Raw genomic sequence first — 69814 nt, forward strand, 5'->3', positions numbered from 1 at the left:
TAGAAAAATGATAATGTTTATAACTCACATTGTGCTTACTGTGTGCCACTCTTCTGAGCTCTTTGCATGTATTTGTATTAACTGATTTTTATCCTCAACAACCACCCTATGAGATATGTACTAATTTTATAACCATTTTAGATGAGAATACTGAGGCACAGAGAGGTTAAGTGAGTTACCCAAGGTCACGCAGCTGGTGCGTGGCAGAAGCAGGAATTTGAACCTAGTTGCTCTGGTTCCACAGTCTGTGTCATCAATTATTATGTCATACTTTCTGTCAAGACACAGAAGAAAGAAAGATAGATAGATAAATAGATTTCCTTAAAAAATAAGACCTTTTCTCTACCTGTCTGGATTCTTGAGTCTCCTTGCCCTTCTCTGCTCTGAAGTACTTGTCAATATCATTTCGACCTTTAGTTTATTGCACATTTAACCTGAGCTCAAAGTATTTTGGAATCCATATTTTATTTCTCTTCTACACTGGATGGCGCTCTTATCTTGTGAGCAGGACATTCCCTTTCCAAACCACACGTGATCGCCTTCTTGGAGCAGTGGAAGGAGCCCTGGGTGGTCATGAGGAAAGAGCAAAGACGGCGACAGACAGGTGAGCAAGCATGTCAGGTGGAGGAGCCACCACCACTGGGAGCACCATGCGGACAGGGAGAGGCACGTCCCTGAGATGTGTGGCAGTCTCCCTTCAGAGGCCCCGGGCCTGAGACGTGGTGGGAAGAGACCATCTCACCATTTTCCAGAGGAGCTTCCCCATGACCACTTTCCACGTTCTCTCACATCCCTCTCATTCTGTTAGTTTATTCTCTCTCCTGGTGCAGTATTTCAGCTGTATTTTGGATTTGCTTTGTTTTCGCTCCTCTTTTGCGTTTAGATTTATTTATGTCTTCTGAGGTGGTGGTAATTGAACAGAGACAAGAACAAGAAGTAAGGGCTTAGGCCCTATGATCATGTAGAACATTCCAGGCAGAGTGAATATAAAGTCCTTGAGGTGGGAGTGAGGTCTGCATGATTCAGGAGCAATAAGCAGAGTTAAAGAGGGAAGAGTAACAAAAAAAAAGGTAGAGTGTTAGAAGGGGCCAGGTCATACCTGTTTTTTTGTTAATTATCAGGAATTTGGATAATTTTCTGCAAGAGACTAAAAGCCATGATCTAATTTATGTTTTTCCAACTTTTAATTTTTAAACATTCCCATTATATGAGATAGAAATCAAAAAATCACATTAAAATATACAGCTTAATGAGTTGTTATGAGACAGATGTCTATAACCATCACCTTGAACAGAATAAAAACATTTTTTAAAAATAATTTCAGGCTTACAGAAAAGTTGCAAAATTATACAAAACATTTTTCTGTACTCTTCACCCAGGTTCTCTAAATGAGGAGATGGAACTTTTCCAGCCCTGCCTTAAGCCCATCATGTGCCTGACCACAGCCCTCCTTCTCCCTCCCTGACCATTTGCTTCCTGCCACTCCGAACCTTACAGGCACCCCATATACTGCCAGTTTCACCAGCTGTTCCCAAATTCGCCTGCTGACCTTTCCCGTGAATATCCGTTGGTTATTTTTGGGTTCTCAGGTCTGTTGGATGCCCCCCTGGCTCCCCTCTGCTTTTCCCTACACAGATGCATGGAGGGCAGCCTGGATGGGGCAAGAGTGAGAATAGGAAAATCTGTTGGGAGGCTAGTCGTGTAGGGCACACTGCAGGCAGTAGTGGTTTGGGTTAGAATGTTAGTGGTGGAAAGTGGTGAGAAGGTGTGGTCTTTGTAATGTAGTTTGAATGTAGAACTAACAGCATACTGGTGAACTATCAATAAGTGTGCAGGCAAAGAGGGGAGTCAAGAAGGATCGACAGGTTTGACTTGAGCAGGTGAACGTTGATACAGGCACCTGAGATGGGAAGGCAGGTTGGAGAGCAAATGTAAACATGTCTGCTTTGAGTCTGTTGAGTTGGAGATAACCAATAAGCATCCAACCGGAGATGCTGAGCAGGCGGTTGAATATGCAGGTCTGGAGCTCGGGGAGAATTCAGGCTCACACATAACAATTTGGGCCTTATTGGCATGTGGCTGGTACTTAAAGCCATGGGACTGGATGTGGTCACCCAGAGGGCCCAGTGCAGATGGAGGGTTCGCTGACATTCAGAGGTCTGTTGGGGAGGCTGCAGAAGCGACTGCTGAGTCGGGAGGGGGAATGGAAAAAGGGCGGTCAAAAGGTACCAACTTCCAGCTATAAGATAAATAAGTGCTAGGGGTGTAATGTGCGACATGATGACTATCGTTACCACTGCTGTGTGATACGTAGGAAAGGAGTTAAGAGTTGAAAGTTCTCATCACAAGGAGAAAATTTTTTTCTTCTTTCTTTTCTTTCTATTGTATCTATATGAGATGATGGATGTCAGATGAACCTGTTGCAATAGCCATTTCACAATATATGTAAATCAAACCATCATGCTCTACACCTTAAAAGTACACAGTGATGTATGTCAACTTTTTCCCGATAAAACTGGAAAAAAGAAAAAGAGAGACTGCTGAGAAGGAGCACATTTTAAGGTAGAAGATAACCAGAAAGTGGTACTACCAAAGACAAACGCAGAAAATGTTTCAAGATGGAGGAATGATCACTGAAAAGTAAATTAAAAGAAGAAATGAGAATGACCACAATATTTGGTGTTCCTGGAAGGGGAGATTCTCAGTAGTGTCCAGGAGTGGAAGCCTGACGGCTCTGCTTTGAACAGGGTAGGAGGTGAGGCAGGGATGCGAGTGAGTCCGCAGCTGTGGGGAAGCTCTTGGTCACAAAGAGACAGGTTGTACCTGGGTGACTGATAATGGGAACAGTTCACAGAGAGCTAACATTGGCGGCATTAGAAAGAGGAAATTATCATGAAGCAATGACCTAAGTTTGAGGTAGTAGAATTTTGTGCGTAAAAAAAACCTGAGAGTGGATTTGGGTATAGATAATTGATACGGTAAAAGAAAGAGTATGTTTTTTCTATCTTGTTCTGTTTTCTCTGAAATAGAAGGAGAAAAATCATTAACTGAAAATTAGTGAGGGGAGGCATGAAATCTTAACATTGTTCTTCAGTTTACACACCCCGTCCCGACCTGTTCCCTCTTTGACCGTTGTGTCTTATGCAGCCAGTGCTGGTGCTGGTGGTGCTGGTGGTGGTGTGGTGTGGTGTGGTGTGGTGTGGTAAGAGCAGTTACTTTGTTGACTCTGTGCTCTATGCCCAGCGCTGTTCTAATCTTTTGACGTGTGTTGCGTCCGTGATTCCCACATCAACATTATGACGTGTGTGAAATTGCTGTCCATATTTTATGTCTGAGCAAACTAAGGCTTGGCATGATTAAGAGCTTTTCCTAATTACAGAGCTAGTTGTTGGAACTGGAATTTAGACACAGTCTGGCTTATGATCTTTAATAGTCACTATGCTTTATATTCATTCTCTTAGCTTAAATTTATTGATTTAAACAATTATTTACAAGGTTCTTTACTTAATTCATGGATTTTATGTAACTCTTTTTTTTAAATAATCTCTAACCAGAAAAGTTGTAAGAATAGTACAGAACATACATAACCTTTACCCAGAGGTGGTTAATATTTTATATATTTGCTTTTTATCATTGTCATCCTGCCCCCCCACCATGAGATGCCCTTTACCTTTACCCTAAATGTTTCAGCGTATTTCTTAAGAAGAAGTTCATTCTCTTTATAGCCACAGCATATTATCAAAATCAGACTTTGGTATAATACTTTTATCTAATCTACAGACCTAAATCAAATTTTAACATGTGTCTCAATGACATCCTTTATAGAAGAAAGAATTTCCAACCCTGAATCCAAGACAAAAATCATGGACTTAATTTCGTTGTCATCTTACTTTAGTCTCCTTTAATTGGAAACAACTTCTTGGTCTTCCTTTGTTTTTTATGACTTTGGCATTTTTGATGAGTACCTGTCTTTTGTAGATTGTCCCTGAATTTGAGTTTGTCTGTTTCCTCATAATGAGACTCAGTTATGTATTTCTGGCAGAAATATCACTGAAATGACGTTGTCCTTAGTGCATCATTTATCAGGAGGCTCCTGATGTCAGTTTACCCCATTACTGGTAGTGTTAACTGTGTCACATGATTACAGTGGTGTCTGCCAGGTCTCTCCACTGCAAATTTTTTTCCCTATATAATTAATCAGTGTTTTGTTGGTAGATGCTTTGGAGCTGTAAATATCAGGTTCATTATCAAACTTTTACCACTAATTTTGGCACCCATTGCTGATTCTTAAGTAAAGCAACTAGATCCAGGGTCAGTCAGCTTCTTATGTAAAGGGGCTGATAGTAAATATTTTTAGGTTTTATGGGCCATGTGGTTTCTGTTGCAACTACTCAGTTCTGCCATTGCAGCGTGATAGCAGGCGTTGATAATACATGAACGACTTGGTGTGGTTATGTTTCATTAACTCTTTATTTCAAAAATGGATAGCAGGCCAGATTTGACCCATGGACCATGGTTTGCTGACACCTGAACTAGATGGTCGCCAAGTGGTAATTTTATAACTCTATCATTTCTTCAACATTTATTAGTTAGCATTTTAATAAAAGAAGAGCATTTCCTTTTATTTTTTCATTTATTTTATTTATATCAGTATGGACCCATGCATTCTTATTGTATTTAATGAGTTATAATCTTATACTATTTTGGTGTTCAAATTGTCTCATATTTGGCAAATGGGAGCCTCTCCATGGCAGCCTCTGTGACCTCTTTATGAGTTTACTCAAAAAAAAAAACCTTATGATGAAATTTACAGTCTTAATATGTGAGCTAGAATATGTGATTAAATAACATTCATAACTTAGTGAGGAGCAGTTCTAAGAAGATACTGAGATGAAAGTGGGTGCAAAAGATGTAGACACTGGGTCTCTCGAGAGGAGAGCCGGCTGATGAGTGATTGGGAAGGAAGAATGTCCTGGAAGAAAGTGCAGGGCGTAGCAGTGAAGATAGGGCAGTAGGAAAGAGAGAGTGTGCTTTTTGGTAAGTGGAAGGTCTTTTGGGATACATTTCAATAGAGTTCTGTGGTTGGAAGTCATATTGTTCGGAACATGCGCTAATTCCTTCTCATTTAAAGAAATAAACAGAAGAAATTTAGCTTCTTTTAAAAAAGGTGATGTAAGCTCTAACAGAAGATGTGCTGTGTGAAATTGCAGTTCAGTCTTGCGTGCACGGCACTTCCCTGAGGAGAAGTCTCCTAACATCTGTTCTTGGGTGTTAGTTTTTGCCGTAATAAATAACCACAAACATGTAAATTAGTTCTGCTGTAACCAATTACCACAAACTTGATGGCTTAAGACAACGGAAACTTAACTGCCTCCCGGTTCTGGAGGCCCGCAGTTTGAAATCAAGAGGTCGAGGGCGCCCTCTCTGAAGGTTCTTGGGGAGGAGCCGTCTTCGCCTCCTTCTAGCTTCCGGTGGTTGCTGGCGCTCTAGGCATTCCTTGGCTTGTAGCTACATCACTCCAGCGTCTGCGCCCATTGTCACGTGGTGTTCGCCTTCGTGTCTGTGTGTCCTCTCCTTCCTGTCTGTGTGTCCTCTCCTCTTGTAAGGGCACCAGTCATATTAGGGTTAGGGCCCACCCTAATCCAGCATGACCTCATCTTAACTAATTACATCTACAAAGTCCCTATTTCCAAATAAGGTCACATTCTGAGGTTCTGGGGGGACAAGAATTTTGGGGACACTATTCAACTCAATATGCTTTGCATCTTATCAGGCTACTTATATTACTTTGGGAATATTTGTTTTATAAATTGTATTGCTTTTAATGTCTCAATATATGGAAGTATTATACCATCCTTAAAAGTCTGTTTTGTTTTGTTTTTGCATTTTGCCAGCTGAATTAAAAACTACATAAAAGTTGAAAGAGTAATATGACAATAATCCTTAAAACTTTTACCTAGATTCACCAATTTTTAATATTTTACTTTGTTCTGTATGTATATAAAAAATTTTGGCTGTACCATCTAAGTAAGTTACACAAATTGTAACACTTCATCCCTAAATATTTAAGAATATACTAAGAATAAGGACATTAGTCTCCATAACCACAAAAAGGAAAACCATTATCTTGCCTGTAGTACCCACCAGAGGGGCATCTTAGGCTCAGGTGAACATTCAGACTAAGACTGCCTTTGATGCTCTTGGCCCCATCTGCTCAGAATATCCCTCAGCAGGAACCCCAGATTGCCAGCAGGGCAGCATCAACTGCCTGTCAGCATGAGTCCTCACGGTGGTTCATACAGGAGATGCTCGCATAGCCATCCAGAGGGTAAGGTGCAGAGAGGCGGGATACACAGCAGGTGCATTTGGGAATTGCACTGGCTTAAAGAAGACACGTTTCGCAGAATTCCATACCTGTGGCAGTTCCATCGAATAGCTTCCAGGGTCCCCAAAAGACATGCCATTTAAAAGATACTACCTTAGGGAAGCTCAGAGTATGGAGTTACCATCAGGTATTTATACTTCCTCTCAGTCCACACGCAGCTTATCTGTCTGTGGTCTTTTTTTTACCATGGACAGTATTGATTAGTAAGACAGTGCACCACATACCATTTTGTCATCTAGAACAGCACTGTCCAATAGAAATGTCATGCAAGCTGCATATGTAATTTTAAATTTCCTAGTGGTCAATTTAAAAAATGGTAAAATTAATTTTAATAATGTATTTTGTGTATTTCCATATATATCCCAAATATTATCATTTTTATATACAATCACTATAAAATTATTGAGATAATTTACATTTCTCTTTGTACTAAGTCTTTGAAATCTGGTATGTGTGTTACGTTTACAGCACATCTCAATTCAGGTTAGTCACGTTGCTAGTCTTTCTTTTTGCATATTTGGATATAATTGATGGGTAATGATGGAATAATTCTTAGGATGATGAAACAGAAAAAAGTTCCAAGGGAACATTATTCTTATTCTCAAAGGAAAAATAAGATGATGGCTGTCCCGTGGGAGGTCTCAGTTTCATCAAAGGATCCATAGGACCGAGTCTAATTGTAAGAATGAGATTTATTCTATTTTGAAAATAAGTACGTTTTCCTCTTTGTTCTTTGGAAGGTCATTAAGAAAGAAGAAAAGTCATAAAATGTTAATTCTTATAAATAGTTAGAAGTGCTTTACAAAAATGCAAAAACTAAAACTTTTCGTGTCTTTTAATAACTTTTAAAAATTGTCTTTTAATAACTCTCCATATACGACCAGCGTTCATTGTCTTTTAATAGTATCCTAATGTGTTTCTTTTGTCTAGGGATTTGCGTCCTGTAGTCAGTTCCTCCCGTGTGCGAGAGGGTTCCAGTTCGGTGCTGAATGAAATGGGTTGGGCCTGCTCTTGGGCGGCGTGATAGTTGTCTGTTGCTGTGTGACAGATTGCCACAAACTTAGGAGCTAAAAATGACACTCAATTGTTATCACCTGGTTCTGTGGGTCAGAAGTTCAGCACAGGATGGCTGAATCAGGGTACCAGCTGTGACTGCAGTTCCTTAGGGCCTGCGGTCCTCTTCCAAGCCCTCTGGTTGTTGACAGAATTCATTTCCTTCTCACGCTTTCCTTGCGGCCCCCTCCATCTTCAGGCCGGCAACCAGCAAGTCCTCTCCTTCTCACTCTTTGAAGGTCTCTGATTTTCCTTCTGCCCCGAACCAGGAGAAAGCTCTGCTTTTAAGGGCCTATCCAGATAATCCAGGATAATCTCCTTCTCTTACAACTAATTAGTCACCTTGATTATATACTTTTGCCATGTGGTGCAACATGTTCACAGACATGACAAGGGCAAAGGTCCTGAAGACCGAAATATGGTCTACCACAGGTAGGTTTGGGAGAAATAAATTAGAAATCATAACAAAGAGAAAGAATTATGTAATTTAAAACAGATAGGAATTACAGGAATCAAGTGTTAGAACAGAAAATAAAGGCATGGACATCCTTAGACGAAGTCAGCAGTTTATGGTATTCCTGATAAAGTGACGTTTTACCTTAAACATATATAGGATGAGAAAGATCCAGTCTGCAAACAACACATGCCAAAGGAGTTTTGGGAGATGACGCCACCTGCAGATGGAACCAAAAGATGAGAAAATGTGTGACACATTCCAGGTGCTGGAAGGGGAAGTGAGGTAAACAGGGAGCAGAGGGAACTGAGACTTGCCGTGAGGCTGCCAGGCCATCAGGGGCCAGAGTGCTCACGGCAGGGTCCGTGGATCTGTTCTCAGTGTAACGAGGAACGACGGGGACATGAGAGCCCGTCTGCATCAGAAACGTTTGTTAGAAATGCTAAAATATCCATTCCCAGGAACCCCTGTGCGCCCTGATGCAGGGGTTCTGGGATGGCGCTCAAACAGGAGTTTTTAACAAGCTGTTCAGAGATTCTGATCCACATCTAAACATCAGAAATTAAAATATCTTACTAATCACCAACTTTACTATTTTACATAAACTCATTAATTTCTTCCTTCTTCCTTGACCTTTTTTTGAATTTCATAAGAATACTTTAGTATTATCTAAGATGTTTCTGATGGATATTATTTTCAATTTATCTCTTTTCTTCCACAGAAACCTAATTTTTCTCATACAGGAAAATAAAACAACTTTATTTTTTGTTTTCTTTCAGATTTTCAGTTGAAGGATGAGATAATCAGCTGTAAAGAAATGCCCACTTATGAGAAATGTACATCTTTTGCTCTACATCAGGGAATTAATAGAGAGAAACCATGTGAATGTCAGGAATGTGGGAAGACTTTTTGTCAAGGCTCAAAGCCTGTTCAACATGAGAAAATACTAGATGGTGAAAAACCCTATAAATGTAAAGAATGTGGGCAGAACTTTAGTAATGGACATCAACTTACTGTACATCAGAGATTGCACATTGCTGAGAAACCCTATAAATGTAAGGAATGTGGAAAGGGTTTTGTTAGAGCCTCGGCCTTTGTTAAACATGGGAGAATTCATACTGGTGAGAAACCGTGTGAGTGTAAGGAAGGTGGGCAGACTTTTAGTAGTAGCCATCAATTTACTGTACATCAGAGAATTCATCCTAGTAAGAAACCATCTGAATGTGGGGAATGTGGAAAAGCGTTTTATGGTAGCTCATACCTTATTCAACATCAAAGAATCCATAAGGGTGAGAAACCCTATGAATGTAAGGAATGTGGGAAAGCATTTATAGTGTATGGAAAACTTATTCGGCATCAGAACATTCACACTGGTGAAAAACCTTTTGTATGTAAAGAATGTGGGAAGGCCTTTAGTACCTTCTCATACCTTGGTCAGCATCAGCGCATTCACACTGGTGAGAAACCTTATGAGTGTAAGGAATGTGGGAAGGCCTTTAGTACTAGCTCCCCCCTGGTTAAACATCAGAGAATTCACACTGGGGAGAAACCCTATGGATGTAAGGAATGTGGGAAGGCCTTTACTGTTTATGGACAACTTACTCGCCATCAGAGTATTCACACTGGTGAGAAACCCTTTGAATGTAAGGAATGTGGGAAGGCCTTTAGACTTAGCACATTTCTTAATGCACATCAGAGAATTCATGCAGGGGTCAAGCCCTACGGATGCAAGGAATGCGGGAAAGCCTTTAGTCGCGCCTCATATCTTGTTCACCATGAAAGACTTCATACAGGTGAGAAGCCCCATGAGTGTAAGGAGTGTGGCAAGGCCTTCAGTACTGGCTCGTACCTTGTTCAGCATCAGAGAATTCACACTGGTGAGAAACCCTATGAATGTCAGGAATGTGAGAAGGCTTTTATTAGTCGCCATCAACTTACTGTCCATCAGAGGGTTCACACTGGTGAGAAACCCTATGAGTGTAAGGACTGTGGGAGGGCCTTTAGAGTACATGTACACCTCACACAGCATCAGAAAATTCATATCAGTGTGAAGCCCTATGAGTGTAAGGAGTGTGGGAAAACTTTCAGTCGTGCCTCATACCTAGTACAACATGGGAGAATTCATACTGGTGAGAAACCCTACGAGTGTAAGGACTGTGGGAAGGCCTTTAGTTCTGGCTCTTACCTTGTGCAACATCAAAGAATTCATACTGGTGAGAAACCTTATCAATGTAACCAATGTGGGAAAGCCTTTACTGTGTATGGACAGCTTATTGGGCATCAGAGTGTTCATACGGGTGAGAAACCCTTTGACTGTAAGGCATGTGGGAAGGCCTTTAGACTTAATTCATTCCTTACTGAACATCAGAGGATACACACTGGTGAGAAACCCTTTACGTGTGAAAAATGTGGGAAGGCCTTCAGATATAGTTCAGCCCTTAAAACACATCAGAGAAACCATGTGGGTGTAAAACCGTAAGAATTTAAGGAATGTGGGAAGTCCTTTAATTATGGCTCAAACGTTCAGCATCACAGAATTCATGCTGGTGAGAAACTTTTGAATGTAAACCATGTTGGTAGGCCTTTTGAAAATACTCTCATCTTTCTTAATATTAGAGAAGTCATAATTCAGAACACATAAGAAAGCCTTCATTTGTCATTCTTGTGTTTATAATATCAGAATATTCATAGTGGTCGCCAGTTCAGGAAAGGTGGGAAATGTTAATGCTGACAGCATCCCTGGCATGAAATTTTAAATGACGTGTATCAATATGACTGAAAGAATGACTGAAGGAATAAGTGAATGAAAAACCTTCCAGTTACTCTTAAAGCATTGCTGAAATTCAGATAATTCATCCTGACCTTTGAAACCAGTAAATGTAATAGATAGTGGAAAGCCTATGGCTGTTGGCATGCGCGTTAACCATCATCGTCATCCCACACCTTGCACCCTGTCTGACATTAGGCTCCTTACTTTCCACCTCAGGGCATTGTTTTAAATGGTGATGATAGAACCTACCAACTTATTAAAAAACCTATGCTCAAGATTTCCTAGAGTTAATATTACCATTTTTTTGTAACTGCTAGTAAAATTTTGAGAGTAAGACCCTACAGATGTAGTTAATTTAGAAATGCTCCTATATCCATGCATCCATTTTAGAATATCAGATAGATCTTTCTGGATAAAACTTTGTAGAGAGAAGGGAACGTGGGAGGATAATTATTTAGAACTCATCTCTTAAGTTGAATCAAACAATTCATGAAAGATACTCAGCCTTTTAATATGTGTGAAGTTGTTGAGAATAGCCTAAAAGCCACATTTTGTCCAAAATTCAGGATACGGGAAATTAGTAACACAATAGAAAAAATAAACTCTCCACTTAGAAATTTCCTTTGCAACTTATTTTTATGGGAATTTCAACATAGAGAAAAGTAGAAAGAATAGTGAAATTGCCACCAGCTTTGGTAACACTTGTCTTTGTTTCTTTTATCTCTATCTCCTTCTCTCTATCTGCACGTAGTTATTTCTGCATGTGAGAGGAGGTTGTACACTTCACCCCTAAATATTAATCTTTTACTCTTGAGCCCACCTTTTTACACAATTTTGATGTTTTGAGGAGGTTGTGTGTAGAGCGCCACACGTTCTGCATTTAGTTGTTTCCTCATAGTCATCTAACTCGTTCCTCTCTCCCAGGTTTTTTCCATATTGGAAGTGATAAAGGTTTCTTTGTATTCTGAAGAGACTTGCAAGATAATGCTGCATATATTTGCAAACACATAATATCAGATTTTCCCATAATTAGTAATACTAATAATGAGATTCCTGTGTATCAGAACTGTAATTGGAACATTAATTTTAAAATATCAAAATTAATTAGAAAATTAATGCCTACAGGAAACCAGGGTTAAAAGCCAGAATTTCACTTTGTTCATCTCTTTGTCCTTACCACCTAGGCAATAATTCTCAGTGTATGCAATTGATAAAGCTGTTAAAATAAGGAATAATTATATTTATTTGTTCTAGGACCATTTCTTGAAAAGAGTTACCTTTCTCCATTGAGTTGCTTTGTTGGAAATCAGTATGCTACATAGATATACTTACATTTCTGAATATTCTTCTGTACCCTTGCACCATGTGTCTGTCACTCTTCCAGTACCAAAGGGTACTGATTACCGAACATTGCAAAATTGCTTTACCTGTTCAAGGTCCTTTTGACTTACTTATTTTTATATCAGCTTGTCAGTTTCTATGGGGGGAAAATGGCTTTTGGGATTATAATGTGAATTGTAATGAATCTATAAATCAATATGGAGATAACTGACATCTTAACGCTATTGAGTCCACCAATCCGTGAACGTATCTCTCCTTTTATTTAGGTCTTTGGTTTTTCTCAGCGATGTTTGGGAGTACTTATTGTTCAGTTCTGCCACATATTCTGTTACACTTATCCTTAAGTGTGTCATAATTCTTGATGTTATGATACGTGCTATTGTTGAATAACTGGAAAATTATATATATATGAATAATTTTTTGCATAATGACTTTCCTGTGATCTCATAAATTTGTTTATGAGTTCTAGTAGCTTTTTGTCTATTTCTTAGAATTTTCTACATACAAAAACCGTGTCATTTGTGAATAAAGACACTTTTACTACTTCCTGTCCAGTCTGAATTTTCTTCTCTGGTACAATGTCGAACAGAAGCGGTGAGAGTGGACATCTTGGCTTTTGTCTAAGCTTGAGGGGGAACATTCAGTTCTTTCCCGTAAATACAATGTTAGCTCTTGATTTTTCACAGATGTCCTTTATCAGGGTGAACGATTCCCATCATCATTAAAGTGAGTTGCGTATTATCAAATGCTTTCTTCTTCGTCAATTGAGATTATCATAGTTTTTCTTGCTTATTTTCTTCATACAGTGATTTACGTTGATTTTCAAATGTTAGCTCAACATTTCATTCCTAAGATCATAGTATACTTCTCATACATTCCTGCTTTCACTTTGTTGATGTTTATTAGAGAATTTTCACATCTGTGTTGCTGAGGGAATTTTTTTGTTTTTATTTTGGGATTATTGTATCATTTACACATAGTAAAATTCACCCTTTTAGATGTACAATTCTGTGGTTTTTGACAAATATATACAGTGGTATGACTAACCACAATTAAGATACAGAATATTTCTGTCACACCAAAGTTTCCTTATGCTCCTGGATAGTCAAGTCCTTTCCCCATGGCAACAACTCATCTATAGTTTTGATGTTTCCAGAATGTCATGCAAATACAATTGGTCGCCTTGTGTTCCTGGCTTTTTTCATTCAGCATAATGCGCTTCTGATTCATCCCTTTTATTGTGTGTATCAGTTCATTCATTTTTATTGTTGCTAGCAGTCCATCATACGGGTGAACCACAATCTGTTTATCCACCCACTAGATGATAGAAATTTGGGTTGTTTCTGAATAAAGGCACCATTAGCATTTTTGTGTGGACATTTTCATTAGGTAAACACCTATAAGTAGTAGTGTCATGTGGTAAGTATATGTTTAACTTTATAAGAAATTACCAAACACTGTTTTCTAAAGTGGCTGTACCATTTTCCATTCCCACCATCAACGCATGAGAGTTCCAGTTGTTAAACAGCCTCAGCTGCACTTGGTATTATTAGTTGTTTTCGTTTTCATTTTCAGCCATTCTAATAGGTGTCTCATGTCTAATAGGTGGTATCTCATTTGGGTTTTAATTTGCATTTCCCTAATGGTCAGTGGTGTCCCGCTTTTTTCAGGTGGTTATTTGACATCCATATATCGTTGGTGAAGCATCCATTCCATTTTTTTGCCATTTTTTTATTTGGCTGTTTTCATACTGTTGAGTTTTAAGAGTTCTTAATATGTTATGGATATAAATTCTTTGTCGGATGTATGATTTGTAAATATTTTTTTCCAAATCCACTTGTCTTTTCATTCCTTAACTGTCTTTCATAGAGCAAAAGTATTTCATTTTTATGTAATTCAACTTATCAGTATACTTTATGGATAGTTCTTTTGGTGTTATCGCTAAACTTTTTGTCTAACCCAAGGTCATGAAGATTTCTTCCTATGTTTCCATCTCAGAGTTTCATAGTTTTACGTTTTATGTTTAGATCTATGATCCATTTTGAAATAACTTTGTGTAAGATGTGAGGTTACAGGTTGAGGTTTATTTTTTTGCGTGTGGATATACAGTTGTTCCAACATCATTTGTGGAAGATGATCCTTTCTCTGCCTGAACTGCCTTTGCACCTTTGTCCATCTCCTGATAAATATCACTGGGCCTATTACTGGCCCAAGGAAGATTAGACGTATCAGAAAAAATTGTGAATAATGGTGGAGACTGTTCAACAGGTTCTGATTCATTGATAACCATGCTCTATGAATTCCTGTTTTCCTTCTTTGATACTATATGTTTTGGACTCTGTGGGCTCCACAGTGTTGATCCTGTACAGACAATAGCAGTAAATCCAACATATTCACAGCACCAGCCTTTTTCCCAGCCACTCCCCTAACATGATGGCCACTCACGCAACCATATGAGTTTTTATGTCTCCTTCTGTCTTGTTTCCATTTTGCCACTTTACAGGCCTCATTTTGATGGAGTTTGAATGTTTCCTCTCTCTGGAAACTATCCAACCCCAGAAAATATGCCTACAGATACTGACATTTGGCATTATCCAAATGAAATGATGACACAAATTCACAACTCTACCATAATTTGAAGCACAAAGAGCTCCAAGTCAGTTGTTTTGGTGTGTTACTTTTAAATATAAGTGGATAGCTATGGACCACTAAGCATTTGAAAGGTAGGAAAAAGTAAATGATAAAAGAAACATGGAGTAAAAACTACAAGGGAAGAAAAGAACTTCAAAATTTATAGTATTGTCAGAGAATATGGGAATACATTGCATCCATGAAATAAGAAGCTTCTGTTCAAAATAATAGAAGAATGAAAAGAATACTTGACCATTAAAACTATGATGTAAAAAAAGAAGGTGTTCAATAAAGAGATTGAAAGGTAGTTTTGGGGGAAATATCCCTAAAATTGAGGGAGGAAGAATATAGAGGAAGATGAAATAGAGTGCTTACAAAATTAGAGAAAATGTCCAGGAAATGAAAATATGAGTTATAGGTGTCACCAAAAAAAACCCCAAAGCAACAGAGAAAACGAGAGGGAGAATTTGACCAAATAATTAGAAAAACAAATTTGTAAGATCTGAATAATTATTTAAAGATGGAAAGGATTGGAAAAGATCAACAAAACTAAGAGCTGGCTTTTCAAAAAGATAAAATTGACAAACCTTTAGCTACACTAAGAAGACAAATAAAATCAGAAATGAAAGAGGAGACATTACCTCTGAGACACAGAAATACATAGGATCATAAGAGACTACTATGAACAGTTATATGCCAACAAAATGGATAACCTAGAAGAAATGGATAAATTCCTTGAAACATACAACCTACCAAGACTAAATCAGGAAGAAATAGAAAATCTAAACAGACCAATAATGAGTGAATATTGAATCAGTAATCAAAAACATCCAACACAGAAAAAAACAGGACCAGATGGCTTCACTGGTGACTTCTACCAAACATTTAAAGAAGAATTAATACCAATCCTTCTCAAACTCTTCCAGAAATTGGAGAGAAGACTTCCAACTCATTTTATGAGGCCAGCATCACCCTAACCAAAGCCAGAGAATACAAGAAAAGAAACTTATAGACCAATATCCTCAATGAATATAGATGTAAAAATTCTCAAAATAATTTAGCGAACCAAATTCAACAACACATTAAAAGGATCAAACACCATTCCCAAGGGCAATTTATCTCTGAGAGGCAAGAATGTTTCAACATACACAAGTCAATGAATGTGATACACCATGTTAATAGAATGAAAGATAAAAATCATATGGTCATCTCAATAGTTGCAAAAAAAGGATTTGATAAAATACAACATCCTTTCATCATAAAAGTCCTCAACAAATTGGGCATAGAAGGAACACAACTCAACATAATAAAGGCCACTCACAACAAACCCACTGCTAACATCATGCTCAGTGGTGAAAGATTGAAAGCTTGTCCTCTCAAATCAGGAACAAGACAACAGTGCCCACTCTTGCCATTTTTCTTCACCATAGTGTTGGATATTCTAGCTAGAGCAATTAGGCAAGACAAAGAAATAAAAGGCATCCAGATCAGAAAGGAAGAGGTAAAATGGTCATTATTTGCAGATGATATGATCTTATATGTAGAAAATCCTAAAGACTCAACCAAAAATAGGTTGGAACTAATAAACAAATTCAGTAAAGTTGCAGGATATAAAGTCTACATACAGAAATTAGTGGGATTATTCAGAATGGAGGCTGGCCATGCCAGAAAGACCAACCATGTGATTAGAGGGTTGAGGCCTTGAGTCACATGATATCAGCCCAACCTACAGGAGGGGAGGGAGCCTTGAGGTTGAGTTTAGTTAAATGTCCAATTGTTCAATCAATCATGTTTATGTAATGAAATCACGATAAAAGCTCTGGATGAATTTCAAGGGAACTTCCCTAGTTGGGAATACACACTGATGTACCAGGTTGATGAAGCATCCTGACTTCACAAGGAGCAGACACCAAAAGCTTTGCACTTGTGACCCTCCTAGACCTTGCACTGTGTCCCCTCTTTTGAGTGGTCCTTATTTGTTTCCTTTTTGCTATAATCTATAGTTTTGCTGTAAAACTATAGTCATGAGTATAGCACTTTCCTAAGTTCTAAGAGATATTCTAGCAAATTATGGAACCTGAGAAGGTTGTGGGAACCTCTGAATTTGTAGCTAATTGGTCAGAAGAGAGGTGACCTGGGAACTTCTGAGCTTGTGGCCAGTGTGTGAAGTAAGGGCAGTCGTGTGGAGGTTTGGCCTAATTCTGGGTAGTTAGTATTAGAACTGCATTGCATGCTGCCTACAAAAATATATGTATATATAAAGACACAATTAGTTAAAAGTCACAGAAAGGAAAAAGATATACTTTGCCAACAAGAAGCAAAAGAAAGCTAGAATATCCATATTAACGAAAAAGGTAAATTTAAGAATTTTATCAAATTCTTTATCACAGAATATTATCAAAGATTTTAAAAGGGTTGTTTCAAAATGATAAAGTGGTCAACTCATTAAGAAACATAATACAAACTGTTTATTCACTTAATAACATAGCTTCAAAATAAATGAAGCAAAAACATAGAATTGAGGATGACATCAAGGAAGATGGCAGATATCTTTCCATGTAGATAACAATTTACTAGCAGAAACCATCCAAAGTAACTATTTTGGAATTTTGGAGCCTATGGAAATGCTTGTGTATTCCAGGAGGAGCATTCACTGGTAAATTGTAGTTAATTTTGGTCCATTTCAGCCCTTAGCACAGTAGTAATGCCCATCCACCAGCTCCGAGTGCCATGGCAGACAGCCATGCCCACATTCTTAGAGCAAATTCTGGGAGCCAGAGTGGGCAATCAAGAGCCTGTCCTCCAAATATTGGGATTCCGTATTCTGACTGCAGATTGCTGCTTCTGATCACAGAGGTGCAGAAACAGAAGAGAGCCACCATTGGTCAACCCCCACTCGCTAAAGTGGCTTCCACGGGATTTAAAAGATAATGCATGTTTTTGCTTTTTTTCCCCTTTTCCACTTTTGGAGGCCAGCCATTTAAGGAGTGGGATGTTCAGTAGCAACCGTGTACATGAGGGAGTTTAGAAAGTTGCTGTGCACGCCCAGGGGAAGATGCAGGCTCAGAAGACACCCAAGAAGACCTTAAGCTTTCACCTCAGATTGATCCCTGGCACAGAGACATCACACAGCAGTGAAATGGAACAAAAACAGAAAACCCTGGAGAAAGTGGAGAATCCATTTTCAAAGAGTTACCATATTGTGAGTTCCACGTCCAGTTTTCAACAAAACAATAACAAGCCACACAAAGAAACAGGAAAATATAGTTTATTCAAAGGGACACAAGAAATCATGAATAACTGTTCCTAAGGAGACCCAGATGGCAAACTTGAGACAAATAGTTTAAAACAACTGACTTAAAGATGCTCAAAGAACTAAGAAAGACATGCATAAAGACACGAAAATAATGTGTGAACAAAAAGAGAATACCAATAAAGACGCAGAATACATAACAAGGAACCAAAAAGAAATTCTGGAGCTGAAAAGCATAATTACTGAAACAAAATTCACCACAGGCGTTCAAAAGCAGATTTGAGCAGGCAGAAGAAGGAGCTAGGGAAATTCAAGATAGGATAATGAAAATTATAGAATTTGAGGAACAGAAAGAAAAAAAGATTGAAGAAAAGTGAACAGAGCCTACAAGACGTGTAGGACACCACCAAGAAGACCAACACATGTGTTGTGGGAGTCCCAGAATAACAGACAGAGAAAGGGGAAGAAAGAATATTTGACGAAATAACAGGGGCCGGCCCGGTGGCCAAGTGGTTAAGTTCGCACGCTCTGCTTGGGCGGCCCAGGGTTTCGCCGGTTCAGATTATGGGCGCGGACATGGCACCACTCATCAGGCTACGTTGAGGTGGCGTCCCACATGCCACAACTAGAAGGACCCACAACTAAAATATACAACTATGTACTGGGGGCATTTGGGGAGAAAAAGCAAGAAAAAATAAAAGAAGATTGGCAACAGTTGTTAGCTCAGGTGCCAATCTTTAAAAAAAAAAAAAAGTAAGAAAGAAATAACAACTGCAAACTTCTAAAATTTTATGAAATGCATGAATATAAACATCTAAGAAGCTCCATGAACTTCAAGTACGACAAAACCAAAGAGCCGCACACTAAGACACATTATAATCAAACTGTTAAAAGCCAAGAACAAAGAGAGAATCTTGAAAGCAGGAGAGAAGTGACTCACCATGCACAAGGGGTCCTCAATAAGATCATCATCAGATTTTTCAACAGAAACCCCGGAGGCCAGCAGGCAGTAGGCTGATATGTTCAAAACCCTAAAAGAAAAAACTGTCAACTGAGAATTCTGTATCTGGCAAAACTGTCCTTCAAAAAGGAGGGAGAAATTAAAACATTCCCAGATAAACAAAAGCTGAGGGAGCAAATTACTGCTAGAACTGCTCTACAAGAAATGGTAAAAGGAGTCCTTCAGGTTGAAATGAAAGGATGCTGGGCAGTAACTCAAAGCCATATGAGGGTAAAAAATCTCTGATGAAAGTAAATACATCAACAAATATAAAAGCCAATATTATTGTAACTGGTCTACAATGCCACTCTAAGATTCTGGGTTTTAGCACTACAACATATCAATTTTGGGGAAACACAATTCAGTCCATAACAGTCTATGTCAAAGTCCCAAGGAATTTACAATACTACGATTAAACCTAATAAGTGAGTTCAGCAAAGTTGCAGGATATAAGATCAACACAAAAATTCATAGTATTTCCATGTACTAACTACACACATGTGGATACTGAAATTAAAAACACAGTCCCATTTGCAATCACTCCAAAGATTTGAAATACTTAGATAGAAATCTAATAAAACACATGCAGGATCTGTGTGCTAAAAATTACAAAATACTAATGAAACATATTAAAGAAGATCTAAATAAATGGACAGACGTGCTGCATTCATGGTTTGGAAGAATAAACACAGTAAAAACGTCAATTCTTCCCAAAGTGACCCGTAGCTTTAAAATAATTCCTATCAAAATCCCAGCATGATTTTTTTGTAGGCATAAACACAAATTCTAAAATGTACGTAGAAAGTAAAGGACCTTGGCTAGCTAAAACAATTTTGAAAAAGAATAAAGTGAAGTGTTCTAAGTGCAGGTTTTATTATTATTCAGGACTTCTGAGATTTCCCTTTAGGCACGGGGGGTGGGGGGGGCGGGGCAGAGAGCAAGGAGAATTCTAGGATCGTGGGCTAAGCAGACAGTGAGCTTGGGAAAGGTAAAAGGATCCCTAATATCAAGAGAAGAAAAGCAATAAGTCTCCTGTGTCCAATTTGTGCTTGCTGGGTGGGAGTTTTAGTATCTTGGGGTGAAGTTCTCTCTGGTACCGGGGTCAAAGTCTTCTTCAGCAGTGAGCTCCTGGGCCAGGGCGACATCATCTGGGAGGAGGGACTGTGGTATCCTTTTTAAGTGGGTACCCACTGAAGTTGATGTCGGTCTTGTTTTTATGGCTCTAGCGTGTTATTTTGAGGCTAAGGATTTGGAGCTCCAGCACAGCCTGTAGATGGGCCCTTTAATTTGGCCAATTATCATGGGCCCTTCACCTCAGTTGCTGCTTGGGTTGGTGACAAGCAAGTTTCTGCGATGTTTGGGTTAGAGGGCTTGGATTAGCCAAGGCTGATGGCTTGTAGACCTCCTCATTTAGCATGTCTGGTTGAAACAATGGCTTGTTTGAAGGGTTTGGGCCTTTGGATTCCAGACCAATGAGAGCACCCAGACCAGTAGCAATAACACTAACAGTCAACAGAACAGCGTGCCACTATACTTGATGGCTCCTTTTGCTTTCTTTTCTGGTTAAAGTTTAGGTTCAAATGGATCCCCTTTCAGAGGAGCAATTGCCCAGCCAATGGGACAATCCGTGGTTAATGTCCCATTGACCAATGGGACCCATTTGTTCCAGGAGAGCATGTACCTTGACCTGACCTCCAGCCCTTATGATAGGGATGGGGACAAGACTGACAATTTATAAAGATAGATTAAGGCCTGGGGCAAGATAGAGACCTATTTAGGGGTCCATTTGCTGGACTAGATTTAAAAAGGAATTGTTTGAGGAGGAAATTATCTCTCTCAATCAAACTGGCTATCTGGGACATATCAGGGATATAAAAGTTCCATTGGGGGCTCGCCTGGTGGCATAGTGGTTAAGTTCCACATGCTCTGCTTCAGTGGCCCAGGGTTCGCCAGTTCGGATCCCGGGCATGGACCTACACACCACTCATCAAGCCATGCTGTGGTGGTGTCTCACATATGAAATAGAGGAAGATTGGCACAGACGTTAGCTCAGGGACAATCTTCCTTACCAAAAAAAAAAGTTCGATCGAGTAGCTTTACCAAGAACCTAGCTTTGTGTATGACGGGAACTGAAATGTGTGCTTGCTGATTATCAGTAATGTTTATAACTCCGAAGGGAATAAGGTGTGTCTTGGTAAGGTCTTGTACTGTGGGCTTAGTATATGTAGAGACAGGTGATTTTGATTTATATATCTGTGAAGCAAGAGATTCCCAGTTTTTTACCCTGAAGAGGATGACTCTTAGGCAGTGGTCCAACAGTTCGTAATAAATGAAAAGATGGGGCCATTTGTTGGCCATGACATCCAATGCTAAAATGACTAGCTGAAGTTCATCCAATTGTGTTGACCAGTGGGTCCCATCCATTATCAGAGACATCCTGGCTAAGAGATGAAAAGTAGCAACATTCCATTGATTAAAGAAAAGAAAATTAAAACCATCCATTTTTTCTGATGGTTGGCAGTGCTACTCACATAGTCTATGAACTCCCATTGCTGTTCATTCAGTTAATCCCAAGGGTGCCCCCAGCTAGCCAAGGGATCTGGAGGAGGAGTGACCTCCTCCAGCACTATGGCATCTGGCAAGGGACTGAGGGAAGGTGATGTCCTCTCCTTCTGTAGGTGGAATATGCCAGAGAAGCCAGGTGTGGCTCCATTGTGTACTAAGGAGGTCTCAGTAGCCATGCCAAGCTTGTGGGGTGCTGTTTCCATGACCCAAAACATAATTGGTAGCTAGGTATGGAACGTCACAGGCCCAAGGTCTGTGAGAGCCTCTGTTTCCAGGACAGCCCAGTATGTAGTCAGTCATTTTGTTTCAGCAACGTATAGCATGGGGCCAAGAGGGGCATTTTCTTCATCAATAGCTCTTGTGCAACTTACGGCCGTCATAGGTGGTCCACAGACTACAGGACACATGAGAAGAGGTTGCCACAGCCTCAACAGTGAAACAGCCTCTGAGGGCACTAACAAATGTGCCTGCTGATTTTAATTTGACAAAGTTTACAGCCTTTATTGGAGGGGGCTCCATTTAAGGGGAATCACTCTACCCAATGTTGAGGGCTCCATGATGATAAGGGTCATATAGCCACAACAAACAAGACAGTGTAGTATTGGATAAACACATAAGTCAACAGAACAGAATGAGAACCCAGAAATAGACCCAAATGGACCAACTGATTTTTGACAAACCAACAAAATCAAGTGAATGAAGGCAGGGAACCTTTTCAACAAGTAACGCTGGAGCAATTGAACATACATAGTCAAAGGAAATGGAGATCAATCTATCCTCATACCTTGAACAAAAATGAACTCAAAAGGGATCACAGACTGAAATGTAAAAGGTAAAAGTAAAAAACATTTAGAAAGAAATATAGGAAAAAATTGTCAGGACAATATGCTACGTGAAGCCTAGGTAAATACATTAAACAAAAGAAAAGGTATCAAAAAAAGGATCCCAGTTTCCACATTTAAAAACTAGGAAAAGAAGAGAAAAGCAAATGAAGCAGAAAACAATAATATAATAAAAATCTAAATGGAAATCAATGAAGTACACAGAATAAACTGTAGAGAAAGTCAATGAAAACAAGAGCCTTAGGAATAATAACAGATAAACCTCCAGCAAGATTTATCAAAATAAAAAGAGGAAATACACAAATTACCAATATCAGGAATGAGACAGGAGACATCACTACAGATTATATAAATATTGAAAGAGAATAAGGGAAAATCATGAACGTATTTATACCAACAAATGGATAACTTAAATGAAATGGACAAATTCCTTTAAAGACATAAATGACTAAACTTCACATAAGAAAAAAATAGATAACCTGTATAATCCTATATCTATTAAAGAAATGAAATTGGAATTAGAAAGCTTCACACAAAGCAAACTTCAGGCTTGAATACCTCAGTGGTGAATTCCACCAAATATCCTGGGAAAGAACCGTATCAATTCTGCAGAAACTCTTCCAAAAAATTGAAAAGTAGGAAATGCTTCCCAGCTTACTCTGCGAAGCTAACATTATACTGATAGCAAAACCAGACAAGGGCAGCACAGGGAAATCACACACCAATATCCTTCATTAATACAGATGCACAACCTCACAAAATTTCAGCACACCAAACCCAACAATATATAAAAAGGATAACATACCAAGAAAAAGTAGAGTTTATCCCAGAAATGCAAGGTTTGATATTTGAAAATTAATGTAATTTACCATTAAAAGACTAAAAAAGGTAAAACATACAATTGTAGTAGGAGAGGCTCTCAGATGGCCCCTCAAATCCCTACTTGGCAGCATTCTCCTCCATGTGCACCCCTCCCACATTTTATCAGAGTCGATCTATGTGGACCATAGCCATCACATATGTCAAAAGTAAGGGCATGTCACGTCCAATTTTAGGTGATAAAAGACAGCATGTTTTCCTTCTTGGGTGCACTCTCTTGATCTTGGGTCACTTGCTATATTGAAAAGAATCCATGTGACGACCATCCCTCTGGAGAGACCCATGTGGCAAGGACCCGAAGCTTCCTGTCGACAGCCATGGGAGAGCTTAGAATGGAAACTTCCAGGCTCATGCAAGTCTTCAGAGACTGCAGCCCCAGCAGACAGCTTGACTGCTACTTCACGGGGGATCTGGAGCCATAACTGCCTGCCTAAACTGCTCCCAGATTAATGTAATTTTCTAAAAAATGTAAACAAACGTATAGTAACAGAAAGCAGATCAGTGGTTTCTGAAGATGGGTGGGTAGGGAGGGAGAGATTACAAAAGGCACAAGAAAATCTTTAATTTCCTAGGCATAAACATGTATCAAATTGCACATGTTAAATATGTGTGGGTTAGCCTTCAATAAGGCTGTTTTTTAAAAAATGTTAATAGGTACTCAAAACTCATCCTTCTCCAATGATTTCACTACATCTTACTGTTATCTGTGGTTATTTACATCTACTGTATCTATGTGGTGGAAACAGATACAATGGCGTGCTACTGCACCTCTTTTCCCAACTTCACAGAGACATCATGTTGCGGCTTCAAATTAGCTGCATGGTAAACATTGCAACTCAGAGTTTGGTTTACTGTTTCATTGGCTGTGAAGATTTAAGAAAGTAGAGAGTATGTTAATAATTCAGATTTAATTTAAAAATGTGGGGGCTGGCCTGGTGGTATAGTAGTTAAATGTGCACACTCTACTTTGGCAGCCGGGAGTTCACAGTTTCAGATCCTGAGCACAGACCTACACATCATTCATCAGGCCATGCTGTGGAGAAATCCCACAAACAAAAGAGAAGAAGATGGGCATGGATGTTAGCTCAGTGACAATCTTCCTCAAGCAAAAAGAGGAAAATTTGCAAGAGATGTTAGCGCAGGGCCAATCTTCCTCACCAAAAAAAAAAAAAAAGTGTCTATAGTTTTTCCATTGGGAACAGCACAAAAGTTTGAGGAAATATTCTTTCAGCATTCAAAAACTATTGCCCCACTAAGTGAATAAGTTACTGACATTATTGATGAATGACTGAAGTTCCAACAAACTTTTTTGCTGCTTCATTGTGTTTTTGTTAATGAAAATAGAAATATCAACCAACATGTACCTTAACAATAGGCAAAAGATATGAATGGACATGTCACCAACGAAGATATATGGGTGGCAAATGAACATATTTAAAAAATGCTCAAAATCATGAGTCATTAGAGAAATGCCAGGAAAAACCACAGAGCTTCTACTGCTGCATGCCTATTAGAACGGCACACGTTAAAAACACAGATCAAAGCAATTACTGGTGAGTATATGGAAGAACTGAAATCTTATTCACTGTTGGGGGAATGCAACACGGTGTAACCACTTTAGAACATGATTTATCAGTTTCCAAAAGTTTTAAATATTCACCTCCCTGTGACAAAGGCATTGCGTTCCTAGATATTAACACAAGAGGAAGGAAAGCACAGGCCCATACGAAGACCTGTACACTCATGGTCATGGTAGCTTAATTCGTAATAGTCAAAAACCCATACCCCATTTAACAGAAGAAAGGGGTTAAAAAAAAATCACGGTGCATGTGAGTAAGGAATCTGTGAATAGGGTGGAGTAGGAGGCACCAGGAATTCGTCTCCTCACCCAGACAACAATTGTACTGGCAGAATCTGTCTGATGAAACTATTTTGGAAACCTGGGGTCTATTCAAAGGCTTACAACTTCCAGAGGCAGGCTTAGATACTATTTAATTTTGGTCAATTTCAGCCCTTAGCACTGTAGCAGCTACCCCCCTACCCACCGCCCACCTCCTTGCCCTGTGGCAGGCAGCTGTGCGTGTCCCCAGAGCAGCTGGCACGCTCCGTGGGAGCCAGGGTGAGATCCTGCTCTTCCGAGATTGAGGATCTGTGCTCTGACCTGACTGTTGCTTCTCACCGCAGAGGTGAAGACACAGAAGTGAGCAGACATTTGTGAAGCCCTCATCCCATTTTTGCGAGACCCTCCCTTTCCAGCTGAAGCAACTTCCAGGGGATTTAAGGCACCAGCACATTTCTTCCCCTTCATTTTTCTCTTTTCCTCCTTTTGGGAACCAGATATTTAGGACTATGACATCTCCAAAGCGACCATTACGGGGAATTTAGGAAGTCACTGCACATGGAAAGGCACAGGCTCAGAGAAGACCTGAGATGACCTTAAGTTTGCACCTCAGGCTGATCCCCAGCAGAGAGAGCTTACGACAAAGAAGAACTAACACTAATCCTTCTCAAAATTTTCCAAAAACTTGAAGAAAAGAAAACACTTCCTAATTTATTTGCCCTGATACCAAAGTCAGAAAAAAATACTACAAGAAAAGTGCAGGAGTTGGCCCCATGGCCGAGGGGTTAATTTCGCGCACTCCACTTCAGCAGCCCAGGGTTCAGATCCTGGGCATGGTCATGGCACCACTCACCAAGCCACGCTGAGGTGGCGTCCCACACAGCACAACCAGAGGCACTCACAACTAGAATATACAACTATGTACTGGGGGGCTTTGGGGAGAAGAAGACAAAAAAAAAAAAAAAAAAGAAGATTGGCAACAGCTGTTAGCTGGGTGCCAATATTTAAAAACAAAAAGAAAAGTACAAACCAACATTCCTTATGAACACTGATGCAAATACCCTTGACAAAACACCAGCAAACAGGGGGCCGGCCCCATGGCTGAGTGGTTAAGTTCGTGTGCTCTGCTTTGGCAGCCCAGGGTTTCGCTGGCTCGGATCCTGAGTGTGGACATGGCACTGCTCATAAGGCCATGCTGAGGCAGCATCCCACATGCCACAACTAGAAGGACCCACAACTAAAAGTATACAAGTATGTACTGAGGGGCTTTGGGAGAAAAAGGAAAAATAAAATCTTCAAAAAAAAAAACAAAACACTAGCAAACAGAATTCAGCAGCATACTGAAAGGATTAAACACTGTGTTCAAGTGGGATTTATTCCTGGAAGACAAGGATGGTTCAACATATAAAAATCAATCAATGTAATATACCACATTAACAGAACAAAGGGAAAAAACCACATGATCATCTCAATCGATGCAGAAAAAGCATCTGACAAAATTCAACACCCTTTCATGATAAAAACACTCAACAAACTAGGAATAGAAAGAAACTACCTCAACATAATAAGAGTGATCTATGAAAAACCCACAGCTAACATCATATTCAATGGTGAAAGGCTGAGAGCTTTTCAATCAGAAATAAGGCAAGGATGCCCACTTTCACCACTTCTATTCAACACAGTACTGGAGTTCTAGCCAGAGGAATTAGGCAAGAAAAAGAAATAAAAGGCATCCAAATTGGAAAGGAAGAAGTAAAATTTTCTTTGTTCACAGATGATATGATCTTATATGTAAAAAACCCTCAAGATTCCACAAAATTACTGTTAGAACTAATGAATGCATTCAACAAAGTAGCATATGAAACCAACACAGAAAAGTTAGTTGCATTTCTCTACACTAACAATGAACAGTCTGAGTAGGAAATTATGATAACAATTCCTTTACAATAGCATCAATAAGAATAGAACACTTAGAAATTAACTTCACCAAGGAGGTGAAAACTTGTACTATAAAATATACAAAACATCAATGAAATAAATTAAAGAAAGAAAACAAATAAATGGAAACGTACCCCATGTTCATGGATTGGATGACTGAGTATTATTAAGATGCTGATACTACCCAAAGCAATGTACAGATTTCATGCAATCCCTATCAAAATCCCAATGACACTTTTCTGCAGAAACAGAAGACTCTATCTTAAAATTCATATGGAATCTCAAGGGACCATGAATAGCTAGAACAATCTTGGAAAAGATCAATGGGGGAGGACTCAAACTTCCCGATTTCAAAACTTACTACAAAGCCACATTAATGAGAACAGTCAGGTACTGACATAAAGAGAGATGTATAGATGAATAGAATAGAACAGAGAGCCCAGAAATAAATCCTCACATATATGGACAAATGATTTTTGACAAGGTGCTAATATTAGTCGATGGGAAAAGTGGATATCCACATGCAAAAGAATGAAGTTGGGCCCTCACCTAGCACTGTTTACAACTCAAAATGGACCAAAGACCTCAATGTAAGACCTAAAACTGTAAAACTCTTAGAAGGGAACATAGGGCAAAACCTTCATGACACTGAATTTGTCAATGATTTCTTGGATGTGACACCAAAAGTACAAGCAACAACAAAAATAGATAAGTTGGACCTCATAAAAGTTAAAAATTTTGTGCATCAAAGGACACTATCAACAGAGTAAAAAGGTAACCCACAGAACGGGAGAAAATATCTACAAATCACACATCTGATAAGGAGCTAATATCTAGAATATATAGAGAACTCCTAAAACTCAACAACAAAAACCAAACAACCCAATTCAAAAATGGAGAAAAGATTTGAATAGATATTTCTCTAAAGATGTACAAACGACCAACAAGCACATGACACAATGGTCATCATCAAGAATCATTAGGAAAATACAAATCAAAACCACAATAGGATACCACTTCACACACATCAGGATAGATACTATCCAAAAAAAAAAAAAAAACAGAAAAAAACAAGTGTTGGTGAGGACGTAGAAAAACTAGAACCCTTAGACACTGTTGGTAGGAATGCAAGGTGGTGCAGCCACTGTGGAAAACAGAATGGAAGTTCCTCAAAAAGTTAAAAATATGATTACCATACGATCCAGTAATTCCACTTCCAAGTATACACCCAAAAGAACAGAAAGCAGGGTCTCAATGAGATATTTGTACATCCACGTACATAGCACTATTTACAATAGCCAAAAAGTGGAAGTAAACCAAGTATCCACTGACAGATGAAGGAATAAGCAAGAAATGGAATATACATACAATTGCATATTATTCAGCCTTAAAGAGGAAGGAAATTCTGACACATGGGACAACATGGATTAGCCTTGAGGACATTAGGTTAAGCGAAATAAGCCAGTCATAAAAAGACAAATACTACATGATTCCACTTATCTGAAGGACCCAGAGTAGTGAAATTCAAGAGACAGAAAGTGGAATGGTGGTTTCCAGGGGCTTGGGGAGAGGAATGGGAGTTATTATTTAACGGGTAGAGTTTCAGTTTTACAAGATGAAGAGAGTTCTGGAAATGAATGGTGGTGATGGCCGTACAATACGAATGTACTTAATACCACTGAACTGTACACTTAGAGACAGTTAAGATGGTAAATTTTATGTTATGTGTATTTCACCAAAAATAAAGCATAAACAAATTGTAGTGGATTCATTCAATAGAGTACTACTCAGCAGTAAAAGGAATGAACTATTCATACACACAGCATGGTGGATTCTCAAGAAAATTATGCCATATGAAAGAAAGTAGACGAGAAATAGAGCATAAATACTTTATGATTCCAATTGTATTAAATTCTAGGAAAGGCAAACAAACCCATAGAGAAAAAAAGGTAAATCAATGGATTCCTTGGGATGTGGCTAAGGGTTTCCTCAAGAAGGCAAGGAGGGATGGTAAAGGGGCACGAGGTAGCTTTATGGGTGATGGAGATGCTCATTATCGTAATTGTGATGCTGGTTCCCTGAGTGTGTACATATTTTAAAACCTACCTTGTACACATCAAATACATACATTCAATTATTGCATGACAATTATATCTCAAGAAACCATTAAAAGAAATGGTTGTACATAAAAATCTGATCTCCACCCATTCTAGAAATTACATTTGGCTCTACTCTCTCTCTCTTCATGCCTCGGCAGCCAAGATCTCTGGCTATGGCACTAATGCCACATCCCTGGAGTACGAGATCTACCTTCTCTGTCCCATTCCTCTGCAGCAATGGCCCTGAGATGAACAGTGCAGTGAGCCTGCAGGAATCCACAAAACCTTTAGATTATTTGCTCTGCCAGTGACCTTAGTCATAGGACAGAGGTCTGGAGGTCCTGAGAACTTCTACCAAGCCTAAAACCTGCACAGTCACACTCAAGGGAACATTTGTGGATGCACTTTTAGAAGAGGCACATTCCCTCTAGTTTGCTGCAATCTCACCTACTCCCTGTTATCACTCCCAGTGATTCTGCACAAATTATGGTCCCAACTGGGCCCAGTAAGTCTTATAGTTAAAGATGCCTGTATAGTGGATGTCAGACTTCAAGCCATATCCTCCTTGGCAGGTGCCAGGTAAACTGCTCGACAGTGCTGGGAACATGAGGCCTCCCCTGGAAACAAGGGAACTAATTCATGCTGCTCCCAGATGCACTGGAGGCTGTCACCACTGACCCTTCCTCAGGGTAATCTCTGACCCACAAAAATCCATGCCATTCAGACCACATTAGGCCCACAAAGCCCTACAATCTTCCCTAGGAGGCCTTGAGTAGCAACACAAATGAGGCCAAATCTGGCCTGAGAGCTGTTCTCTGCCATCCTGCTGCTCCCTCTGAAGCAGAAAATTTGGAGACCCCTTTAGTGTGATAAACCTTAATTCTGTTCTCATCCCACTCCACACAGTGAGCACAACACAGAAGATTAAAGGTGACTTTATCTATAAGATCCTTATTATCACCCCAACCAGAGCAATGTAAAGTAGACAATTGTTGGGATGGGTAATGTGGAGGCTGGATGAATCCATGATGAGCACCATATCAGATCAATGATGTCACTAAAAAGGGAAACCTTCTCTTCCAGCAGACGCCAGCTCAAGGCTTCATGGCCAAAGATGGATCATGTCCACAGCTAAGCCAGTCATGGGGGAGGGAATGACACCTTCCTACAGCCTTAGGCTACTCGTGATTTCTTCTTGGAAAGAGAGAATGGATGTCTGTCTTCCCTGAGCTCAGGGAGTGGCTGGCACACACTGTGGAGACCTCCTGGTGGGCAGAGCTGAGACGGCTTCTGACACAAACACTAGTAGTAACAAAACTCTGGTGACGCCCACAGTCAGAAAAGGCAACTTCACTCCTGAAAGCTTCCAACATATCTAGCATTGATAGGGAACCTCCCCAGCGTGGATATTTGGATGAACAAGGCTCAACTTCTGGCTGAGGGCTCCCTCATAAGGACTGCTCTCAGAGCTCCTCTCCAATGTGTGTCGTCGTGTCAAAGGAGGGGGGACCACCTTCTCTGCACTCCTCTCTCTAGTGTGGATTTTCTGATGCCGAATGAGGGTGGGCCTTTGGCTGAAGGCTTTCCCACATTCGTTGCACGTATATGGCCTATCTGGCTTGTGGACTTTCTGGTGCTGCCTCAGATTCGACCTTTGTCTGAAGGTTTTCCCACATTCGAGGCACTCATAAGGCCGTTCACCGGTGTGAAGTCTCCGATGGTTATTGAGGCTGGAGCTTTGGTTAAAAAATTTCCCACATTCAGGGCAGCGATAAGGCCGTTCACCAGTGTGAAGTCTCCGATGGCTGTTGAGGCTGGAACTTTGGCTAAAGAGTTTCCCACACTCGGTGCACTCATAAGGTCGTTCACCGGTGTGGACCCTCCGATGTTTCATGAGGTCGGAGCTTCGGCTGAAGGCTTTCCCACATTCACTGCACCCGAAAGGCCGTTCACCAGTGTGAACTATCTGATGTTGAATGAGACTGGCAATGTGGCTGAAGAACTTCCCACATTCATTGCACTTATAAGGTCTTTCTCCAGTGTGCACTCGCCAGTGTTTGATCAGGCTGGAGTTGCAGTTGAAGGATTTCCCACATTCACTGCACTCGTGGGCGCTCTTCCCGGTATGAACCCTCTTATGATGAATGAGGTTGGAGCGCTGGCTGAAGAACTTGCCACACTCGCTGCACTCATAGGGCCTCTCACCAGTGTGAACCCTCTTATGTTGAATGAGGTTGGAGCTTCGGCTGAAGAACTTCCCACATTCACCACACACATGCGGGCTCTCACCCGTGTGAACTCTCTGGTGTTTGACGAGACTGGAGTGTTGGCTGAAGAATTTCCCACATTCGCAGCACTCATAAGGCTTTCCTCTATTGTGATCCCTCTGGTGTTGAGACAGGCCAGCAGCATGGCTAAAGAAGATCCCACATTTGCTGCACTCATACGGCCTTTCTCCAGCGGGAGTTCTCTGGGGCTGCACAAGTGTGGGTTTGTCGCTGAAAGTGTTCCCAAATTCACTGCACTTGCCATGGCTTTGCACGGTGTGAAAATCCCCCACACCTTCCGTGTTCTGTTGTGGCTCCTCCACACAGTGAGTGACCTGGTGCTGGAGAAAGCCAGATCTGGCCACAAAGTCCTCCCCACCCTCTCTGAATGTGAGAGGCTTCTTTGATGTGTCGTCTGTGCAGCTCTTCACGAGCGAGGCCCTGCCTTCCTCCCTTCTGATAGGCTTGTCTACATTCTCCCGCATCTGCTGCTGGGGAAGGTTTGTCTTGGACCTGCACTCTCTTCCATATGCCTCACAGACATATGGTTTCTGCCTGGGATGTGTTGCTTGGTGTTCAGCCAGGTGCGGAATGTCTTTCAAGTGTTGACCACACGTGTCACAGGGGTAGTCCTTCTGGGCAGACAGAGCTGCCTTGGGACTCCCGTTCTGTGACACTCTTTCTACAGAAACACTATGTTCAGAAGGTGATCCCTCGCATTCGGTTCCACAGCAAAAATCTGAAAGCAGAGAAATGCTTGTGAAGTTCATGTTAACTTTGACAGAAGGGAACAGCCCCATCACAAAGGCATGTCTGACCCAGGAGTGAGTCCCTGGGGTTGTTGGCATGATGAGAAGCCCAGGGTCAGGGTAAGGAATGGTCTGTTCTGCAGTACTGTGCCTGGTAAGATCACAAAACAGGAGGCCTTACGAGGACCAAGGTACAGTCCTGGGCAAAAAGGCAGGGTCTACAACTCACTTCTCTATGAAGCCTTTTCAGCAGGGCTCTGGCTGCTGGTAACACACAAGCCCTATGCAGAGGGCTGTGTCCAGGCCCAGGAAAACCTGCTTGCAACTGGGCAGCTGGTGTTCAAGGACCAACAAAGGAAACGGGCGCATCTCACGACATATTAAGTGTAGGCCCATGTTGGAGAGTGCTGCGGAGGGAGCTGTGCAAAAAGTGAGCCTTGGAGGCCAGAAAGGTGGGGCACAGCCAGGGGCCCCAAGGTGGAGTAGAAATGCCAAGTGGGCAAGGTGTCAAAAATGGAGAGGAAAGGTGGCAGAGACATAGCCATTGGCTTTGGCACCCAAACAATGATGAACGCTAGAAAAGTTGCAGGTATGACCTGAAGACAGTAGTGATGTCACATGGTACCCCATCTCCCACTTACCAGAACCAGGCCTGCCATACAACCCTCTTGCCATGGCTGAAGTCATGTCCACTCTGTCAGGCACCCAGGGCTCTGCCCCCAGCTCCAGCTGGGCAACCACGTGGGACCTGAAAGATGTAAGCCCTAAGGGAAAGACAGCACAGGTAAGTGGCCAGCACTTCAGGTGAACTAGCCCACGACAGACCAGGAAAGAAAATGAAATATTACGAAAAGAACACACAAGGGAGGCCTGGCAGGAACATCCCTGTGGTCACGGCAAGTAGGAACCACATCAGAGCCCAGAATTCCTGGCAGTCAGACTTCAGGAAACGTTAGCTAAAGGAAGGGAGCAGAACAGAACGGTCAGATCTGGACCATCACCCAGGCTGGGAGGGGCCCAGAAAATGGGACCCATTGGGCTGACTGCCAGACCCCTCGTTCCCAGACCCTTCCCTGTAAGGCCTCAGGGCAGCAGGGGCTGGGGCTGCTCAGGGAGAGGATGGGACCGTGCACACAGCCCAGCCCGGGAGCCCACAGCAGCTGTACAGGAAAGTGGGGAGGGCAGCAGTGCCCAAGTTCTGGCCCTGGGCCGGAAAGAGCCGCCTCTTGGGGAAAGGGGACAGGCAGAGACGAGCTCAGGACACCGGGTGGGTGTAAGGGCCTTACCCAGCGAGGCTATCAGTGCAAAGTTCTCCAGCATCACGTCGCAGTATAGGAGCCTCTGGGCCTCATCAAGGAGCCCCCACTCCTCCTGGGCGAAGTAAATGGTCACGTCTTCAAAGGTCACACAGCCCTGCCATGATGGGGATAGTCCATTCCATGAGCAGCTTCTCTCCTCAGGACTCCCTGTCTGTCCCCTGCTCACCCTCCTCCCGGGCTCCCAACTCAGAGGAGACCCCAGGTGCTGGTTCCAGGGGCGCCTGCTCTGTTCTCATGCCTCCCGTGACCGCTGTCAACCCACAACATCAACAGCTGGGCAGAGAGACACCAGCCGGGCTCCAAGCCTGAAGCGCAGGGCCCACCCCCTCTCCTGCAGGCCCTCTCCCCTGGTGTCACCAATGTCATGCCTCCCAGATACAAACAAACATGGGCTCAATCTCCCTTTAATCCCCAGGGCCAACAGCTCACCCTCGCTCCCATATGCATCTCACTTTTTGGATTGCACCTTCCTCAAACTCTGAACCTCCCCACTGCGTCCCCACTGTCACTGTCCACTCTCCCCATCCCAGCACGTCGCAGCTGTCTCCATGGACCCCACATGTCACTCTGCACATGGCACCCAGACAGTTCCTGGCAAATGCAACCACGATGCCATACTGCCCTAGGCCTTGGGTGGCTCTCAGTGCCAAGGGCAACATCCACGGTTGATTTGAAGGTCTCCCCACCTGGCCCTGTTCCTGGCTTCGATCTAAGCCACGCAGAGCCACACCAGCTACAGACATCCATGGCCCTCTCCCTGTTCCATGCTGCACATTCTGTCCCCTCGTCTGTCACGCTCATTCAAGTCAACCCCTCTGGTCCTACCTCCACCCACCCAGGGTCAAGTGGTGCTCTCAGCTGACCCCATTTGCCCCTGAACTAATTCCCCAGCCCAGCTGAGAATCCCCAGGCCCCACCAAGGGTCCCCACAAAGGCCTGGTGAGAACGCAGAGAGGCGACTAAGCACCAGCCCAGGCCTCAGTGTAACATTACCTCCATTTCCACCAAGCCTCAGCATCCCTCTCGTATCTACGCCCCCAGGAAAATGTGGCCCCTGCCAGACCCCCTTTTCCCTACACACAGCCCCTGCCCCACCACAACTACTCTTCCATCTGTCTTTATGATGCCAAACAAGCCAAGCATGGTGCGCGAGCAAGACAGCCCCTTCTCACCCCAGGCCCCACCTTCTTCCTTCCCCCCAACATCACTGCCACCATGACCTGGAGCTTGCCCCCCTGCCCCCCAGATCTGACACACTGCTACACCCTGTACACAAGCCAGATGCCACATAGTGGATCCTTCTAACTGTGGAAATAAACGAAGACCAACCAAATGAGAAAAGGAGGGGTTACTTATTCAGAGCTCGCTCTAGCAAGGGAGTCAGCCGCCGTCACTTATGTTCTGGCAGAGGAGCAAAGGCAGGGAGAGGAGTGGGAAAGCTATATAGCGGGACAAAGGGAGGCTGCCGGCCGGGGGGAGCTGCAGGCAGGAGACCTGGAAGCGGGGCGTCCTGTGTGACTGGCTGGGGGGCACGTTAGGCTTTCTCTGCTTGGTCCCAAGTTGGAAGCAAGAACAAAAATTAAAGCAGCTGTCGGTTATGAATCAAGCTCTGGTGGTTTGGGGTCAGCTGTGACAGCAGTCATTGTTTAACTTCCTGGACTGTCACGAGAGACAGCAATCCGGCTTCCTGCGAGTCTGCCTCCCAGAGGCCGGCTTCCTGGCTGTTTGCTGAAGATAAGCACGCTGGTTTCCTGGGCAGGCTGCTGTAGGTTGTGGGCCAGAGTGCTATTTTTATATATGGTCTGGCCGCTGCCCCTTTGCGTATCCAGTCTCTCCTAACCTTAACCGAAGCCGCCCAGCACCCGTAACTGCGTGTCTAGCTGCCTACTCTCCAGCCCCACTCAGGGCTCTTGCACCTCAGCGCTCAACATGGCCAAAACCTAACTTCGGCTTTTCCACCGAAAATGCCTCTACAACCAGCTTCCCTGCTCAGGTGATGCTCATCCACCCTTCCAGCCGCTAAGGCCAAAAACCGCGCAGGCATCCCTTCTCTTGCTGGCCCTCCACATCAGAAAGTCTGGTCAACTCGACTTAAAAGGGCGCCCCAGAATCCGACCACTTCCACCCCCAGCCACCTGCACTACTCACGGACTATTGCAGTAGCCCACTCTTTGGTCTCCCCGCCTCCCCCTCCCCCTCCACGCAGTTTTCCACGCTGCAGCCGTGGGGAGCCCGTTAAGACCTGAGTCAGATCATCTTCCTCCCCTGCTCTAAACCTTCTATGGCTCCTAAGGCGCTCAGAATAGAGGCCCAGCTCCCCGGCCCGCCGTTCCAGGGCTGACTTGCTCTCTAAACACTCCCAGCTCACTCCCACCGCCCGGCATTTGCACATGCTGGTTCCTGCGCCTAGGAAACCCTTTCTCCCCGCCTCCCGCTGGGTTTCAGAAATGGAACGGCTCTATATAATTCCTGGCCTGGATTCAGGACCCCAGGTGGGAGTGGCTCCCCTCCAGGGCGCCCACACTCAAAAGCAGAGAGACGGGAAAGGCAGAAAGTCGGACAGCACCGCCCATCTTTTATCCCTTGGCGCCAGGCACCGGAGGACGCGGGTGTGAGCGGCTGAGGGCCTGAAGCCCCTCCACTCACCTGCGCCGGCTCCGTCCGCGCCGCCGCCGCCATCCGAGCCAGTGCGCGCCGCGGGCAGCAGGCGGGGGACCCGGGGGGGCACCTTGCCTGGCCCTGGGCGCGCTGCGGCCCCTCCCAGCCTCAGTTTCCCGGTGTGAAAGGCGCACGGGGCCCGGGGCGCCGCCTGTGCGGCCGCGGAGCGCCCCGAGGGGTCACGGCTCGGGCAGGGCGCGGGAGGGTCCGCCCGGCCCCAGGGCTGGGGCGCAGATCGGCCCGGGAAACGACTTGCTGCAGCGAAAGGCAGGAAGTTCCGGCCCCCACCTCCCGGCCCTAAGGACCGCCGCTCTCCCGGGCCGCCATTGGCCCGGCGCCAGGCGGTGACGCTCAGGCACGGCCTCCGGGATCGGCTGTTTGCGGTCCTGCGTCCGGCCGGGCGGCGGGGGCGGCGAGCGGACCCCTCGGCTCTCCGGGACTCGGCCGAGCTGCACCGCGAGCTTTTCCTCTTACAGGGGCCGTCCCCAGACTCGTGTGACCGCCTGGGGCCCTCGGAGCTCTGTCAGAGGCCCGAGTCTGCCTGTGTGGGCGCAGGCGAGCCCCTTCCCCTCGCAGACTCTCAGGGACCCACATGCGCGTGAAAAATAAAGATACTACCTCATAGCGGGGTCTTTGTGTACTAACGTGAAAGTTGCTCTAATTCGGTGCTTCTGACAAATAGAAATGGCAAGCAATAGGATATATTGGAGTATATGAGGAAGCCATTTGGTGTAAACCTAATTCGGCCTGACCTTGTCTTTCCAAAAGGGTCTGACCGTGGCCGTTAAGCATGCATTACATATCTGCTTTAGATATTCCCTATGGCGAGAACAAAGGCCCTTGAGATAAAGGTGCAACTTCCCTCCCCCTCCTAACGTTGGCATTTCATTAAAGCTCAAGCATCTTTCCTTAGGCTAGGAACTGATTGCTGCGCTCACGTGTGACCACCCAGCCCGACACAACAGACTTGCTTCCTGCTGCGCTGCGCCACCCGCCCCCCCACCCCAGATAGCAGACCCACTACCTGCTGTGTCCCTCAAGCACTGTGCCAAGAGGGCAATCGTGTGACTATTGTGGGAGGGACATCAAATGTAATCAATCATATGTAAAGCATCCTCTTTGGGGGTATGTAATCACTTTGTGTACCTCACTTCTTTGGTGCCCTTTCTTCCTTCGGAAAGAAAGGCCGTGGGCCATGGTCCTCACATTTTAGCTCAGAATAAACTCTCCCAAATTTTCATTTATAGATTGGTTATGGATTATTTTCGTCGACATTTCTAACCAGTAACATCAGCATCCCCCAGGGATTTGTTAAAAATGCAAGTTCCTGGGCAACCACCCAAACCTAGGGACTCGGAAATTCTGAGGGTGGAGCCCAGTCTTCTGTGTGTCAGCAAGCCCACCAGGGGACCCCAATTTGAGAAAAGGGACTCATTAGAATCCAGTAAATAAAATGGGAAAAATAACGCTACAGATCTCATGGTAGGTAACAGGGCCTGGCAGAGAGTTGGGCTCAACAGTTAAGAGCATTGTTATGAGCATCACACCTTGACGCGGGGGGCAGGTCAGAGACGCCTCTGCAGGGGCATGCGGGAGACCATCAACATATAAACTACAACAACTCTCTAAGTGAAAAAGTAGCCTCATAGGAGATGATGGTTTTTACATGAAAGCACACCTTTCGCCATTTGGCTCCGTTATTTTGTTTTATTTATTTTTTAATTTAATTTAATTTTATTTTATTCTTAAAAACACATCATGCAGGAGAGTTACATACACTACAGGTAGGCCTATTGCCCAGAGGATGGATTCTTACAGGCCACGTGATTCAACATTGCGAAGCACCAGATTAAGTGGCAGGCATAAGTGGACAGTGGAGCTGACATGCATCCAAATTTGTGACATGATGACACGGCACTACTCATCTCTAATTCTCAGACAGTAAAGAAAAAATTATTCAAGATACCTGTTAAAGAAGTTTATTCAGGGGCGCTGAATAAAGTGATAGGTTTGGGGCCCACTGCAACAGGAGCTTGCAGTGAAAGAGGGATTGGGAGCAACTCCAAACCCAGCCAAGAACAGTAGGGGTTCATCGCCAAGGAGCAGGTGGGGGTCAGAGGAAACATCAAGGGTGAGGGGGGTTCTGGCTAAACGCACCTAATAGGATTCTTGCTGAAGGCAGGCCAGGGGGATCAGGAGTCGCCTGGGGGCTGGTGGAGGGTAAGGAACTGGATCAGTCATCAAGAGTTGTGAAAAGGGGGGTTGTTGCGAAACTGACTCAACAGGATTCTTGCTAAAATCAGACAATGCAGAGAGGAACATGGTAATCAGAAAGTCAGGGCCTAGTTGAGAAGAGAGTTCAGAAGAGCCTGGCTAGAGGTTTGTCAAGGAGAGACTCTGTCACGGGAATCAAAACCTCGCCCTCTCCCAACTCCCCGGTGGCATTCAGAGCAACCAGATCTGGGTACAAATACGTGATCACCAGACATCCCAGCTTGATGTCCGTTGGCTGGAAGTTACCAGGCCTTGTCTCCATCGAGACTTAATCAGCCCACCGCCTGAGCCTGCAGCCCATGGAGGACACTCCATCTGAGTGGGTGGGAAACTGGAGGTGTCAGGAGGCCATCCTAGGAAGAGGTGCAAAATGAGAAGGCATAAAGAAGACACAACTTCACAATCACGTCTGTCCATTTTTCATTGCCCCAAGCTCATTTACACAGTCCAGATTTAACGGAAGAGAAGCTGGGTGTACAGAAAAAGAAAAAGGGCTGATGAGCACATTGCTGGTTTCAAGAACCATCCATCAGTTTGGCAACCAAACACCCATTTTTCATTCTTCTTGCACATTCAGCCTCTCAGCCCCTCTTTTATCTGACTACCCCAAACCCATCCCGTCACTGCCTCAGTCTCGGTCTTAGTATTGTAGGGGAGGAAGACATTTCCTCTTCCCAAATGTGGGTTTGTCTGGCCAGAGAACGAATTAAATTCACATGAGACAGAATAGCAAGAGAAAATTAAACAAAGCTTTATGAAGAACCATGGCCCGGGGCCTTTTTTCCCAAAGGAAGAAAGGGCACCGAAGAAGTGGGGTGCACAGAGTGGTTATATACCCCCAAACAGGGTGTTTCACATATGATTGAAATGTCCCTTTTACAATAGTCACAAGATTGCCCTGTCAGCACACCTCTTGATGGAAACGGCAGATAGGTCTGCTGTCTCAGTGAACGCCGCGGGGTGGCAGGTGTGTTGCCTCGGGCTGGGGGGTCACATATGAGCGCTGCAATCGGTTCCCAGCCTAAAGAAAGATGCTTAATCCTTAAAGAAATGCCAACGTTGGGAGGGGGAGGGAAGTCAGTTGCAGGAGGTTACCAGACAAGCACAATAAAATGCAGATTTAAGTCCTTGCCTTTGGTATTGATTAAGAGTTTCTAGAGAGAAGGTCATCTTCTTTCTTCTTCCTGGTACAGAGAGAGAGGCACATTTTACAGATAGAGATTTACCTTACAAATGTAAATGTGTCCTAACGAAGGGCAAGTTCCATTCCTCAGAGCCTCCTTCCCTGTCCCAGTTTATCAAAAGCAATCAGCCTCAAATAATCCTGATGCCAAAGAGACATATCTTGGGGTGGCCAATTTCAGGTCCCTACAGTGTTTATGCTCCTAACTCAACCCAAGATCAGGAGACTCTAAACAAAATACGTAACTTGTCACCACTCACTCCCAACTTACAGTCATGACTCAGGAGCACAGTGACAGGACCTATTCAAACTGCTGAAGAAATTACTGGCAAGCTTGATTTCTATACACAGCAAAAGTGTCTTTCAAGAACAACAACAAAAAAGAGATAAAGTTATTTCAAGCCCAAAATGAAAAAACTTAATAGAAAATTAACCTGCATAAAATGCAATTCTAAAGATTATATTTAAGAACAATGAAAGTGATTCCAGGTGGAAACTCTACGATGATAGTGTAGGGACCTGAAATTGGCCACCCCAAGATATGTCTCTTTGGCATCAGGATTATTTGAGGCTGATTGCTTTTGATAAACTGGGACAGGGAAGGAGGCTCTGAGGAATGGAACTTGCCCTTTGTTAGGACACATTTACATTTGCAAGGTAAATCTCTATCTTTAAAAGGTTCCTCTCTCTCTGTACCAGGAAGAAGAAAGGAGATGACCTTCTCTCTAGAAACTCTTAATCAATACCAAAGGCAAAGACTTAAAATCTGCATTTTATTGTGCTTGTCTGGTAACCTCCTGTAACTGACTTCCCTCCCCCTCCCAACGTTGGCATTTCTTTAAGGATTAAGCATCTTTCTTTAGGCTGGGAACCGATTGCAGCGCTCATATGTGACCCCCCAGCCCGAGGCAACACACCTGCCACCCCGCGGCGTTCACTGAGACAGCAGACCTATCTGCCGTTTCCATCAAGAGGTGTGCTGACAGGGCAATCTTGTGACTATTGTAAAAGGGACATTTCAATCATATGTGAAACACCCTGTTTGGGGGTATATAACCACTCTGTGCACCCCACTTCTTCGGTGCCCTTTCTTCCTTTGGGAAAAAAGGCCCCGGGCCATGGTTCTTCATAAAGCTTTGTTTAATTTTCTCTTGCTATTCTGTCTCATGTGAATTTAATTCGTTCTCTGGCCAGACAAACCAACATTTGGGAAGAGGAAATGTCTTCCTCCCCTACAATAGGAATGACGACCTGAGAGAGGAGTGTATCTTTGGATGAACACAACTGCTCATTATCTGAATAAAACATGAATAATATTTCCTGTGGAGTTGGAATGCTGCAATTGCCATGCATACCATCAAAATCATAGAAATTGAGATGGGACAAAGTGGTTAATATTCCCAGACACTTATATTGTCCAGGAGGAAGGCAAAGGCATTTATAACTCTGGGCGCTAATGTGTTAAAATAAATATTTGTGATTTTTTTTTAGCTTAAATAATAATAAATCAGAGCACATACTTTCCAAACTAGAAAAACAATTTGGATTGTAAATGAAGAGAAAGCATTTTAAAGTACTGGGTAAAGAGTAAATGAGGCAAAGAAAGGCACAAAACCCTAATGCATCAACTATTATATTAAATTAGTGTGGACTAAGCTTTCAACTTAGAAGGAAAATTTTTTTTTTTTTAACTTTTTAAGTCCATAGTAGTCAAGGACTTATTTTTAATGCTGAAAAGTTAATTGTGGTGTCAGGGGAACAATTTCACTGTTCTCTTCCAACAAGAACAAAAAATTTTCAAGTGGTTTCTGAATTTTTAAATTAAAACCCAAACCCAATATGATGATTTCACTTTGGTGATCACCGTCTTTCTCATCTCAAACACGCTCGGCTGTCTCTCTGGCTCCCAGTAGGGATGGAAAATACCCCCAGGCTTTTGGCCATGACTCCCCACCCAGTACCCCCTAGAAGGAAATTTTTAATGGCTCAAATTGCCTTTCAAGAAGGCTTTAAATTTTTTCATCAAGAGATATTATTTTTTAGAGCTATTTTAGGTTCACAGCAAAAGTGAGCAGAAAGTACAGAGTTCCCATGTACCTCTTCACCCAGACGCACACTCAGCGCCCCTGCTTGAGCATCTGCATCAGTGTGGTGCGCGTGTTACAACCCAAGAACTAACGCTGACTCATCGTTATTAAACAGGGCGCATAGGTTATATTAGAGTTCACTCTTCGTGTTGTACTTCCTATGGGTTTTAACAAAACTATAATGTCGTGTATCCACCATTACAGTTTCATACAAAATAGTGTCACTGCCATAAAAATCCTCCATGTTCCACCTCTTCATTCATCCCTCCCCGCTAACTCCTGGCAACCACTGAACTTTTTACTATTTTCATAATTTTACCTTTTCCAGAATGTCACACAGTTGGAATCATACAACATGTAGCCTTTTCAGATCGGCTTCTTTCATGTAATAATATACATTTAAGTTCCCTCTAAGTCTTTTCATGGCTTGATAGCTCATTTCTTTTTAGCCTGCATACTATTCCGTTGTCTGGATGGACCACAGTTTATTTATCCATTTGATACCGACCCTGATATCAGTTTCCCCACATTAAACCCAGCATATATGGGGTTAAAACCAAAACACTCATTCCCTGCTTACTCTCTGGCTTCCTGGCTCCAGAATCCACTATCCTCCATGGAGACAGACACCGTCAAGGACAAGCACCTGGACTATCTCCTCCCACAAAGAGATACGGGCTGGTGGGAAAGCTGCTGACCAGCAAGGTCATGGGCTCCCTCCTCTCTGCAAGTGTCTCAAGGCCAAAGACAGGCTGGTGGGAAAGTTCTGACCAGCAAGGCCATGTGCTCCCCCTCCCCTACCTAAAACCCCAAATAAAAACCCTTCCTTTTAGCTTTTAGGGGAATTTGGGATTTCAGTGTTAGCTGCCCTCTCTCCTTGCTCAGCGCTGTGCAATAATAACATTCCTACTTTCTTCCACCACCCCCGGTGTCAGAGATTGGCTTGCTGCGCAACAGGTAAGCGAACTCACTTCAGGTTCGGTAACACATTCACCTATTGCATTTCCCTAATCATGTCTGGTGTTGAGCATCTTTTCATATACATATTTGCTGTCTGTATATCATCCTTGGTGAGGTGTCTATTCAATCTTTTGTCCATTTTTTATGGAGTTATTTTCTTATTGTTGGGTTGAGAGTCCTCTATATGTTTTAGATTATAGTCCTGAAGCAGATATATCATTTGCAAAAATTTTCTCCCAAACTGAGGCATGTCTTCCTATTCTATTGACTATTTTTCATGGAGCAAAAGGTTTTAATTTTAATGAAGTCCATTTATCAATTTTTTTCATGGATCATGCCTTTGGTGGTGTATATAAAAAGTCATGGCCCAAAACAAGTTCATTTAGATTTTCTCCTGTGTTATCTTCTACAAGTTTTGTAGTTCTGTGTTGTAAATTTAGGTCTGTGGTCCATTTTGAGTTAATTTTTTTATGGAGGATGTAAGGTCTGTGTCTAGATTTATTTTTTTGCGTGTTGATGTCCAGTTGTTCCAGCACCGTTTGTTGAAAAGATTATCCTTTCTCCATTGAATTGCCTTTGCTCATTTGTCAAAAATCAGTTAACTAAATTTGTATGCGTCCATTCATTTCCGAGCTCTCTATTCTCAGATCAGTAGATCCGTTACATTGATCTATGTCTATTCTTTTGCCAGTACCACCCTGTCTTGATTTCTGCAGCTTTATCGTGAGTCTTGAAATCAGATAGTATCAGTCCTCCCATTGTTCCTCTCTTTCTATATTGGGTTGACTATTCTGGATCTTTTGCCTCTCTATATAAACCTTAAAATCATTTTGTTGATATCTACAAAATAACTTCCTGGGATTTTTGATTGGGATCTCATTGAATCTATATATCAAGTTGGGAAGAACTGACATCTTGACAAAATTCAGTCTTCCTATCCATGAACATGGAAGATCTCTGTATTTGTTTATTTCTTCCTTGATTTCTTTCATCAGAGTTTCACAGTTTTCCTCATATGTATCTTATACATATTTTATAGGTTTTTTTACCTAAGTATTTTGTTTTTTTGATGCTGATATAAATGGTATTGTATTTTAATTTCTAATTTAATTGTTATTTCTTGTATATAGGAAAGCAATTGATTTTTGTACATTAACCTCGTGCCCTGCAACTTTGTTATAACTGCTTATTAGTCCCAGGAGGATTTTTATTTCTTTGTTTTGAAAGGTTTTTGGTTCAATTCTTCAGAATTTCTACATAGACAGACATGTAATCTGCAAACAAAGACAATTTTCTATTTTCCTTCTTAATCTGTATACCTTTTATTTCCTTTTCTTGACTTATTGCATTAGCTGGGACATCCAGTAGGATGTTAAATAGAAGTGATGAGAGGGGACATCCTCGCCTTGTTCCTGTATTAGTGGAGAAGAATTCTAGTTTCTCACCATTAAGTATAGTGTTAGCTGTAGGTGTTTTTTGAAGATGTTTTTTATCAAGTGGAGGAAGTTCCCCTCTATTCTTGGTTTGCTGAGAGTTTTCATCATGAATGGGTGTTGGATTTCTATCAAATGCTTGTTCTGCATCTATTGATATGATCATGTGATTTTTCTTCTTTAGTTGGTTGATGTGATTGATTACATTGATTGAGTTTTGAATGGCGAACCAGCCTTGCACGGGTCACTTGGCTGTGGTGTATAATTCTTTTCATATATTGTTGGGTTCAACTTGATAATGTTTTGAGGATTTATGTATCTCTGCTCATGACAAATATTGGTCTATAGTTTTCTTTTCTTGTAATGTCTTTGTCTGGTTTTGATATTAAGGTAATGCTGGCCTCATAGAATGAGCTAGGAGGTAAGTCCCTCTACCTCTATCTTCTGAAAGGAATTTTAGAGAGTTGGTATAATTTCTTCCTTTAATGTTTGGTAGAATTCACCAGTGAAGCCACTGGATCTGTTGGGTTTTATTTCTGTTTTGAAAGGTTATTAATTATTGACTCAATTTTTTAAAAGATACAGATGTAATCAGTTTGTCTAATTTACATGGCTCATTGTGTAAGTTTTGGAAGGTTATGTCTTTCAAGGAACTGGTCCATTTCATCTAGGTTATCAAAATTGTGGGCACAAGGTTGTTCTTAATATTCCTTTATTATCTTTTTAATGTCCATAGGATCAGTAGTAAATGGTCTCTCTCTTATTTCTGATATTAGTAATTTGTGCCTTCCTTTTTTTTTTTTTTAGCTTGTTGGTGTTATGGACTGAAATGTGCTCCCTGCCCCTCCAAATGTGTATGTTGGATCCCTAACCCCCAATGTGACTGTATTTGGAGATGGGACCTTCAGGGAGATACTTACAGTTAAATGAGGTCATAAGGGTGAGGACCTAATCTGATAAGACCAGGGTCCTTATTAGCAGAGGAAGAGACATCAGAGACAACTCTTTCCACACACACACAGAGACCACATGAGGGCACAGCAAGAAGGCAGCTACCTACAGGCCACCAGAATCCAAGCCTGACAGCACCTGGATCTTAGACTTCTAGCCTCCAGAACTGTAAGAAAATAAATCCCGCTGTTTAGGGCACCCAGTCTGTGTTCCTTTGTTATGGCAACGCTGGCAGACTGATATAGTTTGCCTGGCTAGAGTTATCAATTTTATTAATTCTTTCAAAGAACCAGCTTTTGGTTTTGTTGATTCTGTCTATTAATTTTTTGTTTTCGTTTTCACTGATTTCTCTTCTAATTTTTATTATTTTTTTCTTCTGCTTACTTTGTTCTTTTTTTTTCCTAGTTTCCTAAGGTGGAAGCTATATTACTGATTTTTAAATATTTTTCTTTTCTAATCTATGTATTCAATGCCATAAATTTCCCTGTAAGCATTGCTTTCACTGCATCCCACAAATTTTGATGTTATATTTGTATTTTCATTTAGTTCAAAATATTTTTTTATTTCTCTTGAGACTCCTTTTGAATCTACATGTTATTTAAAAGTGTGCTCTGTAATCTCTAAGTATTTGAGGATTTTCCAGTGATCGCTCTGTCGTTGACTTTGAGTTTAATTCTATTGTTGTCTGAGGGCAGACAGTGTATGCTTTCTATTTTTTTTTAATTTTTAAGTTCTGTTTTATGGCCCAGGATGTGGTGTGTCTTGGTTCCATGTGAGCTTGAAAAGAATATGTATTCTGCTCGTGATGTTTTTTCTGGAATTAACATGATTTATTTCCGTATCAGTCTTAAAAGTTGCTGAGTTTGGGCAAAGCCAGCATGGTTGATAGTGTGTACCTCTAATTCCGATGTGTGTTTTCCAACACCACCAAACAATTCTCCAGTTCTCAGCAGACACTGATTGGGTGTCCTACAAATTTAACTCAATTCTGACGCCATCTGCCTGGAGACAGCATCAGGTCCCACAGGTTAAGGGCTCGGTCCCACAAGAGTGCCCACATTTCAGACACCAATGCTGAGTCTAGATTGTCACCTGTGCTTCTGATCAACTGACTATAAACCAGGGGTTTCCATAACCCTCCTTGGAGTTGTTCGTTTGTTAGAATGGCTCACAAAGCTCAGGGAAACATTGACCTTCATTCACCAGTTTATTAGAAAGGACGTTATAAAGGATAGAGATGAACAGCCAGATGAAGAGGTGCGCAAGGAGAGGTCTGGAAGGGTCCCAAGTGTAGGAGCTTCTGTCCCCGTGGAACTCAGGTGTGCGCCCTCCCAGCATGTGGATGCCTTCACCAACATGGCAGCTCATCAAATCTTCTTGTTCCAGAGTTTTTATAGAGTTTAATCTGTGGCCACAAGCCCCCCACCAATTTCCCTTCCTAGAGGCCAATGGGTGGAGTTGAAATTTCCAACCTTAAATCAGTTGATCTCTCTGGTGATCAGTCCCATCCTAAGGTTATCTAGGGGTCCTGCTGTAAGTCACCTCATTAGCATAAACTTAGGGGTGCTCCAAAAGGGCTCCATATTAATAACAAAGACACTCCTATCAGTCAGGAAATTCCAAGCGTTTTAGGAAATTTGTTCAGGAACCAGGGACAAGGACCAAATAGTTCTTATTATACCAAGTACCTTTGATATAATGCGGGGAAAATGACACTTTACCTCTATGATCTTCTTCCTCAACTCCCGTAACTCCAGTCTAATCATGAAAAATTGTGAGTCAAATTCCCATAGAGGCACAGCCTACAGTACACCTGACCAGTACTACTCAAAACTGTCAAGGTCATCAAAAACAAGAAAAGTCTGAGAAACTGTCATGGCTAAGAGGACACGACAACTAAACGTCGTGTGGCATCCTGGATGGGAGTCTGATACATAAAAAGGGCATTAGGTTAAAAACCCAGGAAATCTAAATAAACTATGAGCTTCATTCAATAATAATGTATCAACATTGGCTCAGTCATTGTAACAAAGGTACCATATAATGTGAGATGTTATGCGTATGGGAGAGGTATATTGTAACACTCTGTACTATCTGCTCGTTTATTTTGGTAAATCTAAAACTATTCTAAAAAACATAAAGTCTATTATTAATTTAAAAAATCAGGGCTCTCTCAGAGTTTACAAGCGTGATTGCGGACAGAGGATATTCCAAGAAAAGTGTGAGGATAGAGAATCACATCTATCGTGCTGTTGTTTGCAGGTAGGGGAATTGGGACTCTCAGATATGAACTCTTCTGATGAGGTTCAAGGTCAATCTTTTGAAAGTATCATTTCCAGGGAACCAAATCTCCGATTCCTATATGTGGACTAATTTAAATGGGAGGACAGGAGGAAAAACAGTGTTAATCTGTTAAGTATGGGTATAGTTAATGAGTCCATTGCAGTATGTGAGAATGTCTGAACTGACCACATTGGAATCTTCCACAGCCCCTGTCATGTATGGAATTCTCATGGATCTTCTAGTTGTCAATGCAAATAACCAATAAGCAATCTCTAGATGACACAGATAGGTGAGTTTTACTCGAGCCAAGCTGAGGACTAGCCCAGGAATGCAGGAAGGAAGAAAGTGTTCTGGGGAAGCATAGTCTTCAGGACAGCTTTATACCTTTTAGAACAAAGAACCAACGTGGAACATGCCCGGGATACATATTCAAAGACAGATTTATATGCAGATTAGCAGGTCAACGTGAGCCTGATGTCCAGAAAAGGAAACATCTTCAGGAGTACCGATACTGGCGTAGTAGGAGGGAAGTATACATCCTTATCTTCAAGGAGTGCACTCTTTGACTTTGAGATAATGTTTAACCATCTTTAATGGTTAAAGCAGATACACAAGGTATGTTTGACGGGCCGTGAGTCTGGTTTCTTTAGTTCAGGTTAAATCAGATTTAAACCAGAATAGCTGCTACCCCAGATACCTCAATATGTGAAAATTTCTTATCACAGTTATCGTCTCATAGAGGAAGAGCTGAGTGACCTTGTAGGTGAGGATCAGAGAGTTGTCAAAGCCAAAGGTAAACCCTTGAACCATGGAAGGCTAAGTTCCTCTGAAATTTTTGTAATATTAGATTCAATAGTCCATTTGCCCACTCAATCAGGCAGGGCAAGAGAAATTCCCCAGGTGCAGAAAAATCATTCTGATAGAAATTTAACAACAGTAGTAGTGGTGGCCCTTTTACATGGGAAAGCTTTGATGCGACAAGAGAAAATGTGAGTGATGATAAGACATAGGGAGATGAATAAAACCTAATTGCCAACGGAGAACCAGTCCTGCTGGAGGTGGCCCTTTTCCTTGCCCCACCTTTATAGCTTTACAGGATTGTCTTGGGCAGATGGGGCGAAAAGATACCATTTGCTCCAGGTAAGGAGTAAAAGTTTCCGCTGATGCCAATGGAGGAGCTGCCCTGGTTTTTCTTTCCCATTTCCTGGAAGCCATGGACTAAATTTCAGGCATGGGGTTGAAGAGAGGCCAAACGACCATCTGCATGTCTCCCAAGTTGGTCCAGGTGCATGAAACAACCAGCTTGTTTCCAGTTGGCCTTTTGATCTTAGGGGCTTTGAGCTGAGATGCTTTCATTTCCTCTATTCGAGGGGCAGGTGGGAGGCAGAGCAGCTGTAACCCTCGGTCTGGCTGTAGTGGAACTGGGGCTAGCCTAGTGTGCTTATCAGCTAGTGGGTTCCCTCTTTGCTTTGGGATCTTATCGCTCCCTTGAGCTTCTACTTTAAATATGTCCACTTCCTTTGGTGATAATAAATCCTCTAAGTGACCAGCCACCTGTTTCCCATCTTCAATTGGTGTTCCAGTGCACTCACAAGTCCTCTGACTTTCTCCAACATCCCCGTCGTGTACTTCCTCAGAAGCAGATCTGCACATATGGAGATCTTCTCTTATTCTTAAGTAAAGTGCAGCCCTTGGTGATAATGTGAGTTCTGCTCTTTGAGATGATTTGGTGTCAGCAGAGACTCATTCCATGGGATTTTGGAAACCTGTACTGGCATATCCTGCCTGGAATGTTCCTTCTGCGGTGAGGAGGTAAGATCCATCAACAAAGAGGGGGAGGTCTGGGTCTGTGAGGGGAACACCTGAAACGTCAGCATGAGGAAGGGTTAGTGTTGAGGTGGCCGCAATGCAGTCACGTGGTTGGCCTTCAGCCAGGAAAGGAAGAAGAGCAGCAAGGTCAAGATTTTAGGGGATAGTTACGTGAGAAGGAGAAAGCACAAGGATCTCAAGAGAGGTGAGGTGTTGAGGTAAGAAAACATTCGGTGTTTCAGTGAGAAGGATCTGGGCAGCGTGAGGTACATAGACTTCAGGGTCTGACCTGGCACAAGGTCAGCTGTAGCTTGAACCCATTTCACTGTTGCCCAAATGCTCAAAAACAAGAAGGGAAGGCTTCAGCTGCAGGGTCTGCAGTGAGGCTAAAATAGCCAATGGGCCTTGGTTTCCGTTACGCTTCTGAGACAGGGCACCCGAAGCATGTCCTTCTCTCTCATGAATGAACAGGAAAAGGGGCAGGGGTAGTCTGGGAACCCCAAGGTGGGGCAGAGAAAAGGGAGGGTTTAGGGATTCAAATGCCATCACGGAAATGGGGTCCCATTGTGGAAGTTCAAGCTTAGTCTCCTGAGTTATGCCACACGGAGGGGACGCCACAGCAGAAAAATTAGGAATCCACTTCCGACATTATCCAATTAATACTAGAAAGTCCCAGAGTTGTCTTTTTGTTTCAGGCAGAGGGTAATTCAGGATGGCCTTGATAGTTCTGAGGACAAGGTTTTTCCTCAGGGGAGGTGTCCTGTCCTGAATAATGTACCTGGGGACAGCAAAGTTGTATTTTGTCCCTTAAAACCTATGTTCTTTGCAAGCCAGAGCTTCTAAAAAGTATCAGCTGTCTGACTATGAGTTACCAAACCTCATAGAACAAAGAAGGTCATCCACATACTGAATGAGGGTTGAAATTATAAGGGAAGACCAAATTCTTTAAATTTACACTTAATGTCCAGGCAAAATCAGTGGGAACTTGTGACTTTCCGAGTATACTGTTCATTTCCCATGTAAGGCGAATAGGTGTTGGGAGCTGTGATACAGGGGTGTGCTGGAGAAAGCAGAGCATGAGTCAACAGGAATGAAATAAGCAGTGTCAGAGGGTGTGGGACCAAGGGTAGTGTTGGGGCTTGGGAACAAAAACAATGTGGTTTTGCAGTTTTATTTATGACTCACAATTCTTGGACCAATTGGCAGCCCTTTCATTTAGGGTTCTTTACAGGCAGAAGGATGTGTTACAGGGGCTGGTTGTGGAGGTCAGAAGCCCCTTGTCAAGGAGCCGGTGAGTTTAGTTGTGAGACCATAAATTGCCTCTGGTTTTAGAGTATTAGGTTAGTTTAGGGAGAGGCATAGTAAGGTGTCTATCTACCATTAAAGGCTCTGTTCACCAGATGTATCCTACATCTGTCTTTCCTTGAGACCAAAGTGAGTCAGGGACATGAATGAGCATGTCCTGAAGGTGGGGATTATCAGGGGCTTAGTGAGCTGAGAGGGGTCAGGAAACTTGGGCAATCTGTCAAAGCTGTGAGAGGGCAAAAGGAACAGAGAGGAGCCTGGAACTGCAAGGTTAGTCCCTTGGATGAACATGAAAATTAACATTACAATGAGAAATTAAATCTCTGCCCAATATATTAAAAGGTGTTGAGCTCAACAAAAAGGTTATGTTGAGCATCATGGGGCCCAAGAGATACAGAAAGGGTTTTATTTTATTTATTTATTGTTTTGTGACTGAAATTTTTTTAAATTATTTTATTGAGGTCTTAATGGTTTATAACATTGTGTAATTTCAGGTGTACATTATGTACATTATTATTTATCAGTTTCTGTATAGACTGCATCATGCTCACCACCAATAGTCTAATTTTTATCCATCACCATATAAATGTGCCCTTTATCCCTTTCACCCACCCCCAACCCCCTTCCCCTCTGATAACCACTAATCTGTTCTCTTTGTCCATGTGTTTGTTTATCTTCTAAATATGAGTGAAATCATATGGTGTTTATCTTTCTCTGTCTGGTTTATTTTGCTTAACATAACACCCTCAAGGTCCATCTGTATTGTTGTGAATGGGACGATTTTGTCCTTTTTTGTGGCTAAGTAGTATTCCATTGTGTGTGTGTGTGTGTGTGTGTGTGTGTGTGTGTGTGTGTGTCTGTGTATGCCACATCTTTATCCATTCATCAGTTGGTCACTTGGGTTGCTTCCACGTCTTGGCTATTGTGAATAATGCTACAGTGAAAACACGGGTGCATAAATCTTTGTATTGTTGATTTCAGGTTCTTTGGATAAATACCCAATAGTGGAATAGCTGAATCGTATGGTATTTCTATTTTTAATTTTTTGAGAAATCTCCAGACTGTTTTCCATAGTGGCTGCACCAGTTTTCATTCCCACCAGCAGTGTCAGACAGGGGATTTAGAAGGGGTAAATCGTGTGGTTAATTATCTAGAGATGTTCTGTGAACTTTGAGGAATTACGGTGGGGAATTGTGAGGTGTGGAGGGTGGAGTAGATGGCTCCAGTGTCTACCAGAGAGAAGGTGGACTGCCCATTGGCTGAAATTATAATTTCATCCCACGTATTCAAGGGCATCTGGGGGAAGCCAGGAAAAGATTCCTTGGAGGGAGTCACTAGAACTCCTGTAATTGTCCTTTTCTTTCTTTAAAACTGGACAATCTTTAGTACAGAGTCCCTTTTCCCTGTAGTATCTGCAAGTATGTCTCTATTAAAGACTTCGGTAAAGTGGAGGCTAGCCCTAAGGCCTTGGGACAATTTTCCTTGAGTTGTTTACGTTGAAGAGTCATGAGTTTACATTGTGTAGATTTAGTATTTAGTTTTATCAGCCATTGCCTCCTCATGGTGCTGCACGAACACGTGGATTTCAGAGAGAAGAGTCCCTTGCCAGTTAAGAGGGTGTTTCTGAATAGTCTCTCTCAGTTCCACATGGAACCTATTAGCAAAGTGAGTACTCAAAGCAGACGCCATATGGTTATGCAAGGTTAGACCCAAGTGATCCTTCCATACATTTCCTAAGCAACGCCTATAGTTAGAGACCAGTTCTTCTCCTTGTTTTCTGCACTCTTCAATCTTTAATCAGTCTATTTTGGATGAGAAGACTGCAGGGAAGGAATCCAAGAGCTTCTCTCCAATCCCCTTAGCTCTGCGTTAGGCCAGGGGTGAATCTTGATTTAATTGTAACCCTTCAGTGACTCTGACCGATTTGTCCTTTCACGCCATAAGGAGACATCTCCAGGACCCACCAGAAGTTGGACTAACTGGCGGAGTTCTGAAAACCATGGAGAACATGCCCCTAAAATTAATCTTAGTTGTGTAGCAAATTCTTCTCCGTTCTTCTCATGGGTCGGGGAAGTCTTTTATTATAGCGTGTCAGTCGGATCAAGACCAAGGCTTTAAAATGACTTGTTTGGCAGTAGAGTTCCTTCAAGTTTCCTGCTCTTCTCTGGGGTCTGAGAACTAGGGGAGCAAGACCAGCATCTCGAATAACAGTAGAAAACTGGGGACAGGTTCAGGGGAGGCGAGTCCATACAAGGAGGGTCAGAACATAATGATGTGGGAGACAGGAGCAAGGTTGGAGGAGAGGAGGGATAGGGAGAGGAAAAGGAGGAGACAATTGTAGTCCCAAATAGCCCTTAGTGAAACTCTACCTTCCTCTTTTTTTTGAAATGTTGGACTGAGTTCGTGCTGTAGTGACAGAGCGTATAATCAGCAGCAGAGAAGGAAGGAGGGCATGCAGTGGAGTGAGAAATTCCCCTGGGATTAAGTTAGCATTCACACAAGCAAAAGAGCTTTCACAGAAGAGCTGGGAAGATCGTCTCTCAACCAAAAGGAGCTTGGAAGATTCCTGCTCGACAGAAAGAGTCAGAGATGAGATACCCACCCAAGAGCCAAAGAAAGAAGTTTTCATTCAAAGGGAATCAAAATAACTCCTTACCGTGCTACAACAAGCAAATGTCCAGAGCACCAGATTAGGGCTTGTGACTCATTGTGTGGATCCAGATTTTCCCAATGAGGAAAGGACACAGAAGATATAAGAAGCTGGCATGAATACCTGGGGAAGACAGAGGGACCTGAGGGGCAGTCAGCACTCCATCCAAATGATGGCACCAGAAAACTGTCCAAAAAACAAACCCAAACTTAAGTCAGGAAAGACTACTCAACAAGTCTGTTGCAATCGACAGAATGCTCCAATCACAGATCTATAAGCACCTCAAAAGGCTGGGGAAAGTGGCAGTTGTCCTACAGGGAGGAGCAAACAAGGCTAGAAAGAACTGGTTGTAGGGGAGGGTAGGGAGATGAGCAAGTCATGTGGTCAAGCAACTGACCAGGAAGTGTTTTCCTTTGCAGTCAGCCAGTCCTCAGAAGGGGCTACGAGGAGCTTCTTCTGCATCCTAACGCTTGCTCAGGCTCAAGGGTGGGCTGACGTTCAAGGGCCTGTGGAGAGGAGAGATGCCTGATGAAAGTCTGGTCAAATCAAGTTAGCAGGTATTTTGTCCAGATTGGCCATTTGTATTTTCTAAAACTTGGACTAGATGGGATCGTACAGAATGTACTCTTCTGTGTGGCTTCTTTCCATCAGCATAATTATCTTGAGAGTTTTCCTGCCTTGGTGGCTCTCCAAAATGCCTTCCACTTTTAATATTTTGCCCTGCTTTCCAATTGTTTTCCAGTGGAAAGGTTGATCTGAAACGACCCAGCCAGCCATCGTTAGAAGTGGACACCTGCTTATCATTTTGATTGTGGACTGTACTCTTATTCTCTTTTTAAAACATCTATGGGAATTTGGGGGACCTGGAATGAGACGTCTTCCTCAAGAGGAGTTAGGTCTGGCTCTGGTGGTCCCTGAGGGCTCCACTCTCACGAGGGCCGGTTTGAACTAAGAGCACACCTTGCCCTGGGGTTTAACTGACTCAGTCTGCTCTGCGGCTCTTAGGATGGTGCTGCCGTCTCCCTACCTGGCAGAGGGCCCGGGCCCTGGCGTCGCTTCCCCCACCTCCATATTGCCAAAACCAAAGCTGGTTTGCCAAAGGGGCCTTGACACTGCTATTCTGCTCCCCTCTCTGATTTCCTTCTTTTCCTTACAATTTAGTTTCACATTTCCATACTGTCTTTGATCTTTTAAGACTTCTCCCCAGAATTTTTAGTATTTTCAGTGGGATGTCTGTTCTAAATTACTTAGGCTGCCATGACCAGAAATAGAGTTCTAATATTGATTTTTTTTTTTAAAGATTGGCACCTGAGCTAACATCTGTTGCCAATCTTCTTTTTCTTTCCTTCTTCTTCTTCTCCCCAAAGCCCCCCAGTACATAGTTGTATATTCTAGTTGCAGGTCCTTCTGGTTGTGCTATGTGGGACGCCTCCTCAGTGTGGCCTGATGAGCAGTGTGCAGGTCTGCACCCAGGATCCAAACCAGCGAAACCCTGGGCCACCAAAGCAGAGCATGCAAACTTAACCACTCGGCCACAGGACTAGCCCCCAATATCGATTTTTAAATAATTTTAAATCTGAAGTTTTTGGTCATCTGATAAATTTAATCATCCGTTTAACCACCCTCCAAACAAGACAAGACCCATGGAAAACTCTCTCCCTTCAACCCCTCATCCTGAGGTCATCTAAGATTTCAATGAAGGCCCATCATTTCTGGGTAATCGACACTTTGCAATTTACATGGGTTTTGCTGTTACCTCTTGTTCTTGAGTCTTTCTTGGGTTCATTTTTGTTATTGTTCTTTTCGTGCTGATTTATATTTTCCTATAATTATTTTAATATCATTTATGGGTGGGATATTTTCTGAGTCCTTGAATATTTGAAAAAAGTCTTTATAATACCACTAAGTGTTCGTTTCTCAGTTCAAAACAATTTCCCACCAAATTTTGAAGATATTGCTTGTCTTTTCTCTTCTCATTGTTGACGATGAAAAGACTGATGTCGGGGGCTGGCCCCGTGGCCGAGTGGTTCAGTTCGCACGCTCCGCTGCAGGCGGCCCAGTGTTTCGTTAGTTCGAATCCTGGGCGCGGACATGGCACTGCTCATCAAACCACGCTGAGGCAGCGTCCCACATGCCACAACTAGAAGGACCCACAATGAAGAATATACAACTATGTACTGGGGGCTTTGGAGAGAAAAAGGAAAAAAATAAAATCTTTAAAAAAAAAAAAGAAAAGAAAAGACTGATGTCAATCTTACAGGCATTCTTTTGTAGCTGACAATCTTCTTCTTCATTTTTTTTTTTTTTTTTTTTTACTGAAATCTCTTAAGCAGTCACTTTTGCCCTTGGTGGATCTGCAATTTTACCATCGTAAGTCAAAACTTGAGAGTTTCTTTGTTATTTAATTCAGCAGACCCTTTCAACCTGAGAGCTTAGATCATTGTTCAATCTAGAAAATGTCTTTTTAAAAAAGTTTCCCCTCCTCCATCTGTTCTTCTTTCTTCCCAGATCTGTAATTCGATGGACTCTCTGACATTCTTATGAAAGTCACCCCTCTCCCCGACCAGAAATGAAGAAACAGATATTCTCCCGGATTTTCTCCTAATATCTGAAAAGTCTTATTTACTTTTATTACTAGCATAGTCCTGAATTTTAAAATATTTTTAAAGAAGTCCAGTCTTTGAAAATAGAAAATCATCTTTTGCCACATTAAATTTCTACTGTATTATTTTTTCCCCTTTAATGTAAATGCCACTTTTTTCATAAAAGTCTACATTCAAATTGCTTTATTTCTTTGAATCACATATCCATATATAATTCAATTCTACTCTTTTAAAATTACTATAGTTTAATAATATTTTTATGCTAAGAAGAATCTTTTTATGCTAATGAAATCCTCTTCATTATTCCTTATTTTCAAAGGATTGCTATTTCCTTCCCAATCATTCTTTCCATTGAAATTTAGAAATCCCTTTTCAAGTGCCAAGAAAATAATTCTTTAAAATTTTTCAGGAACTTGATGGTTAAAGTGGTTGGGCTGATGCCTCTTGTCTGTGGTGTGGAATAGGAAACAGCACCTCTTTGGTTACTTCTTTTTTTTTTAAGATTTTATTTTTTTCCTTTTTCTCCCCAAAGTCCCCCCGTACATAGTTGTATATTCTTCGTTGTGGGTCCTTCTAGTTGTGGCATGTGGGACGCTGCCTCGGCATGGTTTGATGAGCAGTGCCATGTCCACGCCCAGGATGCAAACCAATGAAACACTGGGCCGCCAGCAGCGGAGCGCGCGAACTCAACCACTCGGCCACGGGGCCAGCCCCCTCTTTGGTTACTTTTAAAATTTCTTTGGGGGGTTTTATCTCTCTTTAGGTTTCTTCTCTCTTTTTCAGCCTGTCATTATAACTTCTAATGGCTGATTAACGTTTATGTCTATATTTTTAATGTCTTGGTGTATTTCTGTGCATCTTCTAATGGGCTTGTTTTAATGCTGTCTCAGGAGATGGAGAGCCGTCATCATTAATATCTGTGTCTCTGGAATCAGGCACGGCTTTGACTCCTGGCTCAGCTGCTTATTAGCTTACCTCGGCCTCCAAATTTTGACAAACAGCCTGCTGTGAATTTGAATGAGAAAATGTATATAAATCAATGAGTTACTAGTAATCAAGTTGTGTCTTTTATGCTAGAAGTTTTTCTGATGTCGTTCTTTTCAAAACATGGGTCTCTCTTTTACCAGGGTCTCCACCATAACTGCCTCAAATGATAGTGGCATCAGTTCTGGCTCCACACGTGTGACAGGTCACCCCAACCTGACCCCCAAATTATACCCCAGCATCACATGGCTTCATTGTCCTCTCCAAAGTCTCAAACAATGCACCCAGGCTCGCCAGGACCTCTCTTCTGGGTTCCAGCCTCAGGGGATGAAGTGGAGTCAGCGAGCTGTTCACCAGCATCTCCCATCTTCCTCTTCCCTCTCATACCTCAGCCACGGCACTCAAATGTTCCTGTGTCCACTAGGTGACTTTTTATAATCCCTGGGCTTTTTAATCTTGGAGATGCCTTTCCTTTAACATGAGACCATTTAAAGTTGGAAATTCGATGTGTGTTGTCACTCAATCACCCACAGGGTTAGACTTCAGGTTTAATTTTCGGAAATCTCAACTCAGCAGCCAAAGGAGATGGGATGTCTTTACGACATAGTCATAGAATGTTTCCATCCCTCACCTTGACCTTGAGCTGAGAACTTAAAGCCCTGGGCTCATTTTCATTCTGCAATTTCTCCTGTGTACTTAAAAGGAAGCAACCAACCAATCTATTGCACTTTTTTTTAAAATTTTCACTAAAATGTTCTACAGCAGCAACTTCTTGGCCACCCAGACCGTTACCTCCCAGGCACTTCATTTCAGGTACCCTGCTGACAGGTGCCTCGTGGTGCTCTCTCTCACCCAGCTGTATTACTTGTAGCAAGCCCCACAGACATTCCCCCATCAGGACCAATGCGGCTGGACTGGCCCTTGTGGTTCTTGTTATGATTGCAGGACACACTTCTGGAAAAACTAGCAGGGAACTTTGAAAAATAAGATTTATAACTCACAGTCCCGGAGGGTCCACAGCCTGCCCAAGGACCACATGGCAAGGTCATGGAGAGAGACAGAGAGCCGACCTGGAGCTGTGCCTTTATTGGGGTCTGAGGGTGGGTGTTGGATTTGGAGGGATTACTCATTATTGGCTAATTTGAATCATAAGAGTGGGAATTAGGGCACGGGAGACTGGTGGCAGGGCCACTCAAGTGGTCAGTTACCTAGGTCGCCCAGGCTTTTCTGAAGGGGGAACTGCCTGGGTGTGGGGGGCCGAGTGCCTTATCTGGGTATTTTGCGAATAGCTGTGTCGTACAGCGGACAATATGCTTACTCTGCATGGATGTCTTTTGAAATAGATGCCTTGGCAATCAAAGCTTAATGTCAGGCACTTACACTATGACAGCAATAGTTTTAGTCACTATTTTGCCACTGCATTCCATAAGCAATCGATGTCTCTTTGACCACTGGAAATGGGGTCATGAATGTGTTGAGTCTGGTCCCATCAGAGAACCACTTCCAGATGTCTCTCCTTAAGGTTCCATCCCCCTGGAGCCGTGCACAGGACCCAGACCCATAGCCATCAGTCAGAACTCAGCCGGGGAAGTGGACCTCTATGAGCATTATGGGATAAGGCATCTATGATAAGAATTAGACTGTTTGCAACTGTGGGAGGAGCTGGGAGAGGAAGGCCTGAAAGCGGAGGTGGAGTGTCGGAGGAGCCACCAATTCGTCAGTCTGAGAAGCTGTGACCGTGCCGCTGCCAAACCAGGACTGCAGAGTGGGAGCTGGCGGAGAGCTCCCCAGAGGGGACTGTCGCCCTTGTGGGTCCACAGCAAAGTACCTGGTGATGGCTCTGGGGCCAGTGCTTGGTCCGCAGGGCCAGAGTTGAGAAGAAAAGCTGGACATGGAGTGGAGGGGAGCAAGGACAAGCTGGAACCCACCGGCTCCTCTGTGTCTGCCTGTCACTGCATCTGACGTGATGACTTTCAGAGAGCGACGGCTGCTGCTTCACTTCCTCCAGCCAAACCCCGTGCAGATTGGTGTTCTGGCCAACTGTCCTACAAAATCATACGGGGACACGGCTTCCGGGGAGGGTGGTTCTAGTCTAACCAAGGTGACACCACATAAACCACCACAACGTCCATGCAGTGGACTTTAGATACGGGGCTATTTAAAGGAATGAACCAGGAAGGGATTTAGGAGGATTAAGAGAAGTTATTATTAGAATCATGATACTTACACGTGTTCAATTGCTCACGAAGTATTTTAGTGGACATTATAGTACTTAATCTTCACTCTAATCTTAAGAGTTATGTTCACTTAATAGTTGGAGAAACTAAGCGATAGAAAAAGAGAGCCAGCTGACGGGCACATGGTCCAGCTTACCTCTTTCCAGTGCTGTGCTCTTTCCTGGATGCAGCAATATGTGACTCCTGGCCTCCCTTCCTATACAGTGTTCTCTCTTTTAGAATCTTGACCAGGTTCAAGGCAGGTGGCCCCAAGAGGCGCCATGCTGGTATGTGGATTATTTCGAACTGTAGAAAATAAAGGCTCAGAAGACTCAGGAAGAACATTTGGCCTTGCCCCAAATTGCCTAAAAGAATTTAAGATAGAAGGCCTGATCCAAGAAGGAGCTAATTCCATGAGATAACTATAGTATAACGTAAAATATGTGTGATAGGAAAGGCAGCAACAAGCCCGTCTTATGGGAATTTTGTCCCTTGGGCCACGTTCTCTACAGGGGGCCCAGCAAACAGTTGTCTAACAAACATTTGCTTTTCCAACTCCACGTGAATTGCCTTCCTCCCGTTTGAAGTCCCAAACGGCTACCCGCAACATCCTCCTTTGTCTTTAGCTGGAGGTGGTATTTAAGGTGGCGACTTTGGCTGTTGTGGTGAATTGCTCACTTTTCCTGGGTTTCTTCCATGTATACGTGTGATTAAACTTTGGTTTTCTCCTGATAACCTGCCTTTTTAATTATTTGACCAGCCGTAAGAAGCAGAGGGAAAGGTGGGGGAATATTTGTCCCTCTTATCCTATAATCTTGTCACTCCTTCCCCTCATTTCAGGGATATTCTGATGTTTCCTCCCTCTGTACTTCTTTTTTTCGTTTACTCTCCCACAAAATGTCTACTAACTTACAAGATACCCTTTTTCTACAGAACCCATCACCCTCCTTTTCACACTCCTTGCTGATTCCCCAATATTGATCCCAAGGCTCCTCCCTGCCATGGAGCCTCTTCCATGGAAGCACGTAAGCTCTGATGCACAGAAGTCTGCAGATTTGGGTTCTCGCTTTTCCCTCCAGGCGTCAGGTTCCTCATGTTTTGGATGTGGGGACTAGTAGCTAACACCAGGTTGCTCAGAGCGTTGATTAGGGTGCTGGACGCGAGAACACGTCACAAACCCCAAAAGCCCTAGAGAAATGCCTCCAACGGTAGCATTTCCCACGTGATCAGCACATTAGAAAGTTGATGCCAAAGGATCCACCAAATGAAAAGACACTGCTTGAATTTACGGATGGGAGCGGCAGACTTCTTGAATGTGACCAATCCGAGAGGGCCTGGCAGAAGCCGTGCCTCCCCAGGAAGCATGTACTGATGACAGGCTGGGCGGGAGTAGGTGAGAGGAAAACGGCAGGGAACATCCTCCACTGGCCTGGTTTAGTTCTCTGGGGGGATGGCTTCCGTCCAGGCCTGGGTCCGACCCGGGGGTACCCTGATGGTCCAGACTGAGTTAAGGCCAAACTTTGATCCAGGATGAGAAAGCACATAAGAATAAGAGCCTTTGCGTCTCATAGGTCTGCTCTGAATCCTCATGAAAACTGTGACATTGGCCAGATCTCCATTTCTCTGTGCTTCAGATCCCCAAACTGTAAAACACGGGTGACAGGAGGGTGGAAGACAATCTACAGCATTTGTGAAAGCATTCACTGAAGTATAAAAGGCTTTCCTCCTGAGAGGCGCTCACGTAATGCTACCTGCAATAGGAAATATTTCACCAGATGAGCCCATTTGGCACGAGGAGTGCATCTTATTCATTGACGGAGCCCCAGATCCTGGCACAACGCCAAGGCACAATGCGGCCACAGCAAAAACCTTCTGAATGAATAATACAGTAAATAAAGAGGTCATAAGGTTAGATGTGATCGTGGGAGGAGCAGAAAGCAAACATAATCTGGCACCAGGTGTGCAGCTGGTGAGGATGAGGTGTCCTACCTCCTCTGAACCACAGGCTGTTGTGGGAATCAGTGTCTGTCAAGGGCCATTTGGGACACAGACGCTTGTGGGAATGGCTGAGCCCCAGTCTTCCGGATTCCTCCCCTCGCTGCCTCTTCCAGCTCCAGGCCTGTCATTCTAGGAGACTGCTTCTCAGGCCTCCACAGCCTCTCCTCAGGGCCCCGTTCGGGCCTCACCCTCCTGTCCTGATGCCCTGGGTGAGTCTCAGTGGCCCGGCTCTCTGGCACCTCCCCAGGGAAGCGCCCCACCCGGCTCTCCCTCCTCCTCTGTAAGTGACACGCTTGGCTCTGGTCCTCTGTGTGGGGGCATCGGTGTCCATGGCTGAACCGATGCTTCTCTTTCTCCCAGGCGGGGAGTTTGGGTCCCTGCCTCTCTGCCTGTACCCAGTGCCCCAGGGCCCAACAAGCACTCAGTGTGAGGACTAATTAACCAAGGACAAGTGGATTCATGATTTATGAGATTAATGATTAAAAGAATAATGACCCTATTGATTACCGGAAATTTGGAAAGTGCCCACTGAATTGATGGGAAGGTATAGACAGCTAAGTGAGTAAATGATCTGATGAATGGATATATTCGAGTCGACCTTTCAGCAGCCTTGACTGCTTCCTCCTGCACCTCCCTTCTCTCCTGCCTTCTTAGACACCACATTCTCTTTGCTCTCCTCTTACCTGCTTACCACCTCGCCCCTTTTCCCTAGTCTGGCGTTCACACTGTCCACCGATGTTAGTTTCCCTACGGCACGGTCATGGCGCCTTTTGTCTTTCCATCTCCTCAAATGAGTTCCCTCATTCTCTTGACTTTGAATTCCATTCATTTCCTCCTGATTTTCAAAGTTACATTGCCCGCTCTCACTTCTCGCCAGCACTCTCAGCCCGTATGTCCGATGGATATCTCATAGCCCTCTCTAAGAGAACACTTCCTTCTAAATCTATTCCTTCTCCAGTGTTCTTCATCAGTCAGGACGCCAGAAGTGAGATGAGACAGTGTCTGAGCAGAAGCATGGAGAGAGAGGCATAACAGAGAAGGGAAACCAAGACTTTGAACCCCGGAAAATAATAGATTGGGGGAGCAGCCCATGCCCAGCCCCAGCAAGTCTGGGAGCCTGACTCCAGGTACCGGGAAGGGGGCCCACGGTTTTAAATTCTTTCCTAGACAAGACTGAGCACTGGGGAGAACCTGTATTTCAATATCAGGTGCCCCTCGTACGGGGCTGCCCTGCAGCCTGTGAGTTCACGCACAGTCGGGTGAGCTCATCGTCCTCTGTCAAAGGGCACCTCACTCAGGCCTCGCCCCTCCCTTCCACTCTGCTCCCACAGGCAGTGTCCAGGCCCTGCAGATTCTACACCATCTGGACCATCTGTGGTGGTCCAGGCCACTCTCATCTCATCTCACAGAATTCCTGGGCCAGCCGCCTCCCCAGTTCCTCAGAGAAACCTCCACACCCACCAGCTGTTTCTCACCGTCCTGGCTCCCTTTTCTTTCACTGCAGTCTTCAACTGTTCACCGTCTGTGGGCAGTCAACGCAGTGTGTCTCCCATACCTGCCACCCGTTGAGCTCCACCAGGGCAAGCACCTGGGGTGTCTCATTCCCCTTTGCACCCTGACACTGAAGCAGCAATGAGTGGGTGCTCAGTGCATATTTCCTAGAACATGCGTGAATAAAATGGACATCGGGAGGACGGACAGAGGAATGCACAAATGGATAAACTGACCAGATGAGTGCTGGGTGGGTTGAGGCAGGGGTGGAATGAGAGCTGGAAAGGACGGCAGGAAGCTTGCACAAGTGTGTGATGGAGAAGGGGCTGTGACAGACATCTTTGAGGGGAGTTGCTACCGGTGGGCGTGGGGAGCATTCCTTCAGGCCCTCCCTCCACAGTGAGAAGATCTCTCCCCCATGCCTTCTGGGACCCTCACATGGGTCTCTCAGGCTCCTTAACCGACAGACACAGGACCCGATGCCATCTTCCTCCGCCTCAGTGGCACCAACCACCGGTGGACAGCCACAGAGTCCTGCTCCAATTGGCTATGCGGAAGGTGGTGGGTCTTGGAAGGGATGGTTGGTGTGGTTGGAGGGGGCTGCTCCAGAAATCCCCTCCCAAGAGCCTTAGACCTAAAAACTGAGACCACAGAGCCCTTCAGCCTGAAAACAGGTCGACTTTATCAGTGGGAAGACGACCCGACTCCCTCCCTCAACGGTAGGCGTTGGATGCGGGGAAAGCGGAGGTCGGCTCCAAGGGGAGGTGGATTTTCAGGACTTTCCAACCCTATTTTGTGTAACTACTATGTGTCGAGGCTGTGAGGAAAATAGATGCAGGGAAGTTTATTATTTACAAAGGAAAATAGGAACTTTACAGTAAGAAACCCAGCAGACACCACCTTAAGAAAGTGATCAAGGTCATCATCCCCAGAAATGTCCTGTTGACATCATGGTCCCCCTGCTATGAAGCACTGAGAAGGGTACAACATCAGTCCTGTGGCATCCTTGCCATAAAGGCATAACCTCAATCCAATTGTGAGAAAACATCAGGCAAACCCGAATTGAGGGACGTTCCACAAAATACTTGTAATGATTCTGGTCACCAATTACAATGTGTGTGGATGTTTTTCCCCACACCACCAAGCAAGCCTCTGACATGAACTGGGTGTCCTACAATTCAACTCAATTCTGACTCTCATCTACCTAGAGAGAGCATCAGATCCCGCAGGTTAGGGACTCGGTCCTACACACTTCAGATGCCAGTCACAAGTCCAGGTTCTCACTTGTGATTCTGACCAACGGCCTGTAGATTGGAGGTTCCCATGCTCCCCTCTTTAGGTTTGATTTTTTTTTTTTTTTTTTTGAGGAAGGTTAGCCCTGAGCTAACTACTGCCAGTCCTCCTCTTTTTTTTTTGCTGAGGAAGCCTGGCCCTGAACTAACATCCACGCCCATCTTCCTCCACTTTATATATGGGATGCCTACCACAGCATGGCGTGCCAAGCAGTGCCATGTCCGCACCCGGGATCTGGGCCGGCGAAACCCGGGCCACCAAGAAGCGGAACGTGCACACTTAACTGCTGTGCCACCAGGCCGGCCCCTCTTTAGGTTTGATTAATTTGCAAGAGCAGCTCACAGAACACACAGAAACCTTTTACTTACTGGATTACTGGTATATTATAACAGGATGTAACTCAGGAACAGCCAGACGGAAGAGATGCATTGGGCAAGGCATGGGGAAGGGGCACGGAGCGTCCCTGCCCTCTCTAAGTGCACCACTCTCCCCAGATCTCCACATGTTCACCTACCCAGAAGCACTCCAGACCCCGTCCTTTTGGGTTTTTCTGGAGGTTTCATTACATGGGCATGACTGATTAAATCATCGGCCATTGGTGACTGACCAACCTCCAACCCCTCTCCCCTCGCTGGAGGTCAGGGGGGTGGGACTGAAAGTTCCAACTCGACTCGCAGCTGGCTCCATTGGCAACCAGCCCCACCCTCAGGTGGGGTCCAAAAGTCACCCTACTGCCATGACAGAAGACACCTTTGTTGCTCCCATCACAGGAAATTCCACGGGTTTTAGGAGCCAGAGACAGGAGGCAGACCAAATATATATTTCTTATTATAAATCACCATATCACAGCTTGACTCTTCAAAAGTGTCAAGGTCACGGAAAACAAGGAAAGACCGAGGAGACTAAGGCAACAGAGAAGCTAACGGCAATATGGATGCCAGACTGGATTCCGGAACGCAGAGAACATCAGCCGGTGAAATCGAGCCAAGCCCAGGGAACAGCGAATGGCATCGTTCCAAAGCTAATCTTTACTTTGACCGTTGTATTATTGCTGTACGAGACGTGAACATGAGGGGATGCTGCATGAAAGTGTTTGGGAACTCTCAGTATTTTTTTTGTTTCCCTTCTATAAATCTAAAATCATTTCAAAATAAAAAGTTACAAAAGATAGATGCAGGAAAGGAACATCTCCTGCATCTGTGTGTGTGGGTTGGAAGGTGTGGGGATGATTGGGCGGTTGGAGGGGTCATGAGAAAATCTGGCCAGGAGGTGTCAAAGGTGAATGTGAGCAAGAAAGCCGGAGACGCCATCCAGGAGGCAGATGGGTCTGGAGCTCCGAGGATGGGGCTGAATCTGGAGGTTGGGAATCACTGGTCTCCATGGGAGAATTCACACCCGAGGAGTGAGAGCAAGGACCAGGGAGGTAGAGAGAGGAGCAGGCAGGGCCAGACTTATTATTCCCTGAGGAATAACACTACTTAAACATGGGGTACATTTTGTGTTTTAGAAAATAAGAATCTATATTCATATTTGCTTGTATATGCATAGAGATGCTACAAATCAGTGCTTTTTTCTGCTGGTCACTAAACATTTACCAGCACTCCACTGTATCTACCGTAATTCACTTGACCAGCCCCCTATTAATGTACAATTAAAGTGTTTCCAATCTTTTTGCATCACAAGGAAAAAATGCTGATGTGAATAACTTTATATCTCTGTCATATCTCACATTTGTGGATATATCTACAGGAAAATTTCCAGCACCATAATTGGCACTTAAAAGTTATGAGTATTTGTAATTTTAATAAATATTTCCAAATAGCTTTCTACAGAGGTGATGTCAATTTATGTTCCTACCAGCAACATATGATAATGCCTATTTGTCCATATCCTCACCAGCACAATGTTATCACACTTTTTTTTCATAGCCTGTCTTGATCCATGAAGAATTATGCTTCCTTGTTGTTTAAATTTGCATTTCTCTTAAGATGAGTGAAGTTGAGTGGCTTTTCTTATGTTAAGAGAACTTAGATTTTCCTATTCTATGAACTCTCATATTCTTTGCCCATTTTTTAACTGGGTTGCTGTTTTTTCTTATTGATTTTTAGGAGCTCTTTATATATGTGCAAAATTAATTCTTTGTTATATGAGTAGCAAATATTTTTATCAGTATGTAATTTATGTTTTATTTTATTTATGACTTTTCTTAATGTGAACATTTTTTATTCTTATGACATCATACATAAAAAGACCACCCCAAAGCTGAGATTAATTTTTAATAATGCTCTTCCATACTTACATAGCGTATTTAATGGTTTCCGTGTTTTATGGTTAGGTCATGGCACCATTTGGAATGGATCCTGATTTGAGATGTTGGCTCTGTCTGTCTTATCCTGCTTTGTAGCTCTGTTTCTCAGCCCTGAGGGACCAGTGACCCGAAGCTGGGTCCTTCTGCCCAGAGCCGCCTGTGCCAATAGAATGAGACTAGGTTCAGAATAGCAGAGCAGAAACTTTATTCATTGGTCATCGAATGCAGGAGGCAGAGCTGGGCTCTAAAACACCTTCTCCCCGAAGGGAAGGTGAGCAGAGTTCTTATGGGATGCGGAGGAGGAGGGGGTCCCCGAGTCACCACTGGAGGTGGGGGCATTTGGGGCACACGTAGATCTTCCCTTCTTGCATGTGACATCTTTTGCACACGTTTCCTTTTGCTCACGGCACCCCATCGCCACCTTGACCTTTCTGCTTTGGACTGGTTCTGTGGTTTGGCCATATGACAACGTTCTGCCTTAGTTCTTACAAGCAAGCGCAACTTAAAAACAAAGCATTGGACATGGAAAACACTTCAGGGACTTCTCTGTAGTAGTGACAGCACTACTTCCTGAGAATTGCCTGAAACCTAGTAGATAATAAATATTTGTTGAATGGATGAAAAAATTAGCTCTCCATCTGCCTACACACCCTCTCCTGAAACCATTATTTTCTGTTGCCTGTGGTTCTTGATTACGTCCCAGGGACCTCCACCCCGTGAGCCTCCATTTCCCTCAGTTCCCACAGGCAGATGCCCTCAGAGCATCTCCCGTGGAGCAACGTGCGCTCACGCTTCTCGGAGGATGAGCAAACTGCCCCTGGTCCCTCCTCAGGTGGGGGCTGCGGTGGAGAAGGCCGCGGGGCTCCATGGCAGCCCTCTGCAGCGCCGGTGTCTGTCTGGAGGTCACCAAACGAGCCTTGCTGAGTTCTTTCTCACCATGTGGGCTGGAAGCCAGAGCATGCTTAGCTCCAGAGTAAACACCCTCCTCTATGTCTGGCCCTGAAAATCATTCAACGTGAACCCAAAAGTCCAAGGAAAAGGCTCTTTCCTCTCGTATTTGAGAACCAAAGCAGATCCGTTTTTCTTGGGGTGCAGTGCCTGGTTCTGGTTTATAGAACGCAAATTACAAACGTAATGTGTGAAGACAAAAGGGAAGATTGGGGGCACGAAGGCAGCCTTTGTGGGGTAAACACCTTGTGTTGTCACAAAATGTAAGTGTCACATAACATAAGGGATGTGGGAGCTGAGCGGCAAAACAGGGAGACTGGGAAGAATACCCAGGTGGCCCCAACTCTCACTGTTCTGCTTCAGAATGTTCTTGTTCCAACAAAACCGAGCCCAGAAGCCCACTTCTGCGCCTCCTGCCCGCTGGCCTCCTCCAGTCAAGAATTCCTCCGTCGATCATACTGGGCAAGGCGTCTCCTCAGATTCCAAAGTTGAAAAGCACGAACGGCTTCTGACCAGGGCATCTGGGTCCAGAACTGCCGGGAAGGAAGGCAGGGGCTCAAATGAGAGACGGCTCCCGCCATGGAGCAAATGGGTCTTCCTGCCACAGGAAGAGCCAGCGCATCCTGAGGAAGCCACAGGCTTTGCAGAGCAGAGCTCAGCCTGGCCCAGAGGGAGAGGATGTGAGTTTGTGATGTTCAGGGTGGAGAGTGTGTCCGAGGCTTCACCTGATTCAGACAGAATGTCAAACAGGCTCCTGGGGAGAAGACTCATAGGCGTGAGGCATGGAGTCAAGAACAGACACCCAGGAGAGAAGCCACGGGGCCAGATGCAGCTAAAATACTTTGTCCGTTTAGACACAGGAGGGTGCATTTGGGCACACGTTCAGCCTGAGTGTGACTGGGGATTCTGATGAAGCGGTGACACGCGGGCAGCCAGAGGAGGGGTGGTGTATGAGTTATCTATTGCTGCATAACAAATTATCCTAAAACCTAGTAGCTGAGAACAACACGCATTTCTCATCTCCCAGTTTCTGCGGGTCAGGAGCCCGGCACAGCTTAGCTGGGGCCTCTGCTCAGGGGCTCCCTGGAGGCCCCAGTCAAGGTGCCAGGTGGTGCTGAAGTCTCCTCTCACGGATTAGTGCCATCAAAATGCACAGGCCTAGAAGGCAATGGAGAGAGTCTGCTAGCAAGACAGAGGTCACAACCTGTTGTAACCCAATCATGGAAACAACTCCCCGTCACCTTTGCCATGTTCTGTTGGTTAGAAGCGAGAGCCGTGGAGTCAGGCCCACCTTCCAGGAAGGCGATTATACAAGGGCACCAATAGCTGGAGGCGGGGGTGTTGGAGGCCCTCTGAGAAGCCTGCCCCCCACAGGTGGGGCGGTACCTGCAGAAAAAGACTTCAAACTACACTTCCTCTGGGTCTTGACGGTTCTTGAGAACTATTTAAGGAGACAGCCTTTTAAATGAATTAAATGGCAAAGAAGGAGAGTTACGAAAGTGCCAATCTTTCTAAAAACATTTTAGGACTGATTTCCTAACAGTTTATAAATATTGAACTTAATTTCTAATAAGACTGCCTTTTAAAAGTAGTAATTAATGAAAAATAGGTGATTCACCTGTAATTAATCAAAACCGGAAGTTCCTCCCCTCCACCCTCTACCTGGTCAAATTCAGCGTATTGTGTAAGGGAGAGAGTCTGAGAACGTTCCAGTTACCTATTGCGGTGTAACAGCAAGTCAAAGCTTAGTGATTTAAAACGACGTTTATGTTGCTCACAGATCTCGGTTTTGGACGGGACTCGGCGGGAGCAGCTCACGTCCGCTTCGCTTCCCCGCTGGGCGCTGCTAGGGAGGTTTTGACCACCATGGGGCGCAGGAGCCGCCATCCCCGCGGCCGGGAGCGCGGCCGAGTCCCAGCCCCTGCCCCGCCGCGGTGGGTACAGCATCAGCACCGCCCGCGAACCTGCTCCAACAGCAGAGCCGCGGCCCCAAACCAGACCCGCGGGATCAAAATCCGCATTTTGTCAAGAGCCGCGGGCACTTAAAAGTTTGAGGGGTGCTTCAGCTCAGTTGTTCTCAACCTTGGCTGCCTGTTACAATCGCCCCAGGAGCTTCAAAAATTTCTGGCGCGAGGGCACCAGCCCCCAGAGGTTCTGATTTGAAGGAGCCTGGGGTCCGGGTTGTTAAAAGCTCCCCTGGGGATTTTAACGTGCAACCAAGGTTGAAAATCGCTGCGACACTAGCTCATTCCACACTGTAGGAACCTTGTGGATGAAAGGAGTGTGCTGTGGTGCTGTTCACACCATCCGGGCGTAGACACCGGAGAAGGACAGAAAGCCCCACCCTCAGGGATTTCCCCGGAACGCAAGACCCGGGACCCCAGGGGCCTCCGGGTTATGGTGAAGTCAGGGCAAAGGGGAGAATGTGAAGCACTGAAGGGATATTTCACAAAGTGCTTCAAAGACCCAGGTCCAACACCCACTCTTCACACACAAATTCCAGTTCCCCCGCCCCGGGCTCTGGGACGATGCTCCCTGATAGGCGGGTGACGGTGCTCCCTGGCCGGCGTGTGACGGTGCCTCCTGAGCTCCACCTCGGGCTCCTTGAGAGCGGGAACTGTGCCGCCTCTCCCCTGCAGGTTGCTCCGTGAAGCCCCTCCACAGCTGCTACACGACCTGGGCAGAGCCCAGCTGGTGGCGCCAGTGACCAGAACTTCAAGAAAGCAGGTCTGGAGGGCAGAGGAACTCAGAAAGGTCAGAGGGACTTTAAAAATGTGCATCCTTCCCCATTTAGACAGCGCTGTGCAGTCCCAGTGCACTTTCCTGTGCGCCATTACATTTTCACAGACCTCATCTGCACTAAAGTAGATTGCTGCAGACCCGGAAAACGGGGACGGGGGGCAATGGGTGTGCTGGGATTTGCTGGATGAGTCAGGCAGAATCAGAACAGGGAGTCACTTTCCTAAATCCCCTGATTTTCTAAGTGCCATTTCCA

At 43.7% G+C, this 69814-nt stretch overlaps 2 protein-coding genes across 6 annotated transcripts in view; one reads left to right on the top strand and one right to left on the bottom strand.

Moving 5' to 3' along the window:
- The window catches only part of ZNF30 (zinc finger protein 30), a 19242-nt gene extending 6698 nt beyond the window's left edge, over positions 1 to 12544 (top strand). The window contains exons 4-6 of one of the 3 annotated variants that reach the window (XM_070499511.1): positions 509 to 604; positions 8052 to 8177; positions 8672 to 12544. In XM_070499511.1, coding sequence (XP_070355612.1) covers positions 8710 to 10371 — 1662 coding nt within the window. In that variant the 5' untranslated portion in view covers positions 509 to 604; positions 8052 to 8177; positions 8672 to 8709 and the 3' untranslated portion in view covers positions 10372 to 12544. The other 2 variants (XM_070499510.1, XM_070499512.1) reach the window with 2 other exon arrangements.
- A 17425-nt stretch (positions 12545 to 29969) lies between these two features.
- ZNF792 (zinc finger protein 792) lies at positions 29970 to 36490 on the bottom strand. Of its 3 annotated transcripts, none has more exons than XM_014838197.3 (4): positions 36032 to 36490; positions 33353 to 33479; positions 32708 to 32830; positions 29970 to 32056 (listed from the first exon to the last, which is right to left on the bottom strand). In XM_014838197.3, the coding sequence occupies exons 1-4, from the start codon at positions 36062 to 36064 to the stop codon at positions 30426 to 30428; spliced, it is 1914 nt and encodes a 637-aa protein (XP_014693683.3). In that variant the 5' UTR covers positions 36065 to 36490; the 3' UTR covers positions 29970 to 30425. The 3 variants fall into 3 exon arrangements, with proteins under 3 accessions (XP_014693683.3, XP_044615305.2, XP_044615306.2); XM_044759370.2 differs by lacking the exon at positions 36032 to 36490 and adding an exon at positions 35628 to 35986; XM_044759371.2 differs by lacking the exon at positions 36032 to 36490 and adding an exon at positions 34880 to 35567.
- Positions 36491 to 69814: the final 33324 nt, after the last annotated feature.

This window comes from Equus asinus, chromosome 26, assembly GCF_041296235.1.
Source record: "Equus asinus isolate D_3611 breed Donkey chromosome 26, EquAss-T2T_v2, whole genome shotgun sequence".
Lineage (NCBI taxonomy): Eukaryota > Metazoa > Chordata > Mammalia > Perissodactyla > Equidae > Equus > Equus asinus.

Bases quoted from the DNA above. Each gene is read 5' to 3' on its own strand.
- ZNF792 (XM_044759370.2), bottom strand. From the start codon at position 35,777: ATGTGCAAATGCCGGGCGGTGGGAGTGAGCTGGGAGTGTTTAGAGAGC. The intron at 33,480-35,627 runs GTCTTAACGGGC...CCATCATGGCAG, and splicing joins AGGAAGATGATCTGACTCAG to GGCTGTGTGACCTTTGAAGA. The intron at 32,831-33,352 runs GTAAGGCCCTTA...TCTTTCCCTTAG, and splicing joins TGCACTGATAGCCTCGCTGG to GGCTTACATCTTTCAGGTCC.